A 61,193-nucleotide genomic window follows, 5' to 3' on the forward strand; every position below is an offset into this window, starting at 1 on the left:
CGTATGCAATGCATTAAATAGAAAAGACAACTGAAGCGTTAGTACTGTCATAGCATTGATTATGGCAAAAATTCCCTTTTTAGTGAAAATCCACTTCCCAAATATTTAATTGATAAATAAATGAAAAGTGGGGGGACTATCTGTATTGGGAAAAAACTGAATTTAAATATTGAAGATGACGTGTCATGACACGTGGACCGGTCAAATAGTCAAAGCGTGGTAATCAGTTAGAAGGCACGAGCAACAACAGATGCGGGAGAGAAGATGCTTAAAGATACGAGCTATTATTCAAATGAAACGAGACTCGTACCTGTTCGAGTCATTTAAAGCTCGAAGATCAGAAGGAACTGAAGACATGAATCTGATAGCGAAAAAGAGTCCAAATTCAGCATTAAATGCCAAATACGTTAGAGAATTTGTATTTAATATGAATGATTGAGTAACGTTTCTTTTAATGTCATTTATTGCTCGTAATTGCCTCATTAAGACAAAGGCATTACACTTTCTCTTAAAATTAACTATAAAAAGAGAAAGTCACAACATCTGTAGGGGGGAAGAAAATATTACGGGAATAAACTTTGTTCTTTTTGCTTTCTGATTATATCATTCAAAATCTCTTTCTTATATACTTTTCCGATTATCAGTAACCCGAGTTCTTCTAAATTCAAGCTTTGACCTAAAATCTAATTTTTGGTTAAACAAAAGCCTCTACCAGACTACCACCACAACGCTCAGCAAAACTTGAAACCATTCAAAGCTTTCCTCTGCTTTCAAGGTCCTTACAAATTCTTTCCTTCATTATTTGCTCATCTACTACATTGAACTAAACGACCATGGCTACCCGTATGCCTCGTATAATCAAGAAGTCTACTACAACTGGAGATGTTCCAAAAGGCCATTTTGCTGTTTATGTTGGGGAGAAGCAGAAGAAGAGATTTGTAATCCCTATATCATTCTTGAGTCAACCTTTATTTCACGATTTTCTTAGTAAAGCTGAGGAAGAATTTGGTTTTGATCATCCAATGGGCTGTCTCACAATTCCCTGTAGCGAGGATGTGTTCTTTGATCTTACTTCTCGCTTGAGTAGGATCTGAGTCTTTTTCTTTCACAGTTTTGTAAAGAACTAACCTGAAGAATTAGGAAAAACACATTATTAGAAGTTAGAACCATACCACTGAAAATTAGACAGAGAGGGCTACTGTCAGCTGCAACAGTACATCCCAATTTTGAATGTAATTTTTAGTAGCTGATGTCAAAGAGACAAACAGCACATTCTTTAGCAAATGATATGTTTCTGTTTAGAGACAGTGTTTAGCCAATTGATTTATCAGTATTCATGTTGAACAAATTTCTTTACATGACTTCTTTTTCTCTATAACAATGTAAATAGAGTTTCTAAAGAAGACACCTTCTCTGTAACTTTGTCCTGATCACTGAAATAATTTTTGGCAATTACCCGCGAATAAACATTTATATCTGCAACAGAAATTTCAGTATATCAACGAAGTGACATATAATAGATCACACTCCATTAGACAATTTCGTTCTCTGCTCTTTTCTTAAAACAAATGATCTCTGGCTTGGTTTATTATAATTTCTCTTGATCACCTACAGACGCAGGAATAATTATGATCTGAAATTTGGTCAAATAGTGATTTTAAAACAAACTATTATATGAGGAACAAAAAATCGTACTTATTATATATCGGGAGTAACTTATTTCTGAAAGCATCGATTAGTACAGCCATGTAGATTGCAGTTACTCGAGACTATTTGGGCTAACTATCCTCCAAGCCTGGAACTACAAAAGAGTAATTTTGACCAAGTCACAAAATTAAGTGGATTGGGGGTGTTATTATAAATAAAAAAACTTGGGCTTTAAGTAATGTTACGTTGCTTCTTTGCAAGTTAACTTTAGATATCATATCTGCTAATTAACTGAACTTTTTAATATGTACTGAAACAGTGCTATCCCCCATATATACTTTGTTCTAAGTACTCTAGATATGCTTTAAGTTTTAACCTCTAAATTCTTCATTATAATGTTTTCGGATTAGAAAGATTATGATATATCATTTTTATGAGAGAGGTAAAGGATTTTATATAAAAAGAAATTACAGAGAAACTTGCATGAGATCTAGCATAGAGTTTATATCAAGATACAATGTTCAATAGATTTAAAAATTACTCCCTCTGTTCCAGTTTATGTGAACCTATTTCCTTTTTGGTCCGTTCCAAAAAGAATGACCCCTTTCTAAATTTGGAAACCTATTGTTCAGAGTTCCCTTTACCGTAATTAGTTTGAGATACTGTATATGGAACCATGTATTGAAAAAGTGTTGTTCAAGTCAACTCATTCGTTATCATAATTGCTCACCACATTAGAGATAAGTTTTTTATATTCTTCAGACATTTCTTTTCTTGGTTGTTTCCTAGATAATCAGTGTTGAGGTCCACACATGCTTAGCAGTGGCATAACACAAAGGAGACAGTGGTTGGTTTTGCTCTTCTTCGACCAGAAACATTGCCTATGACCACCTTTTTATCGATAAATGAAACAGGAGAAATATTCCAACTTATCCTAATCTCTATTGTTCAAAAAAATAATGATCCTAATTTGACCATTGTATAGGTATATATAGTGGAAGTCTTCAGCTGCAGCACCACTTGGAACCATAAGTGTGTAGTTTTTGTCATAAGAACCAACTTGTATCCTGAGCCATCGCTTTAGCACTATGGATGATCAGATTTTGTCGAAAATTCTCAGGATATATGCCCCTCGTATAGATTCGGATTTCATGATCATTCATTGGAATAGTGACACAACTTGTTGATTAAACATCAAGAAATGGCTCCAGGTGCTCCCCAAGTATACCATTTTCAAGAAGATGAGGTTTCCCTTTGTCTGTTGTTGTGAAAATCAGTGGAACCTTCTGCTTTTAGACGAGCCTCAGTGTAAAATAATAGTATGACAATGAGGTGGAAGGCAAAACCATGTGATACTTCAGGTGCTATTGTCTTAAGCTGGTGCCCACAAAATGCCTATTCAATGCACATCGGTAGGATTCTACAACCTGTCATTGGCCTATTTAAACACATACAAAGCTTTTCTCTGCTTTCAGGGTCTTTACTACTTATTCCCTTCCTTATTTGCTCATCTGTATTGACCTAAACAACCATGGCTATCCGTATGCCTCGTATAATCAAGAAGTCTTCTACAGCTGGAGATGTTCCAAAGGGCCATTTTGCTGTTTATGTTGGGGAGAAGCAAAAGAAGAGATTTGTGATCCCTATATCATTCTTGAGTCAACCTTTATTTCAAGACTTGCTTAGTCAAGCTGAGGAAGAATTTGGCTTCGAACATCCAATGGGTGGTCTCACAATTCCCTGCAGAGTGGACGTCTTTATCGACCTTACTTCTCGTTTGAGGAACTGAGATAGAAACTTGTTTTCACAATTTTGTAGAGCAGTAAAGCAGGATTTGCACAGTTTGTATAGCTGAAGAGTTAGAGAAAGTGAGAACGAAATCAACCAGATTTTGCTACTCAATTTTGTAAAGCTGTAAAGTAGGATCTCCAGAGTGTACAGTTGAGGACTTAAAAAGAAACAGTAATTTGAAGTTAGAATGAGGAGAGTTACTATTCTCTGACTAGTAGACTAGTGAATTTAGCTCCATATTGAATGGAGATGTAATACCTTTGTCTCTTGATTAAGAAGACATTTTTCTACTTCAAAAGAAATTGAAGCGATGAAAGTTTTTACTTCTATGGTTCCATTCAATATAATATATCGATTGAATAATTCATTGCAATTGAAAAATTCTTGCTGAAGTTACTTGGTTTCCTAACTGCAGCTGAATCTAATAGAAAAGCTATTTTGAAGACATGATAAAAGCTACGACTGCTTTTGTGTCCAATGACCTTATCGCAGATGCACATCTGAGCTCATTGATCGGGTTTCTTTGTTCTTATTTTGATCCAAGATCTTAAAAAGATTCCGCTGCTGATTAAAATGAATGTAAGATAATTAACTTAGGAGTAGTAAATAAGATATGATATCTGTTCTTTTCTTGAATATTGAAAACAAATTTCTGGATAACAAGGTTATGACTCATAATTTATAGAAAATTTGGAAAATGAAGACTCAGGGCATGTAAATGGCCTTCTGTTCTCTATGATTACTGAAATGTTTCTCAATATCTGCTGAGATAACTCGAGTAATTCTAAGTAAAGTTGATCCTACATAATGACTTAGCATGAGAGACCAAGCAAATTGACAGAAATTGTAGTTGTGTAGAATCTAAACTCTCAATTAGTCCATTTATGACTTAGTATATCAGTTGGTTCAACCACTGTTAACAGGAAGACATCTCTGACCTAGTGGTCCTGTGTTGACAATTACCTGTTGTTATCAATTTGATTTCTAAAGATCCTGTGTTCTCTATCTTTTCATGAAAAACAATGGAGCCTGCTGTTCTTCAACACAATGGCCATTGGCCAAAAACCATAAATACTTGACAATAAGTTGGGCAGCAAAACCATGTGATACTTCATCTGCTGACTGCTATTGTCAATCGACAGTGGAACACATGCCTCTTCACCACTGAAATTTGAAATATGATTTGACTTGTTTTCTCTTTTAGTAATTGTTATATAAGTGGACACAGAGTTAATGGATAGTGCACCAGACACAAATCATCATAAGGGATTTGATTCTGACTGACCATCCATGTCTTTTGTATGAGGAAAAATGTAGGACCTATTGTTCTTGAACTTATATGAGCTAAAGTAATCAATCATGTCAATTAGTTGGAAGGCAGGCCATGTGGTTATTGACATGTCTTTCACTGGTGGCCCACCCAAATGGCTCTTCACCACAAAATCATCAGATTTTATGACTTTCCATTTGCTTATATAAACATGTTTTGAGAAGTTCCATACCACCACAGCTTTCTACAAAACTAGAGAACTACTCAAATCTTTCCCTGCTTTCATAACCCAATTAACAATTGCAATCGCTACTTTGCCATCTTAAATAAAAGATCATGGCTATCCGTATGCCTCGTATTATCAGGAAGTCTTCTACAGCTGGAGATGTTCCCAAGGGATATTTTGCTGTTTATGTTGGGGAGAAGCAGAAGAAGAGATTTGTGATTCCCATATCATTCTTGAGTCAGCCGACATTTCAAGATTTGCTTAGTCAAGCTGAGGAAGAATTTGGCTTCGATCATCCAATGGGTGGTGTCACAATTCCCTGCTCAGAGGACATCTTCATTGGCATCACTTCTCAGTTTAGGATATAAGAATATAATTGAGAATCATTTTTCTTTTTATAGGTCTCACAATTTTGTATACGAAAATTGAGATCTGTTTTGTACAGCTGATTAGTTATTAGAAGTTAAGTGAGGCTGAGCACCAAAAAATTTGGTGCTTTTTTACTCAAAAAGACTACTTCAAAGAGTAGAGACACAACATTAATTGTTTTCTCTTGCTACAAATTTATCCGAAAGGAATTTTTCTTGAATGGATGAACAGTTTAGCTTATATAAACGGCCACGATATAACTTGAATTATTGATATGTGGGATAGAAGTTAGAAATTTTGCTCTTTGAATATTTGAGAGGTGCGAGTAGAGGAGGTTGTAAAAGAATTTAATTGTTTTTTGAGAGTGTGAGTGACGGGGTTTACTAATACGTATACCAAAAGTTGTGGCAGGATAATTGAGATTTCTACATATTTAGCCGTTCGACGCCTAATAGGAAGAGCTTCCCTCTAGTGGGCTCTATGCCGTGTACCGAATGTTTATACTTAAAAAAAGAATATAAACAATTCCTAACAGCAACCCTAAGACCTTCTTCAAGATCCTTCGCCCAAAAATCCATTTTTTACCCATTTTCCCCAAAATAAGTTCCATGCTCTTGCTTTCCCAAGCCAAGGATCTATCGGAAACAGCGTTTCTATCATCACAGCTAGGGGTAAGGTTACTATCCTCCTCGAACCCTATGGGGTGGTATAATACTAGTTATGTTATTGTTGTTGTTGTAAGTTCCATGCTCTTGCTCTTCATCACTTCTCTTCTGTGCATTCAAATGGTGTTCGAAATGTCACCTTTGGGCCAAGTGATTCACGCCGGTTTACATGAATATTCTGGTTTGCTTTTAAGCGTGTATGTGTGCTCTGCTTTTTTATCAGGAGTGCCGCCGTGTTGTTCGACGAAATTCCTGTGAGGAACCCTAATATGTGCTAATGCACTCTTGTCACTGCTCTGAAATTCTTAACACTGCCAAACCATGTGTAAGGGTACAATTAAATCAACTCCCCGTCTAAAAGAATTGCTATTATCCGGACCAATAGATTATTGACTTTCTGTTTTCTCATTTTGAATCAGACTTCCTTTTCCCCGAGCTTATACAAAATGTAAGACAATACCAAGGGAAAAGACATCGCCATTCATTTCCATGCTGATGTTCATTATCAGCCAGTGCATCTTGTGAGTTGCTCTTCGGATTTACAGCTCTGCCTTCTGATACCATTTACCGAGCACAGAGTTTAAGAAGAAATAAAGACTTTTGAAACTTGAGTTCTAAAATAAGCCATAGATATTTCTGTGGTTATAATCAACAACAACACTTTTAAAACAAGCCAAGTAAAATCCCACAAGTGGGTCTGGAGAGGATAAAGTGTACGCAGACCTTACCCCTACCTAATGAAAGTAGATAGGTTGTTTCCGAAGACCCTCGGCTCAAAAGGTTAGTGGTTATAATCTATTTCTTTAAAGGTAAAATGAGAAGTTTAAGTTAATTTTATATTCACCGGAATTATATTCATATATTTCTTCCACTTAACTGGAATATATTGCAAAATTAACTTTTATACTTGTTCAAACTCCGTTTGCTTGGATACTAAGGTAGGAAATATACTTCTTTTATGCAAATTGAATGTTCGGAAAGCAATATAATACGATGTTATGAATGATAATAGTGACATAGAGGACAACAGGGATGACACGTTGGATAAGAATAATCCTACTCAGCCTAGAAAGAGTACTCGTGTGAAAATGCCATCTAGAAGATTAATTGATTTTGTGGTGGGCCCAGGCTAACAGAACGGGTTGAGGGAGTGCGTGCTATGCGACGTTTGGAGCATAAGGAATCTGTTATAAGTCACTGTTGCTGGGCATAACAGTTTTAGGCTAGTGTTGCATTGTATTTCTGCTTCTCATCTATTCCTATGCTTTTCTCCTATCTCCTCTCTACTATCTTTCAGAATTTTTTGCTCCTTTGCATATTCGGTTGTTTGTAGTTCAATTCAGTACTTCATTAAATCAATATAGTTGTTTGGTTGGTTAGTTGTTCCTTGATTGTTCCATTGGTGCTTTCATCCGGAGCTCTTTTTGATGGGGGACCAAAAAGAACTCAAGGCTCTAGTAGATGAATCTGTAAGGGAAGCGACAGATTCCTTTTCCAAGGAACTAGCTGAAATCCGTGGTATGTTACTGGAAGTGGTGGGTAAACAAGTGTATGATCCAACAATGGCAATTGCATGACAAGATAACACACCGGCGGCACCCACTCTCCGGCACAAACCAGCTCCAGTGGAATTTGGACGGTTTCGCGGCGAGAACCCGGATGCTTGGGTATTCCAAGCAGAGCGTTACTTTGATTTTTATAAGATTGAAGATTCACAAAAACTTACGATAACATCCTTTTATCTCGATGGAGAGGCACTAGAGTGGTATCGATGGTTGTTTCGGAACAAACAATTAATTGGATGGGACCATTTTGTTGAGAAGGCGAGGATTCATTTCAAGCCGAAGGGTCTCGAATCTGCTGAGGGTTTTCTCGCAAAGATCGGGAAGGTGACCACCGTATCGGAATTACAGGGACGATTTGAAGTTATTGCCAACGAGACAAAGGATGTCTTAGAGGGTCTGATGGTAAGGTTCTTTATTTCTGGGCTTAGGGAAGACATAAAGAATTCGGTTCTCAATCACGAGCCCAAAACATAAAAGGGCACACTTAAGTGGGCCTATATCCATGAGCGCAGGATCCAGGCAGAAAAAGGTCCAGTTCGACCCGCTTTTGCTAACAAAGGGGCGCCGCTTTTGCCTAGCCCTATCAAAATATCTCATCCTCCTTCATTCCAACCACATCGACAATCAAGCTCCGAATCGACCACCCCTCAAACGTCTTACTCATGCTGAGATCCAGAGCCGACGTGAGCGCGGCTTATGCTACTATTGTGAGGAAAAATACACTGCAGGCTACAAGTGTAAATCTCCACCTTAGCTTCTTCTTCTTACAGATGGGTCTGATGTTGAACCTTCTTTGCCGGAGCCTTTTGTCTCTGACGATCTTTTGGTTGAGGAACTGCAAGTTTTGGAGGTCCAAGAGCAGTCTGCTATTTCATATCACGCTTTGGCTGGTGGAAATTCCTCTTCCACATTACGATTTATTGGCCATGTGAACGGGTCTCCAGTCCAAGTTTTGCTGGACGGAGGGAGCGATCATAATTTTGTTCAGGCGCGAGTGGTTAAGTTTTTGGAGCTTAAGGTGGATTCAACTCCCAACTTCTCTGTTATGGTAGGCAGTGGTCAACGACTCCGTTGCGAAGGCGTTGTAAGGCAAGTACCTCTCACGATTCAGGGGTGTAATCTAATACTTAATCTATATGTGCTCCCTATACATGGTGCTGACATAGTTCTTGGAGGTGCGTGGCTCTCTACTCTGGGAAGGGTGTTACAAGATTATGCTGAGCATTTATTTGAGTTCACTTTACAAGGAAAAACTATCAGTTGGAAAGGGGACATTCCGAACAATGCATTGCCGTTTCAATTTGTGCAAAATGAGGTCTCAGCCGATAAGCACACTAATCCAGACCTGGTTTCTATTCTAGAAAATTTTCCGATGTTTTCTTGAAACCACAGGGATTACCACCTTCCCGGTCCCAAGAACATGCGATTTATTTAAACCCTAGGGCTGAACCAGTTAATGTTAAGCCTTACCGCTATCCCTACTTCCAAAAACAGGTCATGGAACAGTTAGTTGCAGATATGCTCAAGGGTGGGATTATCAGGCCTAGCACGAGTCCATTTTCCTCTCCGGTGTTATTAGTCTGAAAGAAGGATGGTACATGGAGATTTTGCGTGGATTATAGGTCCCTAAATGCCATTACTGTAAGGGACAGGTTCTCTATTCCCACCATTGATGAGTTATTCGACAAGTTACATGGTGTCGTTTATTTTTCGAAGCTTGACTTACTGTCCGGATACCATCAGATCAGGGTCCGAACTGAAGATGTAGCCAAAATAGCGTTTAGAACACACGATGGACATTATGAATTCTTAGTTATGCCGATTGGTTTGTCCAATGCTCCATCAACATTTCAGGCGACAATGAATGAGATCTTCAGGCCTTATCTTCGGCGTTTCGTGTTGGTTTTCTTCGATGATCTCTTAGTCTATAGCCCCACTTGGTCAGATCACCTTGTCCATTTACGATCAGTGTTAGGGGTACTACGAAAACATCAGTTGGTGGCCAAGAAGACCAAATGCTTATTTGGTCAAACTTCAGTAGAGTATCTGGGACATGTGATATCGTCACAGGGCCTCAGTGTAGATTCAAGCAAAATTACAACTATCCAGCAATGGCCTCCGCCCAAAAATATTAAGAAAATGCGCAGATTTCTAGGGCTCGCGGGTTATTATCGCAGCTTCATTCATCATTATGCAACCATTGCAGGACCTCTTACTGATTTGCTGCGCAAGGATTCATTTGTGTGGGGTTCTTCTGCCCAATCTTCCTTTGATACTTTAAAGGCTAAGCTTAGCACAACTCTTGTTCTTGCATTGCCGGATTTCTCCCAAGAGTTTCAACTGGAAACTGACTCATCTGGTCGCGGTATAGGGGTTTCTTATCTCAGAGAGGGCACCTAATAGCCTATTTTTGCCAGAAGTTGAGCACAAGAATGTAGGGGGCATCCACCTATCATAGGGAGATGTTTGCCATTACTCAAGCTGTGAGTAAATGGAGACAATACTTATTGGGGAGCAAGTTCACTATATACACTGACCAGCATTCACTTAAAAACTTGACCAATCAAACCATACAAACGCCTGAACAACAAAAGTGGCTTAGCAAGTTAGTAGGGTACGACTTTCATATTATCTACCGCCCATGGAAATTGAATCAAGTTGTTGATGCGCTCTCTCGCCCTTCTGAGGTTGTCTTGCTGGCCATTTCTTCCAGAAGTTATGAGCTTGAGCAAGAGCTAAAGTCTCTCGATCAAACACATCCTGAGTTGCTTGCTATACAAAAGCAATTAGAGAAACAACCTAACACCTGCTCGGGCTATGTGTTTCGTGATGGACTCTTATTTTTCAAGGACGATTGGTCATTCCCTTTGATTCGCCACTTCGTCAGCATTTGCTACATGAATTTCATGACACTGCTATTGGAGGACACGCTGGAGTAGCTCGTACTTATCATAGGCTGGCTTCCAATTTTTATTGGAAGCAAATGAGGCGTGGTGTCCATAGTTTTGTTGTGTCCTGTCAAGCATGCCAACAGATGAAGGATGTGCATCACCATCCGGTGGGGTTATTACAACCATTGCCAATTCCTGATTTGGTATTTGAAGATATTGCAATGGATTTTATCACTTTCCTACCGAGCTCAAACGGAAAGTCTACTATAATGACGGTGGTTGATCGATTAACAAAGTATGGTCACTTCATTCCTTTGCCTTCCACTTTTTCCACACAAACAGTTGCTGAAGCCTTTGTGGTGGGAATTATTCGTCTTCATGGGCCTCCAAGGACCATAGTTACTGATCGTGATCCTCGGTTCTTGCATGCCTTTTGGCAGGAGATCAATCGATTGCAGGGAACTTCTTGGCCATGAGTACTGCTTACCATCCACAAATCGATGGGCAGTCTGAGGCCCTCAATAAATGGGTGGAACAATATCTTCGATGCTATGTTGTTGATTTGCCACATAAGTGGGTTTCGATGTTGCCTTGGGCAAAGTACTGGTACAACACTTCTTACCACTTCTGCTGGTATGTCTCCCTTTCAAGCTCTTTATGGGAGAGCACCTCCTAATATAACTCGTTACATTAGAGGTAGTAGTCCTAGTGAGTTGGTGGAAAATTATTTCGTGGACAGGGATGAAATTTTGGCATTACTGAAGCTCAATCTGATCAAGGCACAGACTCGTATGAAGAAGTTGGCTGACAAGCATCGTATTGAGCTTGAGTTTGCCATGGGGGATTGGGTGTTTGTCAAGCTTATATCGTCAGAAGAACCAGCTCAACAGATTACCCCATTATGACTGTCGGATTTCGCTGAGCCTGGGATTGAGCCGTCCCAGAACCTTGAGGACAAGGTTCTTTCACAGGGCGGAGGTATTGTTATGAATGATAATAGTGACATAGAGGACATCAGGGATGACACGTTGGATAAGAATAATCCTACTCAGCCTAGAAAAAGTACTCCTGTGAAGATGCCATCTAGAAGATTAATTGATTTTGTGGTGGGTCCAGGCTAACAGAATGGGCTGAGGGAGTGCGCGTGCTATGCGACGTTTGGAGCATAAGGAATCTGTTAAAAGTCACTGTTGCTGGGCATAACAGTTTTAGGCTAGTGTTGCATTGTATTTCTGCTTCTCATCTATTCCGCTGCTTTTCTCCTCTCATCTCCTCTCTACTATCTTTCAGTATTTTTTGCTCCTTTGCATATTCAGTTGTTTGTAGTTCAGTTTAGTACTTCATTAAATCAATATATATAGTTGTTTGGTTGGTTAGTTGTTCCTTGATTGTTCCATACGATGCCAGGCATAATCAACAGAACATAACTTGTTACGTAGTATATAATTGGGGGCTATATGGAACTACATGATGCAAATTGATACATCATTTCAGAAAGCGGAAATAACGGCTTTCAATTGACAAGTCACATGCATGTGAGCAGTTATTTCCGCATAGGCAAACAATTATTTGAACGTCAGTGACAGTTGCACCAAAAATAGTAATCTTCAGGCAAATACTTGTAAGGACGTGCAATTTGCAGATAACTGCAATGGATATATGAAAAAATTAAGCAGGTGAGGGCAGGCATGGGAGTTGCAATTTGATACATATATATAAAAGAATTTTTTTTCATATTCAAATAATTACATAAATTAAGGACGGCAACATCAATCTTTTACGGAATCTTTTAGGGCCCAAGATGTTACATATTTGGTCTATGTTTTGACACAAACATCAATGAGATCTTTACGCAAGTAGCATTTATTGACTGTGTTATAATTCCATTAGTTATGAAATATGATTTGCGTTGTGAAAATCACCTATACACCTTTCTAAATTGGGCTTATATATACCTTAGAGTCAGAAGAAATCAGCATTTGCATCAGCTTTGAATGCACAAAGTTTAAGGATATATCTTCATAGGTACCAGGTTTGTTAAATCATTAAAACTTCTTAACAGAACTTATTATGTTTAGACATCACTAAATGCCTTAAATCAAGATGGATCCCCGGAGTTATCGTATCACTTATACAATCCAAGTTGTCTGGTGACTAGTCTTAAGGGGGGTTCCTGTGCTCTTCAATTATGAGGAAGTAGTAGGACCTGTTGTTTTTCTTCAGCAAGTATTTGGTCTAAGTACTTTGACAATTAATGAATTGGAAAGCAAATCCATATGATGTTTCATTTGCAATTGTCTCTCAACAGCTCCCACTGAATTCCTCCCCAGCATTAAACATCTGGATATGCATTAGAATTGTTGACTTCGCGTTTAAGTAGAACTTGAGTGGGAGTATGAAAATATTGTTTTCATTATCAATGTTGTCAAACAGTAATAAAGATTTTCCTTATTTGTTTTTGGCGCTTTTGAGGAGCTAGAAACAGTTATTCTCCCAGAAAAGAAGAATTTCATTGGGTTTAACCCCCTTTAAGGCTACAGAATATAGAAATAGGTGTACATAATTGGTCTAAGTTAAAGAGTAAAATCCTTTATCTTGGAAAATTCAGTTCAAGAAAAAAAGGCATCATTAAAACTTAAACTTTGTGCTGGTAACTCCAACTTCATTCTTTTCTGATCACAGTTGTTATTTTAGCTGAGCAAGATTAGCACAAGAATAGATGACCTTCGTGTATGTGATGTGTTTTAAATGCCAACAGAGTGGAAGTGTCAATAGGGCGCGCAAATGTTCTGCGCTAGTCCTACTATTACCAAATTAGTACCTTAGCAATTTTGCAAACTGTTGTTATGACGAGAAAGTTACTAAATCAGTTCAAACTGGATTGGGGATCTCCAACTCACACCAAAATTGGTGCATTATCAGAGAAATTTGAGGGGGCTTTTAGTTGATTGTTGAAAGCTTTTTATAACCTGAGATCAGTGTTTTGCTTTATGATTGCAGTGGACAGCTGAAGGTATGTACATATTTGGTCTTAGGTTACTAAACCATACAGGCCATAGTGTTGGCTGTCTCTAAATTCTTAGAAACCAAAGTTTGGTATATGAATTTAGATTCTCAATTGAAAAAAGTGCTGTTCAAAGTCAACTCATCATTCGATTTATAAAATTTGATCAATTCAAGGAGCGCTATGCCAATTGATTTTCTTGACAAATTTAAGCCAGCATGTTATTCTTGTGGATTAGTACCAGTCCATTATCTTAGTATCTTCACCAAATTAGAGATAAGCTTCTATTTTCTTAAGCACTGAGGTCCACACATACTCTGCAGTAGCACAACACAAGTAGCACACACTGGTTGGTTTTGTTCTTCTTTGACCAGAAACATTGCAGGTCCTATGACCTTCTTATTGATTTATGAAACTGGAAAAATTATTCTAACTTTATCCAATTCTCTATTATTATTTCCATTCATAAATCATTCTAATTTGACCATTTCATAAAGTACTCAACTGAAGCACCACTTGGAAACATAAGATTTAGTTTTTGGTCATAAGAACCAACTTGTATCCTGAGCCATCGCTTTAGCACTATGGACGATCAGATTTTTTTTCTAAAATTCTCAGGATATGCCCCCTCACAGATTCAGATTTCATGATTAGTCATTGGAATAGAGACCACAATTTGTTGATTAAACATCAAGAAATGGCTCCAGGTGGTCCCTAAGTAAACCATTTTCAAGAAGATGAGGTTTCCATCTATTATTTGTTGTGAATATCAGTAGGACCTTCTGGTTTAGACTAATTCCATAGTCTAGATGGTATGGTAATGAGTTGGAAGGCAAAGCCATGTGATGCTTCAGGTGCTATTGTCTTAAGCTGGTGCCCACAAAATGCCTATTCAATGCACATTAGTAGGATTCTACAACTTGTCATTGGCCTATTTAAACACATACAAAGAAGGATTTAGCATAACAGCTCTCAGCAAAACTAGCAACCATACAAAGCTTTTCTCTGCTTTCAGGGTCTTTACTACTTATTCCCTTCCTTATTTGTTCATCTGTATTGAACTAAACAACCATGGCTATCCGTATGCCTCGTATAATCAAGAAGTCTTCTACAGCTGGAGATGTTCCAAAGGGACATTTTGTTGTTTATGTTGGGGAGAAGCAAAAGAAGAGATTTGTGATCCCATTATCATTCTTGAGTCAACCGGCATTTCAAGACTTGCTTAGCCAAGCTGAGGAAGAATCTGGCTTCGATCATCCAATGGGTGGTCTCACAATTCCCTGTAGCGAGGATGTGTTCGTTGATCTTACTTCTCGCTTCTGTAGGATCTGAGTCTTTTTCTTTCACAGTTTTGTAAAGAACTAACCTGGATTTCCAGTTTGTACATTAGAAGATTTAGGAAAAGACACCATTTATACGATATCACTGGAAATTAGATAGAGGGGGCTACTGTTAGTTGCAACAGTAGAGCCCAATTGAATGAAATTTTGTAAAAGCCAAGCATCATATTCTTTAGCAAATGAAGTATGTTCAGATCCATTCTTCAGCCAACTGGTTTATCAGTGTTCTTGTTGGAGAAATTTCTTAATTACATGACTCCATTTATCCATAACATGAAAATTGGAACTTCTGAAGTAGACACCTTAACTGTGAACTTATCCTGAACACTGAAATATTTTTGGCAATGACAACAAAGATAACTTTTGTATCTGCAATAGAAATTTCACAATATCAATGAAGTGACAGTATTAGATCACACTCCATCAGACATTTTCCTTCTCCACTCTTCTTAAAACAAATCTCTGGCTTGGTTTATAATAATTCTGACCTGAAAAGTTGATTATTCATCAGATTAAATGACTTATAATATGAGAAACAGATATTGTATTTACTTAGGTCAACTTATCTCTAAAAGCATGGATTAGCACAACTGTATTTACTCTATGGTTCCCTAAGATAGTGGCTATCTAGAAGTAACTAATGTTGCTTGTTGCAAGTGATTGAATCCAAACCCATAACAATATGTGTTTTAAATACTTCAACAAAATATATTTTTGCTTATAAGTTTTTCCTCCAAAGTAAAGGGGCAGCCCGGTGCACAAAGCTCCCGCTATGCGCCGGGCCTTGAAGGCTCGGACCACAAGGGTCTATTGTATGCAGCCATAACCTCCATTTCTGTAAGTGGTTGTTTCCACGGCTTTTTCCTCCAAAGTATACCTCATACTAGAATTTTTTGTATATCCAGTCCACTGAGAATTGTGATATTTTTAATAGATGTTATGAAAGTAGCCAAATATTCTGGATTTACCAAAGAGAAGCTGGAAAAATGTAGTTCACCAAATTTACAAAAATGAGTCCCTTTACTCAAGTAACTATCCTTCATCTGGAGTAGCCAATGTTTAACCCATCAGATTAGTGTACAAGCTCGAATATTGGTCTTCGTTGTTCTTGTTTGACCAAAACTTCAGAATTTTCTGTCCCGATATAAGATATTAGTATTTTGTATGCAGGACACATCACACATGGTTCCTTTGGTTCATGTTCTGATGTTTATAGTTAATCCAATTCTCATAGCTAGAGAGCTATATACTTAAAGAATCATCTTTTACTTTAGGAGCTCCTTGTAAGCATAAACACTAATTTATACCAAGATCGTGAACATGATAATCTTACACAAAATCGTTACCGACTTTAGTGATGGAAGAAAGAATGGAAAAATACGGTAACCCTAACGGGTGGGGAGAGGACCAATTTATAGAGGTTCTCAGTTAATCCGGTACGTCCATCAAGTAACCGATCGGATGGATGAAATTTGCTCATTAATTAAATATTAATTATGGGCCTTAAACTTATTGGGCCACCAATATACGTAGGAAAATCTTACACTCCTCGCAGGCTCCAACACAAGTTAACAGTGGCCACATGCAAAGCTGTCAGCATTAATTTGTCTAGCATTTTTGAGACCTCCACTCATAAATTTTATCCAAGAGTTAAGATTATTAGCCACATTTATTGGATTAAGTTCAGGGCCATGTTTGGAAGAACCTGCAGGAACATCCCACTTCCCTTTGTTCTATTGGTATGTGGTGATGGATAAATCCATATTTTTAAAGAACAAATGCATACCAGAACACCAAGTTAAAGGTAGGGCCTATTTTCTTGAACCAATGCGACCTAGAGTCATCAATACTTTGGCAATGAGTTGATAGGCAAAACCATGTTACTTTAGGTGCTATTGTCTTCAGCTGGTACCCACAGAATTACTCTTCACCACTGATTAACATGATTCTCTTAGTTGCCATATCCTATATAAACACATTCAAGGAAGTCTTTACCACCACAGCTCTCAGCAAAACTTACAAGTATTCAAAGCTTTATCTGCAATTTTTGAGGTCTTTAGTAGTTCATTCTTTCTTCCCTTGTCTATATACTAAAGCTAAAAGAATCATGGCTATTCGTATGCCTCGTATAATCAAGAAGTCCTCCACATCTGGAGATGTTCCCAAGGGTTATTTCGCGGTGTACGTTGGGGAGGAGCAGAAGAAGAGGTTTGTGATCCCCATATCATTCTTGAGCCAACCCTTATTTCAAGATTTGCTCAGTCAAGCTGAGGAAGAATTTGGCTTTGATCATCCAATGGGCGGTCTCACAATTCCCTGCAGAGAGGACATCTTCATCGACCTTACTTCTCGTTTGAGGAACTGACACGAAAACTTGCTTTAACAATTTTATAGAGCACTAAAGCAGGATCTGCACAATCTGTATAGTTGAAGAGTTAGAGAAAACTGTAATTAGAATGAGGAATTTTAGTGAACTTAACCCCACAAAGCCTGTTTTGTTATTCATGCCAAAGAGATGAATGACTTTTACTTTTTTCTACTTCAAAGATAATGAAGTATTGAACTTTTTCCCCTTTATGGTTCCACATCCAGTTAGCATTGGTATTTCTTTTACTTATGATTCCATATGCTCAAGTCCCGTGTTTTTCTACTTACAAAGGCGATTAACAATGTGTACGAAATGCATTTCTGGCTTTTAAGTCACAGGTGAATATATGTAGTTAATTCGATTTATAGAAGGATGAGTCTCTTTATTCAAGTCAATATCCTTCATCTGGAGTAGCTAATGTATTATATCAATGTTTTTACCCTCCATTCCACTGATTCACAAGCTTTCGATCTAAAAACCTTACAGCAGACGCACATCTGAGCTTGTTTTTCTTTTTTATCTCCCTATTTAACAAAAACTCAAGAATTTTCTGTCAGGAATAAGATAATGTTTCATATTCTGATTTTCGTTGTTGATCAAATTATACCAGAGAGCCATTATACAGTCATTTTCGACTTGAGGACCTACTCAAGCTGCTGGACATAAAGTATCGGGGCATCTTTTAGTCCAAGGAGGTCAATAACTAAATCATTCATTCCTTCACCTCACCTTAATTGAGGAGCCTTTTCCCACTATATATTGTCATGAAAGTAGGACCATCTACTATTCACCAAAATGGTCTGAAATCATCAGTACAGCACAAGGACATATATATAAGGCAAAGTCATATGATCCTTCATATGCTACTGTCTTTCATAGGCATCAACCAAACCATCTTTCACCACCTATTATTGGGATTTTTTGGATCAAGGTCAAGAGAAATTTATTAAGACAATTACTCAACGCTATCAAGTTGATTTCTAAAGATCCTGATCTTTTCATGAAAAACAGTAGGGCAGCAATGGGTATATGTATTTGACAATGAGTTGGAAAACAAAACCATGTGATACTTCATCTGCTATTGTCAATCAACAGTGCAACGAATGCCTCTCCGCCAGTGAAATCTTGCATATGATTGCCTAGTTTTCTCTTATAGTTCTTATATAAATGGACACATAATGGGCATCTGGGGTATGTTTTGGTCCTGTAAATCATCATATGGCACCACATCATATTTATTTCTAAGAAATCCTTTGTTCCATGTATGAGAAAAATGCAGGACCTATTGTTCTTGAACTTATATGAGCTAAAGTAATCAATCATGTCAATTAGTTGGAAGGCAGGCCATGTGGTTATTGACATGTCTTTCACTGTTGGCCCACCCAAATGGCTCTTCACCACAAAATCATCAGATTTTATGACTTTCCATTTGCTTATATAAACATGTTTTGAGAAGTTCCACACCACTACAAACTAGAGAACTACTCAAAGCTTTCCTTGCTTTCATAACCCAATAACAATTGCAATATTTGCCATCTTAAATAAAAGATCATGGCTATCCGTATGCCTCGTATAATCAAGAAGTCTTCTACAGCTGGAGATGTTCCAAAGGGCCATTTTGCTGTTTATGTTGGGCAGAAGCAAAAGAAGAGATTTGTGATTCCGTTATCATTCTTGAGCCAACCTTCATTTCAAGACTTGCTTAGTCAAGCTGAAGAAGAATTTGGCTTTGATCATCCAATGGGTGGTGTCACAATTCCCTGCACAGAGGACATCTTCATTGGCATAACTTCCCAGTTTAGGATTTAAGTTTATTGGTTGAGATCATTTTTCCTTTTTAAATCTCACAATTTTGTACATCAAAGTAGGATATCCATCTTGTATAGTTGGTTAATTAGAAGCTATGTAAAGCTTAGCACCACAAAGATTGGCGCTTTTTGACTCGAAAGACTAATTTAAATAATACAGATACTACATTCTTTTCTCTCACTAAATACATTCTAAATAAATTTATCTTGCGGTGCTGAAAAATTCAGCTTATCCACTTCGCCAATATATAAGATAGAGTTTGCTGTGTTCAGCAGTGTATCTATCGTTAAATCCGTTGTTACGTAACGACGAAAAGTGTCACTTTATGGAACGACCGATTTGGTGTGGTTGCATTGTTTCCTTACAGCCTGTTTGGATGGTTGTTATGTATCGTTTCATAATGTTTTGTATTGTATCGTACTCTATCGTCTTATTGTATACAATGTTTGGATAGATTGTATTGTTTCCCGTCGTTCATGATATTATGCACCAACAATACGAAGAATAAACTTGGAATATTATCAAAAGAAAAGTAAGGTAAGGTATAATATTATTATAAAAAAAGGTAGGGTAAAGGATAAAATACGATTTTTTTTAATAATAAAAGAGGGCAAGATGAGAGAAAAAAATAAGAAAACGACGCGACCACATCAAATCGTCCGTTTCATAAAGTGGCACTTTTCATCATTTCGTAACGACGGATTTAACGATACGATACAATATAATTTTAGTAACAATCAAAACAAACATTGTATTTAAAGTAACAATACGATACAACAACAGGTAACAACCCAAACAACCTGTTATTTTTTTTTCTCTCATCTTGCCCTTCCATATTATATTATTAAATAATCATATTTTATTTTTTACCATACCTTTTTATATAATATTTCTACAACGCCATTTTGTTCCGGTGTTCCAGGGACTGTCTTGATCATTCTGATCCCATTCTCATAGCAGAATGGTTTGAACTCTTGACTATCGTACTCTCCTCCATTGTCAGACTTCAAACATTTTAACTTTAGGCTTGTCTGATTTTCAAGTTCAGCTTTCCATCTTTCAAAAGTAACAAACACGTCATATTTATTTTTTCAGAAAATAAACACATACCTTTCTCGTGAAATCATCAATGAAGTTGACATAATAGCGTGAGTCTCCCAGAGAAGTTACAGGAGTTGGTCCCCACACATCCGTATGCACTAGTCCCAGCTTCTCTTTCTTTGGTGTCCTTCCCGCCTTTGAGAAACTAACTCTCTTTTGTTTCCCATAAATGCAATCTTCGCACAAACCTAATTCAACATGTTTGAGGTTTGACAACTTTTCTTTGGATGCCAACAACAACATTACCTTCTCACTCATATGCCCGAGCCTCCGGAGCCACAATGTTGTATCACGATCATGATCAATTATTGCTATAGTATCTCTCTGTATTGCGGTTGCATACAGTGTTCCTTTCTTGAAGCCTCGTGCCACAACCAAATTTCCTTTGGTTATCTTCCACGATCCGTTGCCGAATACTGTTGTATATCCTTCACTGTCAATCTTGACCCATGGATATCAAATTTTTCTTGAGGCTAGGAACATGTCGGACATTTTGCAATTTTCATAGCGTCCATTGCAAAGTCTTTATATGAACTTCACCTTTCCCGACAATATCTAAAGATTTTCCAGCTAGATAAACCTTCCCAAATTTTCTAGCAACATAATTATGCAATAATTCTTTGCATGAGGTAGAGTGAAAGGATGCACCCGAGTCCAAACTTCAAGATTCGACTGGACTGTCTGCACAACAAATTAGCGCATCACCGACTTGTTCAGCAATTACATTTGCTGAATTTTCATCCTTCTTCTTTGGTTCTCTACACTGACTACTGTAGTGACCTTTTTTTATCGCAATTCCAACAAGTAATGTCTTTGTGATTTTTGGATTGCCCTTTCTCCTTGACTTGATCTGCCACGACCATGACTTTGTCCTCTTTGATTGCTTCGACCTCTACTTTCGATATTAAAAGCAGATCCTGGAGAATCACTTGATTCTTACTGTTGCAAACCAACTCTCCGGTAGAGATAATAGTAGAATCAACACCCTGACTTCGTCATCAAATATTATATTAACAGAACTCAACTAAGTTAATATTACATTAAACTCATTGATATGTTCCATAACAAATCCACCTTCTGTCATCTTTAAGATGTTGAACAATCGACGCATCAAATAGACTTTATTTGAAACAGATGGCTTCTCGTACATATTTGATAACGCATTCATCAAGCCTGTAGTGGTCTTCTCGTTAATGATGTTAAAGGCTACATTTCGTGTTAGCGTCATACGAATCACACCAAGAGCTTGGCGATCTAATATATCCCAATCTGCTTTGGCCATATTCTCTGGTTTCACCCCGGTTAGAGGCAAGTGTGATTTTTCTGGTACAAATAATCCTCTATTTGCATTTCCAGAATCCAAAATCTTTGCCATTGAACTTGCCAATCTTAACATTCCCTTCTTCCAATGCCATTTTTCACAAAAAAATTTATGTGAATAGTGCGTGTGAATAGTAATCGCACATACTACTCCGTGTAAGAAAAATGTCCCAACCGCATAAGGTAGACAACAATCACTATTGGTGAACAATACTAACACTATTGACAGTACGTATTGATAATCAATAGTATCACACTATTCTTGTGAATAGTACCTGCACCAATATCGTACTTTCTACCAGAATTACAGTGTCTGTGCTCTGATACCAGTTGTTGGAAAGCGTATCAGACTAATACAAGGGAAAAATATTTAAAAAAAGAAAAGCAATAGTTTACACAAGACAAGATAAGATTTACGTGGTTCGGCAAATTTTGCCTACTCCATGGCCACACAAAGAATAACTCTTTATTAATTGGAGAGAAAAAAAGAAGTTGAGGGATGATGTACAATAGAGGAAAGGCATGCGTATTTATAGGCAAATATCAAAATATGAACATCGCTTCTTTTCTTGCATGCGCCTATGATCATATGTTAAACTGCGCTGATAGTGCACAAAATATTTATGCTATGCGCTGTGTATAAATTAAATTCCTTGAAATATTGCCTGATTTGTGGGATAAATTTGGATGTTTTGCTTTTTGAAATTTTTGGAGGTGCGGGTGGAGGAGGTTATGAAACAATATCATAATTTAATCCAAGACTTTAGTTAGGTCAGAGTAATTTACCAGAGGAGAACGGGTTTACTAATGCATTCAGATGGTGATCACTTGGTGCCTTACACCTTGTGTATCTCTGAAGTCTTCTTCTTGTCTTCAAAATATCAACTTTGGTCAATTGAATTACGCCTTTTTACGGAAATCGTGTGTATATGTCCTCTGCTTTGGTTGATTACTATGCCAAGAAATTGTTTACGAAGAATGAAGCTGTGTTGTTCGATGAAATTCCTGTGAAGAACACTTCCTGTCAAGCTATCCTGAGATTAGATGTGAGTGGGGGCCTTGCATTGGCGAAGAAGATTTCATATCCATGCTGATATTCATTACCAGCCCGTGCATCTTGTGAGTTGCTCTTCTGTTTTACAGCTCTGTCTTCTGATACCGTATAACAAATAAACCGCCCAATGCTAGGACCAAAGTACCAAACATTTAGAAGTTTTGATTATAAAATCATCAAAGAATTGAAATAGTCATGTACTTGCCTAAATCAATTTCTCAGCTTGCTGCTTTTTGTTGGTTCTACTCTTCACGTGAACTGTTAGAGTTGACGCATTTGTGTAGTTGCTAAGATTATCATTTGGAATTATAGCCAGAGGATAAATTAGGCCCTCTGTCCAGTGCCCACTAAGAAGCTTGTTGTTCTCGAGGTACCTTATGAATTATTTTCACTGAGCATTCAGAGGCTGTTTTCTCCCCTGTCCAACTCTTTTAGTTTTACTGTAACTTTGAGGTCTTTGTCCCTAGTACCAGACGAGGAGCCGCGATTTAAAGCTTATGGGTTCGAGATTCTAATCTTTTTAAGTAACTGAGTTCTAAATTAACAATTTGTACATATCTAATTGATTTCTTAAGACATATACAAAGTTTGGACCAAAGTTAGGGTTCGGCTGAACCCGTAACTCAAAGGCTAGCTCCGCCAGGGGCGAAGGTACATAGCCCTAAGGGTGCTCAACTGATCACCCTTCGTCGAAATATTACAATGTATATATAGGTAAAATATTAAATTTTAATGGTATATAACATATATTTAACACACTTTATCGGCCATTTTTTTACTTATTTCAAGTTTGAACACCCTAAATGAAATTCCTGGCTTCGCCATGAGCTCCGCCCCTGCCTAGAACCATACAGGCCTTAGCTCTGGCTGTTCATAAATACTTAGAATGTTAAGTATGCTATTGGAATTTAGATTCCTAGTAAAGTGCTATTCAAAGTCAACTTCTTGTTGGATTTATATAATCTAATCAATTCGAGGTGCAGCACGTCTACTGATTTTATTGACAAATTTAAGGTACAATGTCGTTCTTGTGGATAGTACCACTCTATTATCATAAATTGCGCATCAGATTAAACTTAAGCTTCTACATTCTTCTCTAGGTTGTTTCCTACAAAATTAGTGCTGAGGTCCACCCATGCTCAGCAGTGGCACAACACAAGTAGACACTGGTTGGTTTTGTTCTTCTTTGACCAGAAACCTTCTTATTGATAAATGGAACTGGAGAAATATTCCATCTTTATCCAATTCTCTATTACATCCAATAATAATCATCCTAATTTGACCATTTTGCAAGTACTCTCAAAGTCTTCAACTGCAGCACCACTTGGAACCAACTATACCATTTTTCAAGAAGATGAGGTTTCCATATGTTCTTTGTTGTGAACATCAGTGGGACCTTCTGCTTTTAGACTAGTCTCAATGTATAAATAGTATGACAATGAGTTGGAAGACAAAACCATGTGATACTTCAGGTGCTATTGTCTTTAGCCGGTGTCCACAGAATGCCTATGCACATAGGTAGGATTTTATAACTTGTCATTGGCCTATATAAACACATACAAAGAAGGATTTAGCATAACAGCTCTCAGCAAAACTTGCAACTATAAAAAGCTTTTCCCTGCTTTCAGGGTCATTACTACTTATTCCCTTCCTTATTTGCTCATCTGTTTTGAACTAAACAACCATGGCTATCCGTATGCCTCGTATAATCAAGAAGTCTTCTACCGCTGGAGATGTTCCAAAGGGTCATTTTGCTGTTTATGTTGGGGAGAAGCAAAAGAAGAGATTTGTGATCCCATTATCATTCTTGAGTCAACCGGCATTTCAAGACTTGCTTAGCCAAGCTGAGGAAGAATTTGGATTTGATCATCCAATGGGTGGTCTCACGATTCCCTGTAGCGAGGATGTGTTCATTGATCTTACTTCTAGCTTGTGTAGGATCTGAGGCCTTTCCTTTCACAGTTTTGTAAAGAACTAACCTGGACTCCAATTTGTACATTAGAAGAGTTAGGAAAAGACACATCATTTATATATGATATCACTGATAATTAGATAGAGGGGGATACTGTTAGCTGCAACTGTAGAACCCGATTGAATGAAATTTTGTAAAGAGATTTTACATGACTCCATTTATCCATAACATGAAAATCGGAGCTTCTGAAGAAGACACCTTATATCTGTGACCTTATCCTGAACACTGAATTATCTTTGGCAATGACAATAAATAAAACTTTATATCTGCAACATGAGTTTGAAAATATGAAAGAATGACATTAAAATATCACACTCGACAGACATTTTGCGTTCTCTGCTCTTTTTAGAACAACATCTGGCTTGATTTATTAGAAGTTCTCTCTATCAGCTGAATAACTTGGGATAATTCTGATCTGCAAAGTTAATTAAAGCATCACATTAGACGACTTATGATATCAGAAACAAAACTTGTATTTATCTTGGTCAACTTATTTTTAAAAGTATCAATTGGTACATCTGTATTTACTCCATGGTTCCCTAAAATAGTGGCTACCCAGAAGTAACTAAAGTTGCTTGTTTGTATGTTATTGAATCCATACCCATAACTATATGTGTTTTAAATACTTCAACAAAAGATTTTTGTACCATATAAGTTCTTTCTCCAAAGTCTACCTCATAATAGAATTTTTGTATATCAAATCCACTAAGAATTGTGATATTTTTAATAGATGTTATGAGAGTAGCCAAATATTCTGGATTAGGTTCATGATCGAGCTAGAAACAAGTGAAACATCCCACTTTCCTATGTCCTATTGGTATGTTTTTAACTTGTTATGGTTATTCCATCTTGTCGGTGACAAGAAACGAGTAGGTGTATATTTGGAAGTGACTAATCACAACTAGGTTACATCTCGTATTTGGCAATTAGATTGTGATGAATGCTATGTTCCAACTTCAGACAAAAGGTAGGGCCTGATGTCTTGATCTAATATAGACTAAAGATATGAATACTTTGACAATTAGTTGGAAGGCAAAACCATGTTACTTCAGATGCTATTGTCTTCCGGGCAGTGACGGAGCCAGAATTTTCATCAAGGGGTGTCAAAATATAAATAATTAGATACACCAAAAAATAAAGGGGAGTCAACGTATAGTAAATATACATAAAATAAAATAAAATAATCTAGCAATATAGTGTAATTTTCTGGCGAAGGGGTGTCGCTTGACACCCCTTGGTTCAATGTGGCTCCGCCACTGCTTCCGGGGGTGCCCACGAAATAACTCTTCACTGTCAGCAGGATTCTTTGAGTTGCTAGTTGGCTTATATAAACACATTCAAAGAGGACAAAGCTTTTTATGTCCATCACAGCTCTCAGCAAAACTTTAATGTACTCAAAGCTTTTTCTGGAAATGAAGTCTTAATAGTTTTTCTTTTCGTTCTTTGCTATATTGAACCAAACAACCATGGCTATTCGTATGCCTCGTGTGATCAAGAAGTCTTCCACATCTGGAGATGTTCCCAAGGGATATTTTGTTGTATATGTTGGGGAAGAGCAGAAGAAAATATTTGTGATCCCCATATCATTCTTGTGCCAACCTTTATTCACGAATTGCTCTGTCAAGCTGAGGAAGAATTTGGTTTCGATCATCCAATGGGTGGTCTCACAATTGCCTGCACTGAGGATGTCTTCATCGACCTCACTTCTCGTTTAAGGAACTGATAAAGAAATTTGCTTTCACAATTTGTAGAGTAGAAAAGCAGGATACATTCTGTAAAAAGAACACAATTTTTGATGCTAGAATGAAGAGAATTGCCACTATCTGACTAGGTAGATTAGTGAACTTTAGCTCCAAAAAGACTGACTGTTACTCCATGTCAGTAATGACTTGTTTTTTTTCTACTTCAAAGAAATTGAAGTATTGAACCTTTTTTAATTGATGGTTCCATTTTGTAGTATCGAAATATTCTCTCCTTATGTTTCCATAATACATCGCATAGAATATTTGTGCTCAAGCCTCGTGTGTTAACCATTTATGAGCCAGAATTAAGTCTAAAGTGGCCGAAATCTGTACTTTTTCATGTTAGACAAAGGATGAATAGAATCGAACTGTTATATGCAACTACGCTGCTGTTAACATTCTCTGACGACTCCAGCTCAACATGTACAAGGGCTGCAGCTTTTGGGAACCAAGAACACCAACTAAATGCAATAGAAAAACTAAACGACGTGAAGAAATTCATGTTACAAAGATACTTCATCCGTTTTGATGCATTGGTATTTAGAGTGGATTCTTCAAAATACGATTAAAATTAGCAAAATGCTGCTGCTGGATAATTATGCACACGTCGTATCAGAAAGTTCCTGCAGATGAGTCCATGTAACTGGAGATAAAAGTTACATGTTTGGACTATGTCTTCCTAATAAATTGTATAGAAGAAGGTGATATGGCTATTTCTTCCTACAAAATCCCAAACAATTAATTAAAACATGTTGACAAGTTCAACGCATTTCATGATTGTTAAGTCATAGCCGGAAAAATATAGTTAATCAAATTTACAAAGATGAGTCTCTTTATTCAAGTAATTTATCCTTCATCTGGAGTAATGTTTAGCCCACTAGATCAATGTACAAGCTCGAACACTGGTCTTAGTTGTTCTTATTTGACAAAACTTCAGAACTTTTTGTCACGATATAGGATTAGTATTTCGTATGCAGGACATATCAGATATAGTTCCTTTGGTTCAAGTTCAGATGTTTATAGTTAATCCAATTCTCATAGATAGAGAGCTACTTAAAGAATCATTTTTTACTTTAGGAGCTCCTGGCAAGCTGCAACACAAGTTAACAGTGCCCACATGCCAAGCTGTCAGCATAATTTTGTCTAGGATTTCTGAGACCTCAACTCATAAATTTTATCCAAGAGTTAAGATTATTAGCCACATTTATTGGATTAAGTTCAGGGCCATGTTTGGAAGAACCTGCAGCACCATCCCACTTCCTTTTGTTCTATTGGTATGTGGTGATGGATAAATCTATATTTTTAAGGAATAAATGCATACCAGAACACCAAGTTAAAGGTAGGTCCTATTGTCTTGAACCAGTGTGACCTAGAGCCATCAATACTTTGGCAATGAGTTNATTAGCCACATTTATTGGATTAAGTTCAGGGCCATGTTTGGAAGAACCTGCAGCAACATCCCACTTCCTTTTGTTCTATTGGTATGTGGTGATGGATAAATCTATATTTTTAAGGAATAAATGCATACCAGAACACCAAGTTAAAGGTAGGTCCTATTGTCTTGAACCAGTGTGACCTAGAGCCATCAATACTTTGGCAATGAGTTGAAAGGCAAAACCATGTTACTTCAGGTGCTATTGTCTTCAGCTGGTACCCACAGAATTACTCTTCACCACAGATTAACAGGATAATATGAGCTGCCATTGTCCTATATAAACACCTTTCAGGAAGGTGTCTACAGCCACGACTCTCAGCAAAACTTAAAAGTATTCAAAGCTTTCTCTGCTTTAGAGGTCTTTAGCATTTCAGTTTTTCTTTCCTCGTCTATACTAAAGCTAAAAGAATCATGGCTATTCGTATGCCTCGTGTGATCAAGAAGTCTTCCACATCTGAAGATGTTCCCAAGGGATATTTTGCTGTGTATGTTGGGGAGAAGCAAAAGAAGAGATTTGTGATTCCCATATCATTCTTGAACCAACCTTTATTTCAAGACTTGCTTAGTCAAGCTGAGGAAGAATTTGGTTTTGATCATCCAATGGGCGGTCTCACAATTCCCTGCAGAGAGGACGTCTTTATTGACCTTACTTCTCGTCTGAGGAACTGAGACAGAAACTTGTTTTCACAATTTTGTATAGCAGTAAAGCAGGATTGGCACAGTTTGTATAGTTAAAGAGTTAGAGAAGGTTGTAGTTAATGTTAGAATGAGAATGTTAGTGAACTTAAGTCTGTAATGCCTGATTGTTATTCATGTCAAAGAGATGAATGACTCTTTTACTTTTTTCTACTTCAAAGATAATGAAGTACTGAACTTTTTCCACTTGATGGTTCCATTCACTTAGCATTGGTATTTCTTGTACTTGTGATTCCATATACTCAAGTCCCCTGGTTTGCTAACAATTACGGACCAGAATCAGATGATGTCTAAATAGCCTAAACTTGACCACAATTAGCCCCTTTACTGTGTTAGTCAAATAATAAATAATGTGATAAACACTAGCATGCTTTCTCAACGGCTTCCTATTAAAATGTGAAGTTAGGAAAGCAAAAGAGCTTTGCTTTTCTACGATATTTGTAAATCACTAGTTAACAATGTGCTCAAATGAATTTCTGATTTTCAAGTCACAGCTAGATGTATGACGTTTATAATCTTACATATAAAAGGATGATCTCTTTATTCAAGTTAACCATCCTTCATCTAGAGTAACTAATTTGCGTGCTTTTCAGTGTATAACCTTACAGCAGATCGACATTTTGATCTGTTTTTTCTTCTTTGTTCTTATTTAACAAACTTGAGAATTTCCTGTTAGGATGTAAGATATTGTTTCATACGTCTCATATCTAGAGAGAATTTCCTGTTATGATATAAGAGAAGGTAGGGCATGTTGTCCTTGAGCTAAGGCCTAATGTTAATTTGTTGTTTTTGACAGTAAATGATGACATTTTCTGTTTCCAGGATTATGCTTTATCCGAATGGTCCAGGCATAAATAAGCTCAAGCTTCCATTTTTCATTTAAAAATTCCACCATAAAGGATGCCTTGCTCAAGTTGACAAAGAAGGTAGAGCATGTTGTTCTTGAACTAATATAGAGCCTAAATTTATTATACTTTGAAGGCAAAAGCATGTGATACTACAATGCCATTGTCAAATTCCTATTCAACACATATCAGCTGTGTTCTTTGAGTTGCCAATATTGCCTATATAAACACATTCAAAGAGGTGTTTGCCACCACATCTCTCAGCAAAACTTGAAAGTATTCTAAACTTTCTCTGCTCTTGAAGTCTTTGGTACATAGTCTTTCTTTCTTTTCTCATTTATATACTAAGACTAAAAAATCATGGCTATTCGTATACCTCGAATGATCAAGAAGTCTTCCACATATGGAGATATTCCCAAGGGTCACTTTGTTATGTATGTCGGGGAGAAGCAGAAGAAGAGATTCGTAATCCCTATATCATTCTTGAGTCAACCTGTATTTCAAGACTTGCTTAGTCAAGCTAAAGAAGAATTTGGCTTTGACCATCCAATGGGTGGTGTGACAATTCCCTGCACTGAGGACTCGTTCATTAATCTTACATCTCGCTTGAGGAAGTGAGAAGGAAATCAACCAGTCACCAGATTTTGCTACTCAATTTTGTAAAGTAGGATCTCCAGAGTGTACAGTTAAAAGAAACAGTAATTTGATATTAGAATGAGGAGATGTACCACTCTCTAACTAGGTAGACTAATGAATTTAGCTCCATAAAGAATCGAGATGTATTACCTTTGTCTCTTGATTAAGAAGACATTTTTCTACTTCAAAAGAAATTGAAGCGATGAAATGTTTTATTTCTAAGGTTCCATTCAATATCATATATTGATTGAATAATTCATTGCAATTGAAAAATTCTTATAAATCCATGATTATTCGCATTATTAATATATTATTATTGGACCACTAGTAAGTGTCGAAGTCGACCTCTCATCTCTACTTTTTCGAGGTTAGACGGGATACTTACTGGGTACACGTTGTTTTTGTACTCATACTACACTTGCTGTGCATTTTTGTTGCACAGGCACATGTATGTCTAGTGGCCTAGTTGGGCACAGCGGCATGGTTGATACGGAGACTTAGGTGAGCTGCACCTCTCGAGACGACCCGCAGCCAGCAGAGTCTCCTTCAGAGTATTGTACTGTATTTTCTTTTCTGTCCAATTTATATTCCGGACAGTTGTTGTATTACATTATTTCCTAGTAACTGCTCATGCACTTGTGACACTGGGTTCTGGGATGATTATTATTCTATATTAACTTCTAAACATTCTTTTATTTATTTTGCAAGGATTATCTTTAACTAGCCAAATTGAAGGAAAATCATAGTTTTCACAATTATTTAAACGAGAATTTAATTAAGTATTTATGGTTGGCTTGCCTGACAGTGGTGTCCGGTGCCATCACGACCCTTAGTGGATTTTGTTCGTGATAGAGGACGTCTTCATTGACCTTACTTCTCGTTTGAGGAACTGAGACAGAAACTTGTTTTCACAATTTTGTAGAGCAGTAAAGCAGGATTTGCAGAGTTTGTATAGTTGAAGAGTTAGAGAACACTGCAGTTAATGTTAGAATGAGGAATGTTAGTGAACTTAACTCCACAAAGCCTGATTGTTATTCATGTCAAAGAGATGAATGGCTCTTCACTTTTTCTATTTCAAAGATATTGAAGTATTAAACCTTTATCACTTAAGTGTTTCATTCAGTTTTCATTGATATCTTTTGCTCTGTAAGATTCCATATGCTCGTGTGTCCGTGATTTGCTAACAATTACAAACCAGAATCATGAGATCTCTAAATAGCCTAAACTTGACCATAATAAGTCATTTTCTGTGTTAGTCAAATGATGAATACACCTAGAATTTTACATAGAACTAAGCTACAGTTAGAAAAACTAGATAATGTGATAAAACGCCACCATGCTTGCTCTAAGTCTTCCTTTTACAATGGGAATTTATGAAGGCAAATGAGCTTTTCTTTCCTAAGATATTCCCAACCACTAGTTAACAATGTGCTCAAATGAATTTCTGATTTTCAAGTCACAGCTAGGTGTATGACGTTTATAATCTTACTTATAAAAGGATGAGTCTCTTTATTCAAGGTAACCATCCTTCAGCTAATTCGCGAGCTTCTGAGTCTACTAACCTTACAGCAGATCCACATTTTGATCTGTTTTTTCTTCTTTATTCTTATTTAACCAAAACTTGAGAATTTCCTGTCAGGATATAAGATATTGTTTCATATGTCTCATATCTAAAGAGTTATTAACATTTTTGACTTAAGGACCTACTTGCAGGCTGATATACAAGCTAACTTAGCAGTGTCCACATGCAAAGCTGTCAGCATTGTTTGATATGTTTGGAATCATAAGACTTCAAAGTTTGCTAGTTTAAGAAGAAATGAGCATTTTTTGAGACACCAGTTTACTAGTTGGAAATTATGGTTATATAAAAAATTTATTTTCTCAAGGATTATGTTTAAAACAGAACCATCTTCAAATTTAGGAATTTTCAGGGATGTGTATCTAGACATAAACAATCACACGGTACAATTCTCTTTAGCAATTTTATTGTGAGGGATACTTTGTTCCAATTTCAAAGAGAAGGTAGGGTCTGCTGTCCTTGAACTAAGGCCTAACATTAATTTGTCGTTTTTGACAGTAATTGATAACATTTTCTGTTTTCAGGGTTATGTTTTATCCGAGTAGTCCAGGCATAAATAAGCTCAAGGTTCCATTTCTTATTTTAAAAGTTCCACAATGAAGTATGCTTTGTTCCAAGTTTATAAAAAAAAGGTAGGGCCTGTTGTTCTTGAACTAATATAAAGCATAAAGGCAAAAGCATGTGATACTACAATGCCATTGTCTTCTGCTGCTTCCCACCCACCGCCCACATATCCCTATTCAACACATATCAGTTGTGTTCTATGAGTTGCCTATATAAACATATCCAAAGAGGTGTCTACCACCACAGCTCTCAGCAAAACTTGATAGTATTCAAAGCTTTCCCTGCTCTTGAAGTCTTCGGTACATAGTCATTCTTTGTTTTGTCATTTATATTAATATTAAATATCATGGCTATTCGAATGCCTCGAATGATCAAGAAGTCTTCCACATGTGGAGATATTCCCAAGGGTCACTTTGCTGTGTATGTTGGGGAGAAGCAGAAGAAGAGATTCGTAATCCCAATATCATTCTTGAGTGAACCTGTATTTCAGGACTTGCTTAGTCAAGCTGAAGAAGAATTTGGCTTTGACCATCCAATGGGTGGTGTGACAATTCCCTGCACTGAGGACTTGTTCATTAATCTTACATCTCGCTTGAGGAAGTGAGAATGAAATCAACCAGATTTTGCTACTCAATTTTGTAAAGCTGTAAAGTAAGATCTCCAGAGTGTACAGTTGAGGACTTAAAAAGAAACAGTAATTTGAAGTTAGAATTAGGAAAGTTACTATTCTCTGACTAGGTAGACTAGTGTTGAATGGAGATGTAATACCTTTGTCTCTTGATTAAGGAGACATTTTTCTACTTCAAAAGAAATTGAAGTGATGAAAGTTTTTACTTCTATGGTTCCATTCAATATAATATATTGATTGAATAATTCATTGCAATTGAGAATTTTCTTGCTCAAGTTCCTTGGTTTTCTAACTGCAGCTGAATCTAATAGAAAAAGCTATTTTGAAGATGTGATAAAAGCTACCACTGCCTTTGTGTCCAATGACCTTATTGAGCTCGTTGATCAGTTTTTCTGATCTTATTTAACCCAAGATCTTAAACATTTACACTGCTGATTAAAACGAATGTAAGTTAATTGCCCATAATAAGACATGATACCTGTACTTTTCTTGAGTACTCAAGACAAATTTCTGGCAATAACAAGGTTGTGACTCATAATTTAATGGAAATAGACTCAAGGACATGTAAATAGCCTTCTGTTCTCTTCTATATGGAAACATTTCCATTCCAATTTGTAAAATTGATCCTACACAATGACTTGGCACGAGGGACCAAACAAGTCAGATATTGCAGTAAATTTTATTTCTAACTGTAGTGTTGTAGAATTCAAACTCTCAATTTTCCTGTGTTGACAATTACCTGTTGTTATCAATTTGATTTCTAAAGATCCTGTGTTTTCTATATTTTCATGAAATCAGTGGGCCTATTGATATTCAGTCACAATGGCCTTAAATCATAAATGTTTGACAATCAACAGTGCAACAAATGCCTCTTCACCACTGAAATTTGAAATATGATTGACTTGTTTTGTCTTATAGTTGTTATAAAAGTGGACACAGAGGTAATGGATAGTGCTTTAGACATAAATCATCATAAAGGGCCATACATTCCTTATGAATTTGATTCTGAGAAATCCTATATGAGGAAAAATGTAGGACCTGTTGTTCTCTAACTTATACGATTTAATCATGCATGTCAATTAGTTGGAAGACAGGACCATGTGGTTATTAATATTTCACTGGTTCCCAACCCAAATGACTCGTCACCACAAAATCATGATTTTTATGACTTAGTCATTTCCTTATATAAACATGTAGCCACCACAAAATTCGAAAACTACTCAAAGCGCTCCCCTGCATTCAGAATTCTTCTCTTCATCCTTTGCTCATCTTAAAGAAAAGATCATGGCTATCCGTGTTCCTCGTATAATCCTCAACAGATGTTCCAAAGGGCCATTTTAATTTGTTGTTTATGTTGGGGAGAAGCAGTTGTGATACCCTATATCATACTTGAGCCAGCATTCATTTCAAGAAGATTTGCTTAGTCAAGCAGAGGAAGAATTTGGCTTCAATCATCCTATGGGCGGTGTCACAATTCCCTGCTCAGAGGACATCTTCATTGGCATCACTTCTCAACTTTAGGATTTAAGAACATAATTTTTCTCTTTTAGGTCTCACAATTTTGTATATCAAAGCAAAAGATCCGTGTTGATTAGTTAGAAGCTAACTTTAGCATAGCACCACAAAATTTGGTGCTTTTTGACTCACAACACGACTTGTTTGATATTTGCAAGCATTTTATTTTGATAAAGCATTATTGTCTGAACACGAATATCAATTTGCATGTCATATAATTATGAAGCAAAGTCTTCATCAAGTCTTGTAACATTAACAAAAGAGTTCCAATCCTATGTAGAATAATCCATAGCATGTCAACTTTCGACAGGCTATAAACAGACAGCTATGTAGATATTCAAATTCTGAGCTCATAATTTTAAAAGTATGTTGAGTCGCAGGGTACAGACACCAAGTCTAAATAAAGAGCCAAAGGTGTAGTCAGTCTGCCCATTCCCATATCACACAGCACATATTTTCTGAAATGATGTTGAATTATTTTAATATACGGAATTACTAACTTTTAGAAAAAGCAAAAAGAAAAAGAAGGGAAATGACTTGAAGTCATGTTCGATTCGCCTATATCTGTAGGTAGTGCAGGTTACTTTAGAGGGTATTAAAATAGGACGGAGATAATACAGTTTAAAGTTGAGGGTGCAATTTGATTTTTCACATTTTTTAGAGGAAAAAATAATGTTTACCTCTTTTATTTCCCTTGAATAAACAGTGGTCTGGAATCAGGCAACTTGAGTAAAGAGAGATACTCCTTCTATTTAAATTTTATTTTATATGACAGAGATTTGATTGAATATATATATATATATATATATATATATTCACTTATATATTACATTACATCACATCACAATCTAAAATTTTACTAATTGATAAGTTTGCTTGAATAAAAAACATCACATCACAATCTAAAATTTCAATAATCTGATGGATTGAAATCGTTGGAAGTTGTGAAAGTTATATTTATTATATTTTCCTATTGCTATCTCACTTTCGCGTCCAAGCTTGGAGTTAAGGCAGCATTTATTTGCTCATAGTCAGCTATTGATGTCACTTCGTTCATCTCTACATCTATTGAAGTAGAGATGTAAGAAACCACAGTCATATACAATCTTGAGAGTGTTAGCTCCATCTTTGGATACAATTGGAATAGTTCAACAGTCGTGTAATAATACAGTAAAGTTTTTAGTTTTCAGTTAGCTGAATTAACCATAATGAGAATGAAGCATACAAATTAGTACTAACATTACTGTTTACTTTCTGTTCATTTTGCATTCTTGCATTTGTATTGCATATTTTCACAGGCCAGAGTACACTTACGAATGTCTTTATCACTTTAACTCTTGGAATATTTCACAATTTATCTCTCATTTCAAGAAAGCTACTACTGTCTTACCATACATTCAATAGAATTCAAATGAGCAAATAATTAAGAGCAACATTATCATGCTAATATATTGTTTTTACAATCCGCGCATCGCGCGGGTACGTATACTAGTTATAAGAAATGAGGCTAATAATGATTACTGAAAAGTGAAAAGAAATTGGAGAACCCCCATACTTTGGACCTAAGCTAAGAAGCACTTGGAAGTTGGAAATTAGGGTGATAGAAAATTATTTTATTTCCTCAAGGATAATGCTTATAACAAAACCATATTAACATCTATGAATTTTCGGGGATGTGTATCTAGACATAAATAATCACATGGTACAATTCCTCTTTAGCAAGTTGATTTTGAAGGATACTCTTGTTCCAAGTTCAAAGAAAAGGTAGGGCCTGTTGTCCATGAATTAAGGCCTAATGTTAATTTGCACTAAGTTTGGACAAAGCTAAGAAGCACTTGGCCTCTTTAGCTCAAGGCTTCATCTATTCTTAAAGATTTCTTCAGTGAAAGATGCTTGTTGGGCCTATTGTTCTTGAACTAATAGTGCAAAGTTATTAATATTTGGAAGACAAAAGCATGTGATTTTCAGTGACATTGTCTTCTGCTGGTGCCCACAAATTCTTATTCTACACATATCAGCTGTGTTCTATGAATTTCCATTGCCTATATAAACATATTCAAAGAGGTGTCTACCACCACAACTCTTAGCAAACTTGAAAGTTTTGAAAGCTTTCTCTGCTTTTGAGTTCTTTAGTAATTCTTTCTTTCTTTACTAAAACTAAAAGATCATGGCAATTCTTCGTATGATTAAGAAGTCTTCGACAAGTGGAGATGTTTCCAAGGGCCACTTTGCTGTCTATGTCGGGGAGAAGCAAAAGAAAAGATTTGTGATTCCCATATCATTCTTGAGTCAACCGACTTTTCAAGACTTGCTTAGTCAAGCTGAGGAAGAATTTGAATTTGATCATCCAATGGGTGGTCTCACAATTCCGTGCAGTGAGGACTTTTTCGTTGATCTCACATCTCGTTTGAGGAAGTGACAAGGAAATTAGCCCCCCTTTTTCTTTTTGGTTACACAATTTTGTATAACTGTAAAACAGGATCTTCATTGTGTACAGTTCACGAGTTAGAAGAAATACTAGGTAGATTAATGAGTTTAGCTCCATCAAGAATGTAATGCCATTCTTTTGTCTCTTGACTAAGGACACATTTTTCTACTTCAACAGAAATTGAAGTAATGAACCTTTTTACTTTCTTGGTTCCATTCTATTTCCATACATTGATGTAATCAATTCATTGCAGTAGAAATTTTGTTTCTCAACTCTCATGGTTTTCTAATCGGAATGAACTAGAATCTAGTCTTGAAAGAATAATATCTATACTTTTCTTGAATATTTACTCAAATTTCTCGCGTCAATAAGGTTATGAGTGACTCATAATTTAGTGGAGATCTGCACAACATAGACACAGACATGTTGATAGCCAGTAAACATTTCCTCTTCTCTACAATTAGTGAAACATTTCTCAAAATCTGCTGAAATAACTCGGGTAATTCTGATCAGGAAAGTTGATCCTATAGCATGAGGGACCAAATAAGTTATCAGACTGCAGTAAATTTTGCGGACCAAGTGGTCCAGACCTGCATCAAAACAAGAGAATTACCTGTTATTATCAGTCTGATCTCAAAAGATCCTGTATTGACAATTACTCAACGCTATCAAGTTGATTTCTAAAGATCCTGCGTTCTCTATCTTTTCATGAAAAACAGTAGGGCAGCAATGGGTATATGTATTTGACAATGAGTTGGACAACAAAACCATGTGATACTTCATCTGCTATTCTCTCCACCGTGTGACACTTCAGGTGCTATTGTCTTTAGCTGGTGTCCACAGAATGCCTATGCACATAGGTAGGATTTTATAACTTGTCATTGGCCTATATAAAGAAGGGTTACAATAACATCACTCAGCAAAACTTAAAATCATAGAAAGCTTTTCTCTCCTTTCAGGGTCCTTACTAATTCTGTTCCTTATTTGCTCATCTATATTGAACTTGACAACCATGGCTATCCGTATGCCTCATATAATAAAAAAGTCTTCTAAAGCTGGAGATGTTCCGAAGGGTCATTTTGCTGTTTATGTTGGGGAGAAGCAGAAGAAGAGATTTGTAATTCCCATATCGTTCTTGAGTCAACCTTTATTTCAAGACTTGCTTAGTCAAGCTGAGGAAGAATTTGGCTTTGATCATCCTATGGGTGGTGTCACAATTCCTTGCAGTGAGGATGTGTTCGTTGATCTCACATCTCGCTTGAGGAAGCGAGAAGGAAATTAACCAGTCACCAGTTTTTGCTTACACAATTTTGTGAAGTTGTTAAGTAGGATCTCCAGAGTGTATAGTTCAGGAGTGAAAAGAAACAGTAATTTGAAGTTAGCACTCTCTGACTAGGTAGACTAATGAATTTAGCTCCATATTCAATGGATGTCAATCCTTTATTCTCATGACTAAGGACACATTTTTCTACTTCAATAGAAATTGAAGTAATGAACATGTTTACTTCTATGGTTCGAATCAATTCCATATATTGATGGAATATTTTGTTGCAATATAAATATTCTTGCTCAACTTTCTTGGTTTTGTACGTGCACCTCTAGCAATAGAAAAAATATTTTGAAGATGTGATAAGAGCTTCCATGTTTACCATTTGACTTTCCAATTACTTGTGTAGCTTAGGAGCGTGAAAACATCTTTTTCTTTCAAGCAGAGCTCCCTGCTTACTAGTTAACACTCACCGAGTATGTGGTATTCAAAATTAGTTTATCGTTTGATTTATGTTGTTAATCCTATTTATGGCAAGAATACAGAATGGATGAGTTTGTTTTCTTAAATGAAATGATCCTACACCTGGGGTGGTCAATACATAATCATTGGTTCAAGAGCTGCTCTATTTAAGCTTTTGCGTCCAATGGCCATACCGCAGATGCAGATCTGAACTTGTTGGTCGGTTTTCTTTGTTCTTATTCGATTCAAGATCTTCAACATTTCCGCTACTGATTGAAACAGATGCAACTTAATTAACTATATGATATAACATCTGTACTCATAATGGAAATTCGGAAACTATAGACATGGGGACAGGTTAATAATGAGAAAACATTTCTGCCCTTTACCGTTTGGAAAATTTTCTGAAATAACTCCGGTAATCCTAAGCAGGAAAGTTGATCCTACATAATGACCTTAGCTTGAGGGACCAATCAGATATTGCAGTAAATTATTTCTAATCGCAGAACAAGTGGTCCGGACCTGAATAATTACAGGACAATCACCCGTTGTTATCAATTTGATTTCTAAAGATCCCGTGTTTTCTATCATGTCATAAAAACAGTCAGGCCTACTGATCTTCAGGCACAATAGCGTAAAATCATAAATACTTGATAATGAGTTGGTAAACAAAACCATGTGATACTTCATCTGCTATTGTCAATCAACAGCGCAACAAATGCCTCTTCACCAGTGAAATTTTAAGTCTGATTGGCTTGTTTCTCTTATAGTACTGACGTAGATGGACGCAAAGTTTGTATATGGAGTATGTATTAGTCCTAATGGATGGTGTTTTCGACACAAATCAGCATAAGGGACCACCCATTCTTATGCATTTGATTCTATTAGATCCTTTGTTCCCTGTAAAAGAAAATGGTAGGACCTATTGTTCTTGAGCTTATATGAGCTAAAGTAATTAATCTTGTTAATTAGTTGGAAGGCAGGATCATATGGTTATTGGTATGTCATTGTCTTTAACTGATGCCCAACCCAAATGGCTCTTCACCACAAAATCATGAGATTTTATGACTTTCCATTTGCTTATATAAACATGTTTTGACAAGTCTCTCACCACCACAGCTCTCCACAAAAATAGAGAACTACTCAAAGCTTTCAGAACTTTAGTATTTCTCCTCTTCATCGTTTGCTCATCTTAAATAAAAAATCATGGCCATCCGTGTTCCTCGTATAATCAAGAAGTCCTCAACAGATGTTCCAAAGGGCCATTTTGCTGTTTATGTTGGGGAGAAGCAAAAGAAGAGATTTGTAATCCCCGTATCATTCTTGAGTCAACCGGCATTTCAAGACTTGCTATGTCAAGCAGAGGAAGAATTTGGCTTCGATCATCCAATGGGTGGTGTCACAATTCCCTGCACAGAGGACATCTTCATTGGCATCACTTCTCAGTTTAGGATATAAGAACATAATTGAGAATCATTTTTCTTTTTATAGGTCTCATAATTTTTGTATACAAAGCAGGATATCCATTTTGTACAGTTGATGATTAGTTATTAGAAGTTAAGTGAGGCTTAGCACCAAAAAGTTTGGTGTTTTTTACTCGCAAAGACTAATTCAAAGAGTACAAATACAACATTAATTCTTTTCTCTTGCTACAAATGTATCCGAAAGAAATTTTTCTTGAATGGATGAACAATTTAGCTTATCTATCCAAACATTATACTATTCATCAAGAATAAACTTGCAATATTACAAAGAAAAAGTAAAGTACAGAGTAGAATTATTATATAAAAAGATAAGGTAAGGGATAAAATAGGATTATTTAATAATAAGGAAGGGCAATATGAGAGAAAAAACAAGGTAATGATGCGAGCACAGCAAATCGGTTGTTACATTACGTAATGACGGATTTAACAATATGATATAATAAAATTTAAGTAACAATCAAAATAATATTGTATTAAAAATAACACCATCCAAACAAGCCGTAAAGATGGGCCTGATTATTCCAGAACCTTTAGCATGAGTAGTTCAAAATCTTTACATACACTGATGCATCATATATACATACACACTGATAGTTTAAAATGAATTTTACGGCCTGTTTTATGTATATAAGTTAAATCCATATGGGTGGGTCTTTTTATTCTTTGCAAATGCAACCATAGAGCTCACGACTCAAATCTGGATTAGTTGGACCAGTGAGTTGCATGGTTATACTTAAAAATGAAAAAACTGACCCTAACCAGCTTCTTCAAGATCCTTAGCCCAAAAATCCCTTTGCTTTCTAAAACCATTTTTGCCAAACTAAGTTCCATGCTCTTGCTCTCCATCACTTCTCTTCTGTGCATTCAAAGGGTGTTCAAAATGTCGACTTTGGGCCAAGTGATTCACGCCCTTTTACATGAATATTCTGGTTTGTTTTAAGCGTGTATGTGTTCTCTGTTTTGGTTGATTTGCGTGCCAAGTCATTGTTTACCTAGAGCCGCCGTGTGGTTCGATGAAATTCCTGTCAAGAACACTGCTCTGAATTTCTTGACAATGCCAAACCATTTCTAAGGCAACTCCCCGTCTAAAAGATTTATTATTATCAGGACCAATAGATTATTAACTTTTCTGTTTTCTCCTTTTGAATCAGACTTCCTTTTCCCCGAGCTTATACAAAATGACAACAAAATATAAAACAATACCAAGGGAAAAGACATCACCATTCATTTCCATGCTGATGTTCATTTATCAGCCAATGCATCTTGTGAGTTGCTCTTCTGATTTACAGCTCTGCCTTCTAGTACTGTATACTCCTGGATCCCCTTTTATGTGATAATATTTGACTTAGCTCGGAGTTTAAGAAGAAAGAAAGAAAGGCTTTTGAAACTTGAGTTCTAAAACAAACCACAAATATTTGTGCGGTTATAAATCATCTCCTTAAGGGTAAAATGAGAAGCTTAAAGTTGAATTGTTTCTAAATATAAAAAAAAATGTCATTCTTTTGGGATAGATTAAAAGGGAACGGGTGTCACATAAAATGGGACAGATGGAGTGGTGACGTCCAATTAATTCCTTACGAATTATCTTGTACCTAAGCTAAGTTCCACTCTTCCAAGTTAGAACAAGCAAATTAAGTATGGATTTAGTGCTTGCAACCACAAAATCAATCAATAATGCATGGAGTAATTAGATAACACAAAGTTTAATCAAATATGGAACTAATATTAATAACCCAAAAACATAACCACACTTGGGGTTCACAATCCTAGCTTAAGAAGCTTAGCTAGCCATAATAAAGAAAGAAAATATAAAGATAAATAATAATCTAACATATTAGCTAAGAGAGTAGAGAAAGATTGAGCAAACTATGATGAAATCACCCAAAATTCAGGAGCTAAAGTTCCCCTTTATCCTCTTTCATTTTTAAAATCTTGCTATATAAGTTTGTTGCCCAAAGCCTACACATAATTGAATTCCCAGATTAATCAAATTTGTATGTCAGTACATGACATGTACATCAGATGTTGGTTCTTTTTAGCATTCCTCAGATCAGGTGTTTTGGTTGTTATAATCTTAGGAAAGAGTCCTTGCCGGGATAGCTCAGTTGGTAGAGCAGAGGACTGAAAATCCTCGTGTCACCAGTTCAAATCTGGTTCCTGGCACATGATTAATTTGTATTTATCCATATACAAATTTGTGACATTCTTAATAGATGATATAAGAGTAGCCAAATATTTTGGATTAAGTTCAGGACCAAGCAAGACAGCACCTGGAAAGCTGGAACATCCCACTTTCCTTTGTTCTATTGGTTCTAATGATGGATATTCCATTTTATTTGAATAAATTCTTACTACAAAACCATCTTAATGACAAGAAATGTATAGGTTTATATTTAGACATGAATAATCACTCTAGGATACATCTTTCTTTAGCAATTTGGTTGTGAGGCATGCTATGTTCCAACTTCAGACAAAAGGTAGGGCCTGATGTCTTGATCTTAGATGGACTCAAGATATGAATACTTTGTTATCAATTTGATTTCTAAAGATCCCGTGTTTTCTATCATGTCATAAAAACAGTCAGGCCTACTGATCTTCAGGCACAATAGCCTAAAATCATAAATACTTTGATAATGAGTTGGTAAACAAAACCATGTGATACTTCATCTGCTATTGTCAATCAACAACGCAACAAATGCCTCTTCACCACTGAAATTTGAGATATAATTGACTTGTTTTCTCTTATAGTACTGACGTAGATGGACACTAAATTTGTATATGGGGTATGTTTTAGTCCTAATGGATAGTGTTCCAGACACAAATCATCATAAGGGACCACCCATTCTTATGCAATTGATTCTATGAGATCCTTTGTTCCATGCATAAGAAAATGGTAGGACATATTGTTCCTGAACTTATACGAGCTAAAGTAATTAATCATGTCAATTAGTTGGAAGGCAGGACCATGTGGTTATTGGTATGTCATTGTCTTTCACTGATGCTCAACCCAAATGGCTCTTCACCACAAAATCATGAGATTTTATGACTTTCCATTTGCTTATATAAACATGTTTTGAAAAGTTTCACACCACCACAGCTCTCCACAAAACTAGAAAACTACTCAAAGCTTTCAGAATTTTAGTATTTCTTCTTTTAATCCTTTGCTCATCTTAAATAAAAATCCATGGCTATCCGTGTTCCTCGTATAATGAAGAAGTCCTCAACATCCCTTGATGTTCCCAAGGGCTATTTTGTTGTTTATGTTGGGGAGAAGCAGAGGAAGAGATTTGTAATTCCCATATCATACTTGAGCCAGCCTTCATTTCAAGATTTGCTTAGTCAAGCCGAGGAAGAATTTGGCTTTTATCATCCTATGGGCGGTGTCACCATTCCCTACTCAGAGGGCATCTTCATTGGCATCACTTCTCAGTTTAGGATTTAAGAATATAGTTGAGATCATTTTTCTTTTTCTTTTTTTAGGCCTCACAATTTTGTATATCGGAGATCCGCCTTGTATAGTAGATTAGTTAGGATCTCAATGAGGTATAGCACCACAAAGGTTGGTGTTTTTTGACTCGCAAAGACTAATTCAAAGAATACATATACAACATCCATTTTTCTCACTTAATGTGTCCAAAAGAAATTTATCTTGAAGTTATGAATAATTCAGCTTCTACACGTTTCTAGGATATAATTTGAAACATTGCCTGATTTAACTTATATATGCTGACACTATGAGTGTATTTTAACTGGTCATTTAGTTGATGTTGTATTTTCCAAGTCAGGATTACTATAGAAAGTCTCGTGTCTTTAACCTGATGGGCAATGATTTAACTTCTCTCTGTTCTGGTTTCGGCTCTTTCACTGGGATCTTTGCATTTGAATTGGGTTAGCAGATTTATAGATGTGTTATTCCAAAAGTTCTTGACACGGAAACTGATACTTATTTCTTTCTGCAAATTTGTTGTTTGAAATATATGACAATGTTGAACCGGTAAGTTAGCTGCTCAAAGGGCACTTCAGTAGTTCGGTTACAACTTACAACAACAACAACCCAGTAGAATCCCACTAGTTGGGTTTGGGGAGGGTTGAGTGTACGCAGACCTTAGGGGTAGAGAGGCTGTTTCCGGGAGACAAATGCGTAGTTCAGTTCGGTTGTTCTTTTGAATTTCTCTCTCCCAAAAGGTTATAGGAAATCATTGGCATCACCTTTCATTTCCATGCTGATGATAAGCCAATGCGTCTTGTGAGTTGCTCTTCAGTTTACTGCTACAATCATTAACCACCAATGCTACGACCATATATTTAAAACTTTTGATTATTTTGACATTTAGAATCTTCAAAGAATTGAAATAGGCATGAACTTGGTTAAATCAATTACTTAACTTAATGTTTGTTGTTGGTTCTACTTTCTTCGTGTAAACTGTTTTTATTTGATTCTTTTTATCTGTAGAAGCCAGTTGTTCTTGAGTGATATGATGAAATCGCTTTCACAGAGCATTCAGAGTCCATTGCATATGGCTTGAATTTGCTTAGATCAACCATTGCATAAATGAAAGGAAGATCTAAATGAGGGTACAACAAAGCACCAGTTCTGGAAAGAAAACTTCAACTTTTTTTTTCTTACAAATGTGTTCCTAGGTTTTTGTTTTTATTTTAAAAACAAAAAGGGGGTAGGCGCCGTTGCCGGGGATCGAACCCGGGTCACCCGCGTGACAGGCGGGAATACTCACCACTATACTACAACGACTTGTATGCTATTAGGTTGGTGTTAGAATTAGTTAACAAACTAGAAAGGACCAAAAAAACCAGAAAAAAACACTTGGAGTGAAGAAACAAAAGAAATGGTGATGGTGATGCATGGTGAAACAAAAAACACCAATTAATATTCACAATATTTTCTTCTTCTCAAGATGGAATGGAAAACAACTTCTTCGCAAAATGCCATTTTGGTACGTCAATGGGAAAACAGTTATTTTGCCATGATCATAGCCTTGCTTCTTACCCAAACTTGAACTCCTTTACATAATTTGCTTCAAAACTGCGGCTTGTGGTAGCTTGTTTGATTTTCTTATGGCCATTTTTCATATATTTTCTTGAAGAAATCTAAAGAAATTAAAGTGGAGAGCTTTAGGAAGAAGAAGAAATATTAATAGTATCTTATTCTAGTTTGTTTTATCAAACAAGTTGAAACACGATCATGAGACCTCCACTTTTAGATTTTATCCAAGAGTTAACATTAGCCACATTTATTGGATTAAGTTCAGGACCATGTTTGGAAGCACCTGCAGGAACATCCCCACTTCCCTTTGTTCTATTGGTATGGTGGTGATGGATAAATCCATATTTGTAAAAAATACATGAATACCAGAACACCAAGTTAAAGGTAGGACCTATTGTCTCGAACCAGTGTGACCTAGAGTCATCAATACTTTGGCAATGAGTTGATAGGCAAAACCATGCTACTTCAGGTGCTATTGTCTTCAGCTGGTACCCACAGAATTACTCTTCACCACTGATTAACAGGATAATATGAGCTGCCATTGTCCTATGTAAACACCTTTCAGGAAGGTGTCTACAGCCAGAACTCTCAGCAAAACTTAAAGGTATTTGTTTGGCTCAAAAGTTAACGATATACTTTGTAAGCGATAAAACAATCAAAAATAGAAAAGGGGTAAATCGTAATCAAATATAATAAGCCTAGAGATGCAAAGATGATAATATTGTTGTAGATCAGATATTGCAAAGTGATAATGTTTACCAATAAGATATTTTCGTTAGAGGTAGAGATATAGAGAGGGAAAGCCAGAAAAATGAGAGAGTTGTATTAGATCCGATCCCCCTTTTACAATGTGGAGGTCTCCTTTATATAATAGGAGACCTTCCTCGAAAGAATCAAAAAATTACAAAGATAGGTAATGTCTCCCTAGTGTAGACGCTGAGTTCTAAACGATGTCGCTTTTGTCCTCACGGCCGAGTCGTACCCGCTACGTTGGTCGGCGTACACTCATTGGGCGTACCCACTGACGTAGAGATACTGAGGGTCAAATTTGACCCTATACAGAAACATATCACAGAACATGAAATTTTGGAGAAACTCTTACCAAGTTTCACTGAGCTCCACGATATTGAACAAAACCATATTCTTAGACATTGCGTGCTTCTTTTCAGGGAAGAAAAAAGATTCAGTGATCAGAATACTCGAAAGTTTTGATTTTAGCCCTGTCATCGGCATAAAAGTTCTCATGGAGAAATCTTTGATTACTATTTCGAAAGGTCGCATTTTTATGCACCAATTGATACAAGAAATGGGCTGGCACATTGTTCGCCAAAGAGCTTCATATGATCCAAGTATATATAGTAGGCTGTGGATGAGTGAAGATATTTTCCCCCTACTTAAAAGAAAATCGGTAAATATTTTCAAACATATGACTTCTTGTATTCTTTTCCTTTTTTCATCCGCCTTTAATATTCTTGCTTACGCCACTGGAAAAATCGAGGGCATATCGTTGCACTTGACTAATGAAGAACAAGTGAATGTTAGTGAGACATCCTTCAAGCAGATGATCAAGTAGATGACCGGACTAAGGTTTCTCAAATTCCGGAATGTTTGCCTGGATCCTGATTTTCTTCCTGATGAGTTGAGGTGGCTTGATTGGCACGGATATCCTTCAAAAAATCTGCCAATTAGCTTTCAGGGAGAACAACTTGTTGCTTTGAAATTGAAAAATAGCCGCATCATACAACTTTGGAAAAGCCTCAAGGTTCTAGCAAAATTGAAGTACATAAACCTTAGCCATTCACAGAAGCTAAGAGAGACATCAGATTTTTCGGGTACCCCTAATCTTGAAAGGCTGGTTCTTGAAGAGTGCACAAGCTTGGTAAAAATCGATTTTTCTGTTAGCGATCTTGGACAGCTAGTATTGCTGAATCTGAAGAACTGCAGAAATTTAACGACCCTACCAAAGAGTATTCGATTGGAAAAGCTTGAGGTTCTCATTCTTTCAGGCTGCTCAAATCTAAAATCATTCCCAGAAATCTAAAATCATTCGATCGGGCCTTTGTTCATTGTCGAAGCTGGATCTTAGTGACTGCAATATTTCAAACGGAGCCATTTTATGTAATCTTGGGTTTTTACCGTGTTTGGAGGAATTGAATCTCGATGGCAACACATTTTCCAGTATTCCAGCTGCAAGCATCAGTCGTCTCACTCGACTTAAAGTCCTAGCATTGACTGGTTGTAGGAGACTCGAGAGTTTTCCAGAACTCACTCCAAGTATAAAAGAGCTATATGCTGATGAATGCACATCTTTGAAAAGCATTGATCAATTAACTAAATATCCAATGCTGCATAGACTTTCACTCACAAAATATCATCAACTTCTAGAAAATAAAAGTCATTCCTCCATGCTTGTTTCATTGTTGAACCACATGCTCGAGGTAAGTAACTATTTATTGTGACGACCCAAAGGGTCATCACCTGTTTTTTAATTGAATTCTATGACTCCGAGGCCTTGAAAATCTCATTTAGAGTTGCCTCGATTTGCGTGCGCAGTCCGGGCGCGTAGCCGGAAAGTTTAAATATGAAATTCTGTGAAAATGCTAAGTTTTGATGTTTAAATGAATAAATTTGACCTTGGTCAACGTTTTGGATAAACGGACCCGGACCCATGATTTGACAGTCCCGGAGGGTCTGTGGGAAAATATGGGACTTGGGCGTATGCCCGGAATCGAATTCCGAGGTCCCGAGCCCGAGAAATGAATTTTTTTGTAAAATTATTTTCTGAAATTGTTTAAGGAAATTTGAAATGAAAATTGATTAGAACGTGTTGGTATCGGGCCCGTATTTTGATTTCGGCGCCCGGTATAGGTCTTGTATATGGTTTAAGTCATTCCTGTGAAATTTGGTTGAAAACGGACGTCGTTTGACGTGATTCGGACGTAAATTGGGAAAATTGATGTTTTATGAAGTTTGAAAGAATTCTTGGATTTTGAGGTTTAATTCAATGATGATGTTATTTTGGCGATTTGATCACACGAATAAGTTCGTAGGATATTTTTGAGGTTGTGTCTGTATTTGATTTGGAACTCCGAGGGCTCGGGTGAGTTTTGGATAGGCCACGGGTTGCATTTTTGAACTTAAAAGTTAGCTGGTATGATCTGACCTGCAGGGTTCGCATTTGCGAAGCCTGGCTCGCAAATGCGAGCTGCACAGAGCTGACCCTTCATCGCAAATGCGATAATTTACTTCGCAAACGCGAAGGTGCCCATGATGGCCAGGGATCGCAAATGCGATCAGTATGTCGCAAAAGCAACCCTCGCAAATGCGACCAAGGTCTCGCAAATGCGAAGGTTCGGAGTTTTTGAAGCATTCGCAAATGCGAATAATGCTTCGCAATTCCCATATCTGCAGAGGTCGTGGTTAGCAATTGCGAACCCCTGTTCGCAATTGCGAACCCCTGTTCGCATTTCCCATAACTGAGACCTGCAATTTTTATACTTAAACGATTTTGAGCTTCATTTTTCATATTTTCTCAAACCCAAATACACTTAGGCGATTTTCCAAGAATAAGACTTCTTCCAAATCAATTGTAAGTTAGTTTTTTACTCATTTCTTTCAATCATTAATATCTTTTAACATGATTTCAACCTAAAATCAAAGATTTTCATGGGGGAAATTGGGTGTTTTGGGTAGAACCTAGGTTTTTTCAAAAATTGGGGATTTGGACCTCAATTTGAGGTCCGATTTTAAAACAAATTATATATTTGAGTTCGTGGGGGAATGGGTAATCGGGTTTTGGTTCGAACCTCGGATTTTGACCACGTGGGCCCGGGGGCGATTTTTGACTTTTTGGGTAAAACTTGGGAAAACTCATTTTCATGCAATGGGGTTGATTCATTTAGCACTTATTGATGTAATTAAGTAATTTGTGATTAGATACGAGCGAATTGGCGGTGGAATCAAGGGGTAAAGCTATAATTGAGACTTGAGTTGTGTTCAAGGCATCGAGGTAAGTGTTTGGTCTAACCTTAGCTTGAGGGATTAGGAGTTGAGTCCTATTTGCTATGTGATAATTGTTGAGTACGACGTATAGGTATGGTGACGAGTATCTATACGTTGGTGTCTAGCATGACCGTGAGTCTTTATATTGTGAATATCTTGATTTCATTGTATTCTTCATGCTTTGGTGATGATTTCTAGTTGTTGTGAAAAGTTTGTGGAAGGAATTGAGACCTTTGAACATCTTGGAGCATTGGCTCGAGTTATATTATGAATTGTGAAAGTATATGAGATGATTGAACCCTTTGGAGCATTGGCTCAAGTGGTAAAGCGGGTTATGAAGTAAAATCGAAAGATAGAGAAAGAGTTATTGAAATGTTCCCTTGCCGGGATTTAATTATTTAATTATTGTTTCCTTGCCGGGATTTCCTATATGTTCTTGTATATTTTCCTTGCCCTTGTTTGTGATTGTTGTTTGGGTGAGGAAGAGTGTTAAAGCACGAAAGGTGATGCCGTGTATTGTTTGCTATTGTGAGGAAAGAGTGTAAAGCACGAAGGGTGATGCCATGCCGCACGATGTACAATTCTGTGCCGATTTTATTGATTATATGTGAGGAAAGAGAATAAGAGAACGAAAGGTGATGTCGTGCACATTTTATTATTCTAATTGCTTTGGTGAGGAAAGAAAGTAAAAGAACGAAGGGTGATGCCACGCACGTTTTCATTATATTATTGCTTGGTGAGGACGAGAGTAAAAGCACGAAGGGTGATGCCGTGTACTTATTTGATTTCTGCTTCTTGTTGACATTGTAGTTATGTTGTTCCTTTCCTTACTTGATGCTTTATTCGGAACTGTTATCTCCCCGCAACATATTTTCCCCTCCCATCCTTACTTGTTTATTCGTGTTTTACTTTCCGCTGTACATTATATAATTGCACAGGTTTATGTGGTAGTTTGGTCTAGCCTCGTCATTACTTCGCTGAGGTTAGGCTAGGCACTTACCAGCACATGGGTCGGTTGTGCTGATACTACACTATGTGCTCTTTTGCACAGATCCAGGTCTCGGAGTAGCATTTGGTCATCAACAGTAGATTGGGAGCTATCCTTCAGTCCGAGACTCCGAGGTAGCCCTGCTGGCGTTCGCAGGCCCGGCGTCTCTTCTATCAGTTTTAATGTTCTGTTGTCATTTGTACTCGATACAGACTATGTTCTTTTCTTTCAAACACTTATTTGTAGTAATCCTAGACAGTCCGTGGATGTTGTGACACCAGGTTCTGGTTAGAGGCATGTGTTGGTCTTCAGGATATTTTGGTTTTATTTTTTATTTAAGACTTCTGCTAAATTTCATATTCCGCTGTAATTTATTTGTTTATTTCCGGTAAATTTAGTTGGTTAAAAAGGAATTAGAAACAAAAGAGTTAATGAGTTCTAAGATCGTGGCTTTCCTAGCTTCTACGAGTAGGCACCATCACGACTCCCGAGGGTGGGAAATTCGGGTCGTGACAAGTTGGTATCAGAGCTCTAGTTTACACAGGTCTCACAATTCACGGACAAGCTCAGTAGAGTCTGAGGGATCGGTACGGAGACGTCTGTACTTATCCCCCAGAGGCTACGGAGTTAGGAAAACTTCACACTTGTGCTTTCCTGTCGTGCAGTTTTGTTTCTCAAATGCTAATTGCATTCCTACTCTGTTCTTTCGCAGATGGCGAGAACACGCGCTTCTTCATCTACCGCTCAACAGCCCGAGCCCCCAGTAGCAGCACCCATTAGGGGCAGAGGGCGAGGCCGAGGCCGTGCCAGAGGCCGAGGTAGGGGCAGAGCTCAGCCCTGAGCAGCAGCACCAGCAGCGGAGCCTCAGGTTGATTTTGACGAGGAGGTTCCGGCCCCAGCAGTCCCGGTGGGCCCAGCTCAGGTCCCAGAGGGGTTTACTGCTACCCCAGTTCTTCAGGACGCCTTGGTCCTATTGGTTGGACTCATGGAGAGTGTCACCCGTGCAGGCTTGCTTCCTGTAGCACCAGCCACTTCTCAGGCTGGAGGAGGAGCCCAGACTCCTGCTACTCGTACTCCAGAGCAGGTAGCCCCCCAGACTCAGACTCCAGCAGTTCAGCCAGTTGGAGCAGCTCAGCCGGGCGTGGTAGCCCAGGCCGGTGATGGAGCAGCTATGTCTGCCGATGCTTTGTGGAGATTGGACAAGTTTACCAAGCTCTTCACTACTACCTTCAGCGGTGCATCTACTGAGGATCCCCAGGATTATCTGGACAGCTGCCACGAGGTTCTTCGAAACATGAGGATTATTGAGTCCAATGGGGTTGATTTTGCTATATTTCGATTGTCTGGATCCGCCAAGACATGGTGGAGGGATTATTGCTTAGCTAGACCAGCAGGATCGCGAGCCTTGAACTGGGAGCAGTTCACACAGCTATTTCTGGAGAAGTTTCTCCCTATTATACAGCGAGAGGCCTATCAGAGGCAGTTCGAGCGCCTTCAGCAGGGATCCATGACTGTCACCCAGTACGAGACCAGGTTCATTGAGTTGGCTCGTCATGCTCTTATCATACTTCCCACTGAGAGGGAGAGAGTGAGACGGTTTATTGATGGAATCATTCAGCCGATTCGTCTTTAGATGGCTAGAGAGACTGGGAGTGAGATATCCTTCCAGGAGGCGACCAATGTGGCCCAGAGGGTTGAGATGGTATTATCATAGGGCAGTGGTCATAGAGCAGACAAGAGACCCCGTCAGTCAGGCAGATTCAGTGGTGCCTCGTCTAGAGGCAGAGATTCATATGGTAGAGGCCATCCTCCTAGGCCTTATCAGTCAGCACTTCAGGTTTCTCACGGAGCTTCAGGTGGCCGTGGTCCCCAGATGCAGTATTCTGATTAGCAGTCCTACAGCACCGCCAGCTTCTATCAGTGCACCGCAACTTCAGAGTTTCTGGGGTGGTCATCCAGGTCGCCAGGGCCAGTAGTCTCAGCAGCCGAGGGCTTGTTACACTTGTGGTGAGACGGGCCACATTGCCAGGTTTTGCCCTCGAGCACTGAGCAGCTCCTAGCATCAGGGTTCTCGTGCCATGGTACAGGCACCAGATGTTCCACAGCCCGCCCAACCAGCTAGAGGTGGGGGTAGAGGTGCTAGAGGTGGAGCTCAGGCCGCTAGATGTGGAGGCCAGCCAGCAGCAGGCCGACCCAGAGATGTGGTTCAGGATGGTGGGGCCCAGCCCCGATGTTATGCTCTTCAGGCCAGGCCCGAGGCTGAGGCTTCAGATGCAGTTATTACAGGTATGGTTCTGGTTTGTGATAGAGATGCTTCAGTGTTATTTGATTCGGGGTCTACGTATTCGTATGTATCATCTTATTTTGCCCCGTACCTGGTCATGCCTAGTGATGCATTAGGTATTCTTGTTTATGTGTCTACACCGTTGGGTGATTCTATTATGGTCGATCGAGTCCATCGTTCTTGTATTGTGGTGATTGGGGGTCTTGAGACTCGTGTAGATTTGTTGCTTTTAGACATGGTTGACTTCGATATTATATTGGGGATGGACTGGTTATCACCTTACCACGCTATCTTGGACAGTCATGCCAAGACTGTGACCTTAGCTTTACCGGGAATGCCTCGTTTAGAGTGGAGAGGGACTCCTGGTCATTCTACCCGCAGTGTTATCTCGTATGTGAAGGCTCGGCGTATGGTCGAGAAGGGGTGTTTGGCCTATTTGGCATATGTTCGTGATTCTAGTGCTGAGTTCCCTTCTATTGATTCTGTGCCCGTTGTTCATGAGTTACCTGAGGTATTTCCTTCAGACCTGCCGGGTATGCCACCCGACAGGGATATTGACTTTTGCATTGATCTGGTACCGGGCACTCAGCCCATTTCTATCCCGCCGTATCGTATGGCGCCGCCTGAGTTGAAAGAGTTAAAGGAGCAGTTGCAGGATTTGCTTGAGAAGGGTTTCATTAGACCCAGTGTTTCGCCTTGGGGTGCGCCGGTGTTATTGTCAAGAAAAAGGATGGGTCAATGAGAATGTGTATTGATTACCGGCAATTGAACAAGGTTACAGTCAAGAATAAGTATCCGCTGTCGAGGATTGATGATATGTTCGATCAGCTTCAAGGTGCCAGGGTATTTTCAAAGATTGACTTGCAATCTGGCTACCATCAGTTGAGAATTAGGGCATCCGATGTCCCTAAGACAGCTTTCCGCACTCGGTACGGGCATTATGAGTTCTTGGTTATGTTATTCGGGTTGACAAATGCCCCAGCAGCTTTCATGGACTTGATGAACCGAGTGTTCAGGCCTTATTTGGACTCCTTCATGATAGTTTTCATAGATGATATATTGATATATTCTCGCAGCCAGGAGGAGCACGAGCAGCACCTTAGAGTGGTTCTTCAGACTCTGAGGGATAGTCGGTTATATGCTAAGTTCTCGAAGTGTGAATTCTAGTTGAGTTCAGTTGCATTTCTGGGTCATGTCGTATCAGCAGAGGGTATTCAGGTGGACCCAAAGAAGATTGAGGCAGTCAAGAACTGGCCTAGACCAGCATCAGCTACAGAGATTCGGAGTTTCTTGGGGTTGGCAGGCTACTATCGACGGTTCGTGGAGGGGTTTTCATCTATTGCAGCCCTGATGACTAGATTGACCCAGAAGGGTGCCCAATTCAGATGGTCGGATGAGTGTGAGGCGAGCTTTCAGAAGCTCAAGACGGCTCTGACTACGGCACCGGTGTTAGTTTTGCCCACAGGTTCAGGGCCTTATACAGTCTATTGTGATGCTTCCCGTGTTGGGCTTGGAGCAGTGTTGATGCAGGATGGCAAAGTCATTGCCTATGCTTCGAGGCAATTGAAGATTCATGAGAAGAACTATCCGATTCATGACTTGGAGTTGGCAGCCATAGTTCACGCATTGAAGATTTGGAGGCATTATCTGTATGGCGTGGCATGTGAGGTGTTCACGGATCACAAGAGTCTTCAGTACTTGTTCAAGCAAAAAGAGTTGAATTTGAGGCAGAGGAGGTGGTTGGAGTTGTTGAAGGATTATGATATCACCATTTTATATCATCTGGGAAAGGCCAATGTGGTGGCCGATGCTTTGAGTAGGAAGTCAGCCAGTATGGGCAGTCTTGCTTATATTTCGGTCGGTGAGAGGCCGCTTGCTTTGGATGTTCAGGCTTTGGCCAATCAGTTCGTGAGACTGGATGTTTCTGAGCCCAGTCGTTTGTTAGCTTGCACAGTCGCTCGTTCTTCATTATTGGAGCGTATCCGTGATCGGCATATGATGATCCCCATTTGTGTGTCCTTAGAGACACGGTGCAGCGCGGAGGTGCCAGGCAGGTTACCTTAGATGATGATGGAGTTTTGAGATTGCAGGGCCGAGTATGTGTGCCTTATGTGGATGGGCTCCGAGAGTTGATTTCGGAGGAGGCCCATAGCTCTCGGTACTCTATTTATCCGGGCGCCGCGAAGATGTATCAGGATTTGCGGCAGCATTATTGGTGGCGTACAATGAAGAAGGATATCATAGCATATGTGGCTTGTTGCTTGAATTTTCAGCAGGTTAAGTACGAGCATCAGAGGCTGGTGGTTTATTTCAGAGGATTGAGCTTCTCGAGTGGAAGTGGGAGCGGATCACTATGGATTTTGTTACTGGACTCCCGCTGACTCGGAAGAAGTTCGACGCAGTATGGGTCATTGTTGATAGGCTGACCAAGTCAGCGCATTTCATTCCTGTGGCAGTCTCCTATTCTTCTGAGAGGTTAGCTGAGATCTACATTCGGGAGATTGTTCGCCTTCATGGTGTGCCCGTATCTATCATTTCGGACAGGGGTACGCAGTTTACCTCGCATTTCTGGAGAGCAGTTCAGCGAGAGTTGGGCACACGAGTTGAGTTGAGCACATCATTTCATCCCCAGACGGACGGTCAGTCCGAGCGGACTATTCAGATTTTGGAGGATATGCTCCGAGCTTGTGTTATTGACTTTGGAGGCTCGTGGGATCAGTTTTTGCCTTTGGCAGAGTTTGCCTACAACATCAGCTACCAGTCGAGCATCCAGATGGCTCCTTATGAGGCTTTATATGGTAGGTGGTGTCGGTCTCCGGTTGGATGGTTTGAGCCGGGAGAGGTTTGGTTGTTGGGTACGGATCTGGTTCAGGAGGCCTTGGACAAGGTCAGGATCATTCAGGATAGGCTTCGTTCAGCTCAGTCCAGGCAAAAGAGCTATGCATACCGCAAGGTTCGAGATGTGGCTTTTATGGTTGGTGAGCGGGCATTGCTCCGAGTGTCGCCTATGAAGGGCGTGATGAGATTTGGGAAGAAGGGCAAGCTTAGCCCTAGGTTCATTGGTCCTTTTGAGATTCTTGATCGAGTGGGAGAGGTGGCTTATAGACTTGCTTTGCCGCCGAGCTTATCAGTCGTGCATCCAGTGTTTCATGTGTCCATGCTTCGGAGGTATCACGGCGATCCAGCCCACGTGTTTAGATTTCAGCACTGTCCAGTTGGACAAGGACATGTCTTATGAGGATGAGCCGGTAGCTATTCTAGACCGGCAGGTTCATCAGTTGAGGTCGAAGAGTTTCCCTTCTGTTCGTGTACAGTGGAGAGGTCAGCCTCCTGAGGCATCGACCTGGGAGTCCGAGTTCGATATGCGGAGCCTTTATCCTCATCTTTTCCCCGACTCAGGTACTTTCTTCTTCTGTCCGTTCGAGGACGAACAGTTGTTTTAGAGGTGGAGAATGTGACGACCCAAATGGTCATCACCTATTTTTTAATTAAATTCTATGACTTCGAGGCCTTGAAAACCTCACTTAAATATGAAATTCTGTGAAAAATGCTAAGTTTTGATGTTAAAATAAATAAATTTGACCTTGGTAAACATTTTGGATAAACGGACCTAGACCCGTGATTTAATGGTCTCGGAGGGTCCGTAGGAAAATATGGGACTTGGGCGTATGCTCGGAATCGAATTCCGAGGTCCCGAGCCCGAGAAATGAATTTTTTTGTAAAATTATTTTCTGAAATTGTTTAAGGAAATTTTAAATGAAAATTAATTAGAACGTGTTGGTATCGGGCCCGTATTTTGGTTCTGGCGCCCGGTACAGGTCTTATATATGGTTTAAGTCATTTCTGTGAAATTTGGTTGAAAACGGACGTCGTTTGACGTGATTCGGACCTAAATTGGGAAAATTGATATTTTATGAAGTTTGAAAGAATTCTTGGATTTTGAGGTTTACAATGTTTATGATGTTATTTTGGCGATTTGATCGCACGAATAAGTTCGTAGTATGTTTTTGAGGTTGTGTGTGTATTTAGTTTGGAACTCCGCTCGGGTGAGTTTTGGATAGGCCACGGGTTGCATTTTTGAACTTAAAAGTTAGCTGGTATAATCTGACCTGCAATGCGAAGCCTGGCTCGCAAATGTGAACTGCACAGACCTGACCCTTCATCGCAAATGCGATAATTTACTTCGCAAATGCGAAGGTGCCCATGATGGCCAGGGATCGCAAATGCGATCAGTATGTCGCAAATGCGACCGTCGCAAATGCGACCAAGGTCTCGCAAATGCGAAGGTCCAGAGTTTTTGAAGCGTTCGCAAATGAGAACAATGCTTCGCAATTCCCATATCTGCAGAGGTCGGGGTTCGCAATTGCGAACCCCTGTTCGCAATTCCCATAACTGACACCTGCAATTTTTACACTTAAACGATTTTGAGCTTCATTTTTCATATTTTCTCAAACCCAAACACACTTAGGCGATTTTCCAAGAACAAGTCTTCTTCCAAATCAATTGTAAGTTAGTTATTTACTCATTTCTTTCAATCATTAATATCTTTTAACATGATTCCAACCTAAAATCAAAGATTTTCATGGGGGAAATTGAGTGTTTTGGGTAGAACCTAGGTTTTTTCAAAAATTGGGGATTTGGACCTCAATTTGAGGTCCGATTTCAAAACAAATTATATATTTGAGTTCGTGGGGGGAATGGGTAATCGGGTTTTGGTTCGAACCTCGGGTTTTGACCACGTGGGCCCGGGGGCAATCTTTGACTTTTTGGGTAAAACTTTGGAAAACTCATTTTCATGCTTTGGGGTTGATTCATTTAGCACTTATTGATGTAATTAAGTAATTTGTGATTAGATACGAGCGAATTGGCGGTGGAATCAAGAGGTAAAGCTATAGTTGAGACTTGAGTTGTGTTCAAGGCATCGAGGTAAGTGTTTGGTCTAACCGTGCGCATTTTATTATTCTAATTGCTTTGGTGAGGACGAGAGTAAAAGCACGAAGGGTGATGCCGTGTACTTATTTGATTTCTGCTTCTTGTTGACATTGTAGTTATGTTGTTCCTTTCCTTACTTGATGCTTTAGTCGGAACTGTTATCTCCCCGCAACATGTTTTCCCCTCCCATCCTTACTTGTTTATTCTTGCTTTACTTTCCGCTGTACATTATATAACTGCACAGGTTTATGTGGTAGTCTGGTCTAGCCTCGTCACTACTTCGCCGAGGTTAGGCTAGGCACTTACCAGCACATGGGGTCGGTTGTGCTGATACTACACTCTGTGATCTTTTGCAGAGATCCAGGTCTCGGAGTAGCATTTGGCCATCAGCAGTAGATTGGGAGCTATCCTTCAGTCCGAGACTCCGAGGTAGCCCTGCTGGCGTTCGCAGGCTCGGCGTCTCTTCTATCAGTTTGTATGTTCTGTTGTCATTTGTACTCGAGACAGACTATGTTCTTTTCTATCAAACACTTATTTGTAGTAATACTAGACAGTCTGTGGATGTTGTGACACCAGGTTCTGGTTAGAGGCATGTGTTGATCTTCAGGATATTTTGGTTTTATATTTTATTTAATTCTTCCGCTAAATTTCATATTCCACTGTAATTTATTTGTTTATTTTCGGTAAATTTAATTGGTTAAAAAGGAATTAAAAACAAAAGAGTTAATGAGTTCTAAGATCGTGGCTTGCCTAGCTTCTGCGAGTAGGCGCCATCACAACTCCCGAGGGTGGAAAATCTGGGTCGTGACATTTATACTTCCAGACCACAAAAAATTTGGGAAAAATAAATCTTGGCAACTAACATTCCTTTCATGCTCATGTATGCAGGGACTATCCACGACGAATGGTAGATTTAGTATTTACATCCCTGGTGTGAATATTCCCGAGTGGTTTACGTACAAGAACTGGGGGACTAATTTAATCTCAGTGGACCTGCCCAAAAATTGGTGCACACCCACATTCAAGGGGTTTGCTATTTGTGCTATTTTTGATAACTACTCCTACTATTATAGATACTGTTAATTACCTAAAAACGTTCCAAGGACTTGCCATGTGCTGTAGTTTCAAGAGCCATGATGGTTCGTGGAGCCGATTTAGGAGTTGTTTTGGCATGATAGTGTTTGGCTCAAAAGAAGTTAAACTCATTTTAAGCAAATCAATCAAAGAGATGAAGGGGTAAATCATAGTCAATCATAATTCATATCGGATCTAAAGATAAAGAAATGGCAATTAAATACAAAAATGGAAGAAGCATCGAAAATGTTTTATTCATGATGAAACTTTGCCCTGCCCCCTCCTTGGAGGGGAAGGGAGTTACAATCGTTGTATTTTTCTCTCTTCCTCCCTCTCCCTCTCTAGATGGAGCTCCCTTTTTCTTCGGGTGGAGTTCTGTTATCTGTCCTCTGACTTCTTGGAGTTTTTTTGGAGAAGAAGTCGGTCTCCTCCCCCTTTTCTAGGTTCCCTTCACTTCATATTTATAGTCCAAAGAAAACTGCTTTTTCCTTAGACATAACTTGTCTGGTCAGAATTGTGGAAGCCTACTGATCGGGGTGAGGGGCGTACCCTCATCACTTGTGGAGAATGTCGCGGTGATGGAGTCAGAATGGTTCCGTTGACTTCTTTCATATGATGACTAAAACAGGGTCGTGGTCACTCCGGTCGGGGTGGTCAGATTTCTGACCAATACAGTTAGTCCCTCCGTTCGGAGGGGTCGTACTTTAACGACTCCGACGGACGGATCACGTGCGCAACGTAGTCGGAAGGAATCTGAACCCCATACTGTTTCTTTTCGCGTTGTGAGTTTCAAAATTGTTCGGGGGTGTCGATCAGTGTTCGCGCACGGTTACGACGGTTGCGAAACTGAAGCGCCGGTTGGTAAACGAAGCATTGCTTCGTGTAAGCGGTCGTTATGACGCACGTTTCTGAGGACCTGAAACTTTTTGCGTCCCATTTGGTCTTAATGGCGACCATTGGGTCTCGCGCTCGGGTATTTATGCCTCTTATAAATCGGGGAACCCCCATCATTTTTTTTCGCACTTTATTATTCATCTTTGAAAAAATTCTGAGGATATCTCCTTTTCTGTTAATTCGAGCTCTATCTTACTCCTTCGCTCATAGCAATCCTTAATTTCTTCGCTTCTCCCGTCGAGTTCTTTCTATCTTTTCTTTGGGCTAAAGATGGCCGGTGTTTCTTCCCATGACAGTCTTCCTGTTGCTCCTCCGGCGACTGAGAATTCTGCTCCGGCCGCCGGAGATATAGAGTTGGTGGAGGGTGAAGAGGTTCCCTCTGTAGAAGAAATTTTACCCCGCCCGGGGAGAGATGTGATCGACTTCACGGCTGATGGTGGGGCGGAGCCGGTGGATATCCCTCCCCTCATAGGGGAGGTAGGGATAGCGGATTTGAGGGAACGATGGGCCATTCCTAGCTTTATCGAGATGCTACCGGCGGGGAGAGACGACCGGGTTCAAATTGACCGTCCCGGACTTTGTATGTTCTATGCCTACCCCTTTCTTGTAAGGTACACGCTCCCGCTTCTTATGTTGGTGGTAGATTTCTGTCGCTATTATGAGGTATGCCTGGCCCAGCTTTCTCCTTATTTGTACAAGCTGTTCCTCATGTTTATCAAGTATGCGGAGCTCGCCGGTCGAGAGGTTACTCTGGGCCACGTCCTTAGCCTGTTCGCGCCCCAGTTGATTCGGGGCTCGATGATCCATGCGCGCCCTCAGGGGTCGAAAAGCCTAGTGGTAAAGATGGACGATAGGAACAATCGTCGTTTTTATGAAAACTTTTTCTATATTCGCACTGAGCATCTAGTGGTTGACCCAACCGGATTTCCTGAAGTGTGGAATTTTGCCCGTAAATTTATACTTCTGGTTGGTAGAGTGTCCGATTTTTCTCTTTTCCTTTACCTTTCGTGTCGTATGTACTGACCTATTTTATGATTTTGCAGCCGAAAGATTGCCTCCGCCGCCTTTGGAGGGTATCCGCGAGTGGGTCGAAGCCGTCCTTCCCCACAAAGCGTGGGTTAGAACTTGGCCGACCTTTCACGATAGGTTTGGCCGTAGGCCCCTGGCTGGTGAGTATTGTTATTTTCTGTCTTTTCGCTCTTGCTTTACATCCCTTGAATTATCGTTTGTTGTTGTCAGGGAGAGTGCGGAGAAGGGCTCCTCATCTGGCCTTCCGACGGCCGGGCGCGTCTGCTCGCCTTGCTGCAGTTTTTGCCGCTCCTCATTCATCGAGGGCGTCTTCGGTTGAGTCTGCGGTTCTGGCAACTCCGGCAAGGGAGGACTCTCAGGAAGTTCCAACCAACGCCGTTCGTTCCGCTAATGGATCACCGTCGACTGGAGAAGAGGACGGAACGTCAAAAAGAAGGAGGGTGGCATTTGAAGCGGCGCCTCCGACTGTGATCAATTTAGATGAGTCTCCCCCAACGGGCACAGGGGATAATGTTGCTGTGGTGTCTTCTCCGGAAGCGAATCGAGCTGCTGAAGCTGGCACCGGCGGCCGATGCCAGATAGATTCGGCTGTCGCAGTGGATCCATCCGGGGCTCCCGTTGCTGACGGTGATTGACATCCTTCCGGAGCGGAGAGTCGGGACCCTAGTGCTGCCGTTGTGATTTCGAGTGTACCTTCTCCTTCTGCGGCGGGTCGTGCTCTCCTTTCGGCGGTGGAGAAGGGAAAGAGTGCAGTGGTCGACGAATATGAATCCGAATCTGACCTGGACCCTGATGATGTCAAGATGTTCGAGGAGGACCTTACTCATTCGGAAGTTCACACGGGTGGGTCGTCCCGTGTTCTTGGCATTCCTTCTAACGTGAATCTCCTAACGCAGGGGGATAACTTGGTGTCGCGACTTAGCTTGCTGTGTTCGGAGGCTGAAAATAAATCCTTGCGGAGTTTCCCGGACGCCAAACTGAGGAGTGAAGTGGCTATCATGGGCTTGAGGGTACGTCGTATTTGATTCTTATTTCGAGTTGATCCCCCTTTTCTCTTTTTTTTTATTTTTCGCGAACGAACTCTGATTTGACTGCCTCCTGATTTTCTAGACGTACCTGGTGGAGGTAGAGAGCATTCGCAGGGCCAACATTCGATCAAGGATTTTCTTGCAGTTGTTGGAAAAATACCGTCGTTATCGCAATCGATGCCGCGAGTTGCACGAACGGTTGAGGTCGGATCCCGTAACCAGGCTTTGGGTGAGGAATTGGAGAAGAGGGATCGGGAGCTGGCTGCAGACAATCCGCAGCAAGAGTG

At 38.8% G+C, this 61,193-nt stretch overlaps 6 protein-coding genes, 1 long non-coding RNA gene, 2 other non-coding genes and 1 pseudogene across 9 annotated transcripts; 9 read left to right on the plus strand and 1 right to left on the minus strand.

Moving 5' to 3' along the window:
• The first annotated feature begins 5,307 nt into the window (after positions 1-5,307).
• On the plus strand, positions 5,308-14,967 carry LOC109243536. Its single transcript, XR_002070577.1, has 2 exons — positions 5,308-5,974; positions 6,192-14,967. It is a non-coding gene; the product is annotated as an uncharacterized LOC109243536 (long non-coding RNA).
• A 1,756-nt stretch (positions 14,968-16,723) lies between these two features.
• On the plus strand, positions 16,724-17,353 carry LOC109243528 (auxin-induced protein 15A-like). Its single transcript, XM_019410472.1, has one exon. The coding sequence runs from the start codon at positions 16,876-16,878 to the stop codon at positions 17,131-17,133; it is 258 nt and encodes an 85-aa protein (XP_019266017.1). The 5' UTR covers positions 16,724-16,875; the 3' UTR covers positions 17,134-17,353.
• A 1,250-nt stretch (positions 17,354-18,603) lies between these two features.
• LOC109243531 (auxin-induced protein 15A-like) lies at positions 18,604-19,120 on the plus strand. Its single transcript, XM_019410475.1, has one exon. It carries the CDS (start codon positions 18,688-18,690, stop codon positions 18,943-18,945), a length of 258 nt encoding a protein of 85 aa, XP_019266020.1. The 5' UTR covers positions 18,604-18,687; the 3' UTR covers positions 18,946-19,120.
• Positions 19,121-27,758: 8,638 nt separating this feature from the next.
• Positions 27,759-28,451, plus strand: LOC109243530 (auxin-induced protein 15A-like). Its single transcript, XM_019410474.1, has one exon. It carries the CDS (start codon positions 27,981-27,983, stop codon positions 28,236-28,238), a length of 258 nt encoding a protein of 85 aa, XP_019266019.1. The 5' UTR covers positions 27,759-27,980; the 3' UTR covers positions 28,239-28,451.
• Positions 28,452-29,445: 994 nt separating this feature from the next.
• On the plus strand, positions 29,446-29,902 carry LOC109243533 (auxin-responsive protein SAUR21-like). The gene has a single exon (XM_019410477.1). It carries the CDS (start codon positions 29,471-29,473, stop codon positions 29,726-29,728), a length of 258 nt encoding a protein of 85 aa, XP_019266022.1. The 5' UTR covers positions 29,446-29,470; the 3' UTR covers positions 29,729-29,902.
• A 2,206-nt stretch (positions 29,903-32,108) lies between these two features.
• On the plus strand, positions 32,109-32,728 carry LOC109243532 (auxin-induced protein 15A-like). The gene has a single exon (XM_019410476.1). The coding sequence runs from the start codon at positions 32,236-32,238 to the stop codon at positions 32,491-32,493; it is 258 nt and encodes an 85-aa protein (XP_019266021.1). The 5' UTR covers positions 32,109-32,235; the 3' UTR covers positions 32,494-32,728.
• Positions 32,729-39,301: 6,573 nt separating this feature from the next.
• Positions 39,302-39,735, plus strand: LOC109243535 (auxin-induced protein 15A-like). Its single transcript, XM_019410478.1, has one exon. The coding sequence runs from the start codon at positions 39,396-39,398 to the stop codon at positions 39,645-39,647; it is 252 nt and encodes an 83-aa protein (XP_019266023.1). The 5' UTR covers positions 39,302-39,395; the 3' UTR covers positions 39,648-39,735.
• A 2,028-nt stretch (positions 39,736-41,763) lies between these two features.
• TRNAF-GAA lies at positions 41,764-41,836 on the plus strand. Its single transcript has one exon. It is a non-coding gene; the product is annotated as a tRNA-Phe (tRNA).
• A 2,515-nt stretch (positions 41,837-44,351) lies between these two features.
• TRNAD-GUC lies at positions 44,352-44,423 on the minus strand. The gene has a single exon. It is a non-coding gene; the product is annotated as a tRNA-Asp (tRNA).
• Positions 44,424-44,873: 450 nt separating this feature from the next.
• LOC109243517 lies at positions 44,874-58,121 on the plus strand (annotated as a pseudogene).
• The last annotated feature ends 3,072 nt before the right edge of the window (positions 58,122-61,193 follow it).

The sequence above is a fragment of the Nicotiana attenuata genome, unplaced genomic scaffold (genome assembly GCF_001879085.1).
Source record: "Nicotiana attenuata strain UT unplaced genomic scaffold, NIATTr2, whole genome shotgun sequence".
NCBI lineage: Eukaryota > Viridiplantae > Streptophyta > Magnoliopsida > Solanales > Solanaceae > Nicotiana > Nicotiana attenuata.

What these genes read in the sequence shown, in the direction of transcription:
- LOC109243530 (XM_019410474.1), top strand. Translation starts at nt 27,981, where the DNA reads ATGGCTATTCGTATGCCTCGTGTGATCAAGAAGTCTTCCACATCTGAA.
- LOC109243535 (XM_019410478.1), top strand. Translation starts at nt 39,396, where the DNA reads ATGGCCATCCGTGTTCCTCGTATAATCAAGAAGTCCTCAACAGATGTT.
- LOC109243531 (XM_019410475.1), top strand. Translation starts at nt 18,688, where the DNA reads ATGGCTATCCGTATGCCTCGTATAATCAAGAAGTCTTCTACAGCTGGA.
- LOC109243533 (XM_019410477.1), top strand. Translation starts at nt 29,471, where the DNA reads ATGGCTATTCGTATACCTCGAATGATCAAGAAGTCTTCCACATATGGA.
- LOC109243528 (XM_019410472.1), top strand. Translation starts at nt 16,876, where the DNA reads ATGGCTATTCGTATGCCTCGTATAATCAAGAAGTCCTCCACATCTGGA.
- LOC109243532 (XM_019410476.1), top strand. Translation starts at nt 32,236, where the DNA reads ATGGCTATTCGAATGCCTCGAATGATCAAGAAGTCTTCCACATGTGGA.